We start from the raw sequence: 72,089 nt of genomic DNA, 5'->3' as shown, positions 1-72,089 counted from the left end.
CCTGTCCCTTTCCTGGAAGTGTGGAATAGTAATTTCCATTAGCTAGAACATACCTGCTGAGTCTAGCCTGTTACTGTCTTGCTGGGATTATAATTAGGAGTGAGTGAGTTGACAAGAAAAGTCTCATTACCTCTTACACAAATTCATCTGATTTCAGTATTTCACTTGCAAATTTCCAGTGCATTATTTTGTCTTAGTGACAACAGGCTGTTATAACAGACGTAGTATCTTACCCTGAATAATATGTTAAGATCACTGTGTGCTTACTCCTGTATCAATCACTTAAAACTAGATACAGAAGTCTCGAGTCTTCTAAAACCCTCTGGCTTTTAAAATAAGAAAGGTTAGAAGTCCCTTTTCCTGCTATAGGTAGGACAGCATATTTGTCTCATAGTAGTCCACCTTAGAGAATCCCCACTGCAGGTCTGCTTCTAGTCTAGTGTTATTATTATAAATAAGCCTTGCTGATGAGACATTTTTGCTGGCTATGGTTATTCTGAAAAACTGTTACAGCGATTACAAAATATTATTGTGCCCAAGTATATGTGTACTAATGAGCAAAGCCTCCATGGAAGGCTAATTTTATATGTGACATCTTGAACCATGAACCTAATTTCAAACACATTCTCCTTCACAGATGCATTTTTACATATTTACAGTAATCAAACAGGTACTTAGGCAGCAACCTTTAAGATTTGTTTGAGTGGATCTATTGGTACAATACATAGTACAGCCCTACAGAGATTATTTCCTTTGCTACAAGAAGGTCAATATTTACGTAAAATGAAAACAGTGAGACACTAAATATGCTTCCCACAGACTCTGTAGTCTGTGGGAGAAGACTTTGTACTTTGCTGTCATAAACCAAATTAGTGATCTGGAGGATCAGCACATAAGTCAAAAGCTAGTAAAAGGTCCTGTAACATCACGCAGTCCCTCTCAGTCTCAGCACACAATACACAGAACAGGGTTTCATAACTGCTTTGCCCATCTTAATTTGTAAAGACAAACTGCAAAACTTCAACAGTTTCCATCAGTAAAATATTTCGGTCATTTAAAAGCTGGCAGAAAAACATAGACCTTAAATGTAAAGACCAGGTGACATGCTCATTTTTGACTACATACTTGATAGATTAGGCAATTTTTTATGACATTCTTACTGCTGGTAAATGTTTTAAACTCTTACGCTGTCTGGTGTTTGTAACAAAATATGGACTTTGTTCACAGTTCAAGTGAAGCTTGGCATTATCTCCAGTTATAAACCAAAAACCTAAGCATTGTTAGTCATCTCTCCTCTAGTCTTTAGAGTTTTTTCCCCCCTTTTTTTTGTTAAACTCATTTTAAATTGTGCCTCCTGTCATCATCTAGCCGAGTTTTGAATAACATGATAAACAATATTCCCAGTCCCCAAGTGGAATAACAGAGCATAAGTGAACAAGGAACCAAGGCCTAGTAATCATCTGTGGTTTTAGAACCATCTTAAGTGTTAGCAATATATAGTGTCTAATCTTTACTATTAGAGACATCTGATTTTAACCTAAAAAAAAGATTTAGCTCATCACAATAGATTTATGAGTAACTAAAGATGGAGTATAAACTTCTATAACTTCTCCATGAGCAAAAAACAACAGGGTTCACATTTCAGATATATTTAGCAACTGTTCACTTTGCTTCCACCATTATGAATGTCTTCATTAAAATTATGATGTTATAAAATGTTCCATAGCTTTTAATGGCTTCAGTTAATACCTACCAATATGAGAGATACCACAAGAACAGACTAAAACACTGAACAGTGACATTACTTAGCATTTTCAGTGTTTAAAGCCTGGGGTGGTGGGGTTTTTTGTTTGTTTTTATTTTTTAAACACAGGATAAGCACTTTCTTGTTCCAGCCACTTAGCACTCTGTACTTGCATGCTTAACATGGGTCATATATACCAAGACAGATTTTCAGTCTGAAGTCCACAATACAGTGACTCAGTGTAACTCACTCATAAGACTTTACTCCAGAAAATAGCAAGTTACACAAAAGTTTTTACATGTTTAAGTATACTTAAGTGTGCATTCAGGCTTTATTATTTGAGATCTTTGGATTCTCATCTCTACTGCAAAGGTCAGAATTATTTTTTTATTAAAATCCAAATACTTGAACTTTAAAGGAAAAAAACTGGTATTGTAAGGTTCAGAATAAAACTGCAGAAATCCTGACCATACAGTTTTCACCACTTCAGGATACAAATCTGTCCACTGGGAGAGTTTAACCATGATTTACAGTATTAAGAGGGATGAATGGGAAATAGACTTGCTGCACAGGATTTATGAAAGCTTTCAAGTTAGGAACACAAATCCTGCTGATTGATATCTGAAATCACAGTGGGTTCTTTCTACATGCAAATATTGAATTCCTGATACAGCCGTAATTCAGGGAATTCAGAAATGAATTAGTCACAGCTTACATTTGCAACAAGTACATATTTACATGTTAGTGTTCCCGAAATAATGGGTAGTAATGGAGTGTTCTGTACATGTTCTTTCTGCTGATTATCAACCAGACTCACCAAGATTCTAGGCATCTCCATGAGTGACTCTGTTTCAGTGAGGAAACTCAGCAGGAGCTGGGAAACTCAAGAAGTAGTAGGATCAGTTCTGGGAATTCAGTCTTCCTGTGATGAGGGCACATTGGTAGAACCATTTCATAGGTGACTGATCAAAGGCAAGACATTTATCTGATTTCATCCATGTTTAGTCTCCTGATTTTATCACTAGATTACCTAGATTCTTGCTATAATAAGTCTAACTGTTTTGGAAGAGCCTATAGCAAGCTTGAACAACAGGTACTGTGGTGAGAAAATAGTGTTTTCACTGCAAACCTGAGAACGCTGCTTTAAAGTACTTGTTTTTTAGAGAAACTGAAATGTTTACATAAAGAAAGACAAGAAATAAAGCTTAAACTCACAGTTTGTCTTTATGCTGTGTACAAGTGCAAACCAGTAGAACTGGGTTTACTTTTAATAGCTATAAAAAATAGTGTTTACTAGTGCGGGAGGAAGTAAGGAAAGAGTAGAGCTAGGCAGAAGTTCTGTTAGAAAAAGGTGAAATGCTGCTCATAACAGCAAGTGTGAGAGTAGATAAAAGCAAACACTGGACCAACTACAAAGCATGGACTGCAACAACTTATTGCCTCTAGCTATTATATGAAATTCTTAAAAAAATCATGAAGGTAATAGACTTGGATCATACAGTGGGCAAAGAAAATTCTTAGAACAAACTTCACTGCAACAGATATTTCAGAGAGTGGTTTCATCTGGGGCCCACATATCAGCTAGAGTATATTGTCATCAATCTAAAGTGGTTTTCAGCATCCAGTAACTACAGCTTCAGTGCTCACTGATTCCTTATCGAACTTACTACTTAACAATATTTTAATTCTGTGATCAAGACCATCCACACAGCAGAACATAGGTAAGCCTGTAAAGCCATTCCTCCTCTTTCTCATAAATGGAGACAGCACGACTTAATCAGCACAGAAAGGGAAAAGGCTCCCAAAGGTAACCATCCTTCTGAACTAATGGGAGAATCAAGTTGTGACCAACTCTCAACAATCTGACTTGCAGTGCAACCCCATGTCTGTTACCAGAGTTACACACCTCAACTTACTGCTGAAGTTATAACCAACCAGCCCTGTCCAACCTCCAACACTGGCTCAAAAGTGTTCAAAAGCAGAGCTGCAACTTCTAGGCATCTTTAAGTCAGTGTCTGCCACCACTGATCTCCTCAGAACATAAGAATTCCTCACTTCACACACCCAGCTTTGAAATTTTGGGACCAAATCACTCTCCACACTTTCCATGGAGAGTAAGAATCCCATTTATCTCACAAGGGACGCATTAAGATGAGTACATGCAGACATTTCATAAGGAAGTCTGATCTCCAGAGGTGGCTAATGCAAAGCAGCAGCACTGCCCTTTCTTTCAAATATTCAGAAAAATGTGTTGTTTCCACTGGCATTGAGGTAGTGCCTAGAACTCAAACATGCCCTCATCATAGGGGGGATTGCATTCCAAAGTGGATAATAAACTAGTTTATTTGGCTGTACTTCCAAGAAGACTTAACCTTTACACAGAACAAGTGGAGGATGAACAACATTTTTATGCTTGTTGCAAAAGTGACCATGTGTTATGCTAACAAGAAAAATGTTCAGCTGCATGAAAATAACCTTCCCCCTGAGATTATTCTATTAAAGTTTAATGTTTGCTCTATACTTTCTTTTGAATACAGATCATTTGTTTGCAACACCACAGTCACATAGATTCATCTGTTTTTTCCCTTTAATGTCAGGGCCTTGCTAACACTGCACTCCATCCTCATTATCAGGCTTACTGCATTAAGCTTCTGTTTATGAGCTTTCAACAGCGGGAAATCTAATTCAATTTCTTACCATATTTTCCTTCTCAGAATTGTTCTTTTGTGAAGGGTAAAGTTAAATTTAGATGAATTATGTGTCACTTGCAACTCCTTTTAAACACAGCTCATCAGAAGCTACCTATAAACAGTTTCAAAATACTTCTGAAGTGGGCCTGTTTTACTGCATTCAGCCTGACAAAGGCTGTTTGTTCCAAGTCATCTGATCTGACATTGCATTTATGTCCACTCAGAGGAAACTCTCATTCACAGATTGTAACGGAGGGTAAAAACAGAAGAATAGGACTTGAATGGGGGAAGAGAATGGTTCTCCCTCAAGGCAAAGACAACCATGGCTATCCAAAGCTGGCTCTAAGTGATCTTTACACACTTCCTTTACTAGCTGTTCTGGGCATACTAATATCTTCACCAACTCCGAACAGCTACACTGTTACCTGTGCACTCAAGTCTACTACCAGATGATGCAGTGGTAAATGGATGCACAAACAAAACCTTGAGATCCATTCTTACTAAGGATAAGTGATAGCAAAAGAGCTTTCTGTCTAAATATGCATTGGATGCTACCACCTGGTTTAGTGACTAAACTTCAGTACCACAAAACTGCAAATCTGCAAAACTGTTCAGCTTTATGCTAAGTGGTGACTCATTCTGGAAGACAGTTGGTGCACTGGACTGGAACTCCAACTACACAGATTAAAGCTGCTGCTCTGCTATATGTTATATGTGTGACCTTGGTGATGGTCTATGATATACAGTTTCTCATGCCATGCTCATCCCTCTAACATCTAAGCACCTTCCAGCTCATCCTGCACATCTGCCTTAGCTAAAGGGAAAGGTTAAAGGAACAGATCTTGCACCCACACAGGGAGATGTTGTCTATGATGACAGTCAGTCATTCCTAGAAAATTAATATTGTTCTGGAGAAGTTTTAAATCCTTCATTTGTAAAGTGTAATTTAGCCTCTTTTCTCAGCTTACCCAGTCATCCATATTACAAGGTCTGTAAAAGGGTATAGCATTGTGGGTTCAGTCTCACTGCACTTTGCACTAGGCAGCTGTGAGGGATGCAAATTTAGGACACCCCAGCCAGCACAAGAACAGCAGTGGTTCATACATGTCTAAGCAGGCCAAAATACCTAATTATTAGGTAGTGGGCTTTGTGGATCTTAGAATTCTGAGAAGTTCCTATAACTTCTGAAGGATCTTTCCATAAGTTATCTGGGGTGAGAACTGCGCCATTAGAAAGTAGTTTCTACAAAAAGGCTAGTTTCTCAGTTGCAGCAAAGCAGTACTGTAAGAGAAAGCTGTAAAAGAGATATTTAAAGTATCATTGTGGTTTAGGTGGAAATAGACACATTTTTTTTCTTTCCTGGTACACTTTAGATGTGTGTCCTCTTTACATGCAGAGCTTGCAGGGGAAAATAAATGTAATAAAAAACGTCAGTTGTACCAACAGTTACATTCCCTGTGCAAGATTTCCCATCACCTGATCTCTGACTAGTAGCTTATTCAGCAAATTAGCTTTTTCTTGTTACAAGACTCAGAGAATGTGACAGTGCTTTTCAGAAAAAAAACATATTGGGAAATAATTAAATTACCAAGTGTTATATGATACATACCTTATTCCCAACAGTTTGCTTTGGAAGATGGTGATATGCCTGGCTGGGAGAGGAAAGCTAGAATCCTTCTGTCAAAGATCAGTGTTCAGACCTGATTTAAATTCATGAATAATTCTGGTATAATAAATGCTGGGAAATAGAAATACTGTGGCTCAAAACATGAATATAACTAACTTTGCCTCAGAAAGCGCTCTGCTTAAAACATGATTTGAATTCTTTCCCAGCCCTACCCACAGTTTTAGCTTGCTTACTAATTTTTCATAAATAAAAATATTTACCTTAAAACACATTGTAGCCATGGTAAAACTGCTCCCATAGGTTACATTACAGAATTAACAGCTGCCTATTTGGCTTCCTCTCCAGAAAAATAGCAAGTATCATGTTGTTGTAAGCAATGCAGTCAACCCAAAGCCTGTGCCCATTTAAAATACAACTAAATTATTCTGTACCTCTTCCAGCAAATGCAGCAGTAAAGTGAATACCTGTAATTCTATAATCATCTTTTTCCCCCCTTCCCACCCAGCCTTCTCTTTATACATTCCCCATCTTGGACTGATTCTTACCATTTAAGAAGTGTCAGGTGATTTTTATTCCTTTCATCAACTTTTTCAAATTATAAATATCCAAAGCCAAATGTGAAGTGGATCATTCCCAGGCTCCACCCCAGTGCTTTTTCTACCCTGCTCCTCCCAACAATTTCTTACTACAATCTTTTGCCCTCTGTATTTGGCAGAAGGAATTCAGGATGTAATCTTAACTGCTGGAACAAAAGTATTTTTAAAGTCTACACCGTACATTTATTAACAGTGAAGCAAGTATACTCCAGCTCTAGCCAAAGTGCATAGCAAGCCCCAGCCCGGGTCTTTCCATGTCATCCGCCTGGCTTTGGACCAGGCCCTCTGTCACCTGTCAGTGACCCATAAGCAAAAGACAGACCAGCATATAGCACACTTAAAGCAAAGATGAAGTCTTTCAAGAAAACTGAAAACGATCATGTCCAGCTGAAGATCTGAACTGATTTAAACCCTCAGTGATGGCAGTTAATGCTCTCATCTTTCTTACTGCTCATGATTCTGTAAGCATTTGCCTCAGAAGTGCTCTATTTTCCTGTCCCTGCAGCGAGTGACTCTGTACACTGTTCAATAATTTTATATTACCCCTAAGAAGATGAGGTATAAAGTTTACAGTGTTTTCTGAAGAAAGTATTTCTTGTCATTAAGGAACATTTCCTGCAAATTGCATTTTTCTGAACCTCATGCTGTTTTCTGCTTGCACATGGCTTCAGGCTGGAACAGCTCATCCCACAGTAAAGCCTATAGGGAGACAAGATGAGCCTGTCATGCCCCTTTCTGCACCAGTCAGGGGCTGGGGCTTGTCTCTCTTCTCATAGAAGAATCACTGAGTGTCTTCAAACCCAGTAAATATCAGCGGATCATTGGCCATATACCTCCATTACAGATCTGGCCCTGTTTACCACCTCCAGTTCTACCCCTCATAACCCAGTTTCACTTCCTTGCATGAGAACTACTCCTTGGAACTTTTTCCTCTGTAACCCTACAAACCCTGAGTGAGCAGACAGGGTGTCCTTGCTGCCCTCATCACCCATCCTCAGCACATACCCATTTTTCCCACCAACACTTCCCTCTTGCTTCTGACACTCACCCACCCACCACCTCCTCCTCCACAGAGACTTAAATGACATTAACTTCAGCTCTGACAACCAGCCCAGGGCAACAGAGCTTGATTTGGTTCACATCCACAGAAGCACACTATTACTTTTATTTATTTAAATGAACTGCACTTACCAAAAATTGTCTCAATAAGTGTTGAGCTTTAAAAAACTGTAGCCTGAAGCTACGAATACCTAGAGAGAACTGATTTTTATTAATATATAATTAATAAATGCTCTCTTGCAAAATAAATGTGATGATACATGCAGTTGTAGTAAGACAGAGGTTGTATTAATGTAGCTCTGACTGGTGTTCAGCACAAATGGAAACCTGAGCTTCCTCTGTACAAAGGGCTTCTCCTGTTACCCTGCCACACAGGGCAACACAGGCAGCCAAAGCACGTTCTGGAACTACACTGTCCATTAGATTCTCAACGCTATCCAAAAGCAGTCTGCAAGTGACACCTGTTTATTTGAATGAGTAGCATTAGCACTTACCTTAGCAAGTTGTTTAGGTGGGATATGTGCCATGGAAGATATCCCCTCTTTGCTCCTCTTTATAGATATTTATCTCTATGTAAATAGTAACAATAATACTTTAAAAATTGTAACTGAGGAAGGGATGAGTAAATTCAGGATTTGTATACAAGTCCATTTCCAAAAGCCTTAATGCAACATTAATCACTTCACAGAACTGATCAATAATAATTCTGTCTTGGTTGGATTAAGATTAAATAAAACCCATCAATTCACACAGTAACCTCTGAAAGGCTGCATCCATACTGCAGAACACATTAAAGCACAAAGATGACTCTGTTTCTGCAGCAGTAGGCAGAGATGAAAAGAGATAGATTCTGTATATTGCCTAGACAGAGAGGAAAAAACGGCTCCAAATCAAATTATATATACAGAGCCTCTGCTTTGGGGCAGGAGAATAAATTAGGTGTCTACCCCTGCACCTAAAATATTCTATTCACAAATTTTAAATTTGCTCTTTTTACTAGAGATATCAGTGTCTTATTTACAAGAATCATTTAGCTTGCTTCTGACCTATAAACACTAAAACTAGTAAGCAAGAACAAGCCTGCCTAGGTAAATGAGCACCTGGTTCTACCAGGTCACAGTAGGTATCTTGACCACATAGAGTCTCACTGGGACTGGTCTTAAGAACAGCAGCAGCAACCACAACAGCATGAAAAATTCACAGTTCCTTATGAAGTTCACTTGTTAAACAAGGGACTGCAAAAAAAATTCCATAGCAGATGTACACACATATAAACTTCCATAGTGAACCTTTAACAGGACTTTACACAGAGTCAAGCAGTCTAGATTGATTAGATTGGATAATACATAAGAAATGCAGTAAGAGTGGTCTTGCAGGTGTAACCATAGGCACATCTACAGCAGGGAAGAAGTACAGCCCTTCTCACGGCCACACCAGCCAGAGGAGTGAAAACTACCATCAGATAGCTGTTATACCACACAGCTGTGACACAGGGGATATTGAGTCCCACTCCCCATCAGGAATTAATCTCTGTCATCTTGTTCCTGTATGCTGTTTCTACATTGCACACAGTAAGGAACCACAGTCATAGAACTCCTTATTTACATTTCCTCTTATCTACAGGAGAACTAGTTCAGCTTCCCAACACCGTTAAATCACTGCAAGTGCTGGGAGAGAGAGAAAGCATCAGTCGCACACACACTTCCAAACAACATCAGGGAACATATCCCCAGGTTCATTCTCCAGCAACTACCAACACTAGGAAGTAATTACTTCTCAAGACCATCCTAAAGCATCATGGCAACTTTAATAAGAACACGGGCTATAATTAAAGCAATTCAGACTGTCAAGCCTCTGACTGATATAATGAAGAATAGACAGCAGAAACTTTTTCTTGAAAGGAAAAATTTTACTAGAAAACAAATATTACCTTAGCTGAGGAGACCTCTCCCTACCCACTGCAATCTTCAGTGACAAATACCCTAGCAGAGTCTTGAGCTGATCTTAAATACAGCCCCAGACCATGGGCAGGGGGTGGGTGGAGGCCCCAAGTGAAGCTGGCCAGGGTCATTGGGGCCTATTAGTGCCCTCATACACAGGAACATGCCATATGGACAAATACTCTTGAGTGATCCAAGAACAGAATTTCTCTGAGAATTAGGTGAAAAGTAGAGCTAAGCCTTTCATATTGACATACAAGAGAGACTTCTGCTGGCAGAGCAGGTGCTTGCAGTCTCTTGATATACACTCATTACTTCTGCATCCAGACATGCTATATCATAAGCAAGATTAATTTGTGAGTAACATGATGGCTTGGAAAACTATTACCTTATAAATACTGTTTGAGATCAGCAGCTCCCTGTATAGAAGACTGCAAGCATCTTTTCAAATATGGGGCTTACTTGCCTTCCCTTTAACTTCTATGTTAGGCAGACACTCCAAATGCAGTGGAATGGGGTGACAGTAAAAGACAGTTAAGTCTGTATGGTATAACCAGAGAGAAGGTCCCTGGATGAAGAGCTGCTACTGTTGAATGAAAACCAGCTTCTCATGTCTGAACTCCTGCAAGGCAGAGCACACAGGCCTGAAATAACACCTGAATGTGAGACTTTTGTAGTCATCACAGTCCCATGTAGTGAGCAGAAGTGCCCAGTAGGATAGTATATGGATACTAAGAAAGGAAATCTGTTCACAAAATCTAAGAACAGTGAAAAATGGTGCCTTTATATCGCAAAAAAACCCCACATAAAAGACAAGTAAGTATAATAAAGAGCAGTTCTATTTCTTCACAGACTTGGTATGGTATGTCCAGTTCACACAAACATCCAGGACCTTAATGCAGAATCTTCTTTATTGGACCTGAATAACTTAAAAGTAAAAGTGATATGGGATGAGAAATAAGTGGGAGTTTTGCAGAACAGTTAAAAATAGACAGTTGTAGGGAACTTTCAATACTTATTGTGCTAAGCAGCAGACAGTTCAGACACTTCAGTGTCTGCCTTCAGCTTTCTTTCAGTGTCACAGCTTGTTATTTATAAGTCACTTATAATAAAACTACCTGAAATTAATGTCTAAATTCTGCAATGTATTAAACTATACAGAGGATAACAGTCAAATAGTAAGATGCACATAATAGAATGCTCAACTTTCTCTGGAAAATAGGATTTTAATTCCTTAAGTTTAAATCCTAAGCAAGAAGTAGTGTATGCCCCATCAACCAGAAGATGGTGACATGAGATTAACCACACAGTAAAAATGAAAAGGGTTCCCATTTTTTTTCTGGATGACCCACTTTGCCTATGTTATAATTTAATGTACAGTCTGAACTGCCATTGCTGCCAAAAGAAACAGCCCAGACTTTCCTGCAGACTCAGTGACAAAAATTTTCCTTGCTATGCTGTACTTCCTACACTGTGCAGGCATAACCACTTGCATAGCCCTACAGCAAAGCCATAGTGGGAAAGAGCCACAGTCTGAAATCAACCATTTTGTCATTATTTTTTGTTAGATTGACTAATACAGTCAAATTCCTGATCCTGTTCCCTCCTGTGGTCACAACAATGCTTATGCTTACACAAGCAGGAGCAGCACAAATACAGAACCCCGAGGCTGAGAAAGGACCATGTCAGAGTTGCAGCACCAGCTAATGCTGCTGTTAATTGTGTGTGAAAGTTCAGCAGTCAAAGGGTCTTCCTTCTGAGGTTTTACACCACTGTAGCCGACGGAGGAAGCCCAAATTGCGTCCCTGCACCGCTCTGGCAATGGACACCCCTGTGCCTAGTGACAGAATATATCCTATCACTCATCAACAGGCAGCAGGGTGAGACCCTTCTCTGACACTGCTGTGACTTTACATCTTGGATGAGAGACCTGACAGATTAGGACTGTCCCAACTGGATAATTACTTTCGATCTGTGCTGACTCGCCTTCATAATGAGCCAGAGGATTAAAAAGAATGGTTTCTAAGTCCACTCATGGTTGTATACACACGTACAGATCAAAATATATGCATAATTCTTGTTTATGAGGAAAAAAAAAATCTATTATGAACATAATTTATTTTGAACAAAAGGTGCACTGAAAATTTAAAAAGCATGGGTGTTCAAGAATTCAACTCCTTGGAAACTCTGAGCCAGTCATAGAGAAGAATATAAATATTGAAAACAAAACTAACACTAAAATCAAAACTATACCCAAGACTATGTTCATTAGCAGCAGTAGCAGCTCTTTTTTTCCTCTAGACATCTGTGCCTCCAGACCATGCTGGTCTAGATGTATCTAAACTACTGGTTCAGAAGCCCTCAGGAAATCTGTAGAGGAAGAAATCTTCTGGCATTTATGGGATGGTGTCTTCTCCGCATGCCAGAAAAAAATCTGTGCTGCAAAGATGAGAATGTTAAGCATTTCTTCTGAGTTCCAGCTTCTTGCTTTGTCTGCTAGGAATACTGCAGGAAAAAAAGGGAAGTGCCAATAGCACCACTGGGTTGCAAGTGTAACTTAAGATGCTGTAATATCATTATTTTCATCAAAATGGTCTCACTCTCAAAAACTTTCAGGATTCACAAAAATGTTTCCCATGGAGGTCTGAAAAGAACACATCAATGTATAAACGAAGCTTTTTTCTTTTTTCTCAGCATTGCAAAATCACTAGTGGCTTTTGTTGTTGTTCAGTAAGGTGTTTAAATATTTAGAGATTTTGAAATACACTAGGATCAGAATCCAGTTCTGCGTTTGTATATGGACAAGATGCTCTGCAAGTGCAACATTCACTCCAGATTTTGACTTTGAATTTAACAGCAATTGTTTTCTCCTTTATCGAGTTGTCAAGCCTTCCTTGTGATGGGAGCAATGACCAAAATTCAATGTTACCCAGTATAGATGTGACATGAAAACAGTGTGAACTCTGCAAGTTCTTAAGGTTAGCTTTGTTTAGGTTAAGAAAACCACTGCTTGTCTAAATAAAAAGCTATCTTTTTATTTACAATCTGAATGTCAGGGCCAATAAGCAGTTTACTGGTGTCAATAGTTCATTTGATAAAAATAATAAAATGGGCTGAGTTAAATTAACCATCATATATTTAGCCGTCAGAATAGTTGGATAAAATTGAAATTCTTCTGTTTAAAAACCTCTGATGGAACAAAAATCACATTTTTTGTTACTGTTCAGTCACCTTTGCTGAAATAGAACAGTTTGTTTGTTTATTTATTTATTTATAATAAACGTGTATAGAAAAAAGGCAAAGCCAATTGAAAGCCTGCTACGGAAGCACTGAATAGGATACCTCGGGCTTCGGCGCCATCTAGGGATAACAGCTCCCTTGGACGCTGGTTCCCAGGACCAAAAGCGCACAGGGCAGACAACCCTGGTCATGGTTTGCACAAATGTCTTCTCTTGCATTTGCACTCCTGGCAGCTCCTTTCAAATCCATACTCTCAACCAAATAAAATCACACGATGTCTTACATGTATTTTACCCAACTGCAGTGAAAGCTTCTCTTTGCATCTTAAGATCACTTTTAACTTCGAAAGCACTATTTAGGGTATTGAGAGTCCTGCCGTGGTTTCCTAGGCCTGCATGGCAGTCCTGGGGCTGCGCCTCCTCATGGCATGAGGGGTTCAGCCTGAATGGAGGCCACTGCTCAGTCAGCACCCAGTGGTATGCAACTTCAGATACACTGCATAATTACAGGACCACATATAACTATTTGCAGGTGCTATTTCATAGTAAAGAAGTTAAATAACTGTAAATATTCCCTCCCCAGCAGCTACCTTCAGCACTGTGTAAGACGCAGTATTAGCTCACTCACAAACACTAACTCAAAAGGGTTTAAAACAACAGATTTCTTTCCAGGAAAGGAGAAACCATACCAAAAAAAAAAAAAAAAAAAAAAAAAAAAAAAAAAAAAAAAAAAAAAAAAAAAAGAAAAAAAGAAAAAAAAAAAGGAATATAGTAAATCCAATAGTAGGCAGAACTGTCATTCTTTAGGACATACTTTAGCAACAGTTCTGAACTCAGCCTTTCTTTCCATCCTTCTGAGTAGCTGCAGAGGGGGACAATTTTCACCACCACTGGCCTCTGCTTGGTACCACGACGTGCACACAGCTGATCATGGCACAGCACCTTCCGCCCTGTTTCAGCTCTTCAGAGGGAAATCAGGGCATATAGGACCGAAGACACAAAAAGGAAACATCCCTAGTTGGATTCAATTTTGCCCTTTTTTCTCCCTTTCTCAGCTTTTATCACTTTGTTCAGGGTCTTTTTTGTTCACCTCTTTTGTCTACAGCATTAATACAAACAATTTGATCCTGATCACCTTTCCTCATAGACCTTAATAGCAGCCTCCACAACAGCATTTGCCTTGTTTTAATTTTTGTTTTTAAGAAAACCCAAAATGCTCAAAGCAATTGCCACTGGGTGAGGTCTGGATGTATAGCTGGCAGGTTCCTATGGCACGGCATGGCACGGCACGGCACAGCACAGCATGGCATGGCACGGCTCAATTCTGTGACACCATCACTGCAAAAATGCAGTGGTGCAGAGGAGACAGGCATCAGGCGGAAGGTAGAGCAGGAGCTGTTAAAGCAGAAGGGAGCTGTGCTGGTGGTGGAGGGCCCTGAGGGGAGCTGGACCCCTGCAGAGCCAAGGCCTTGGCAACTGCCCCCTTGGCAGCAGTCTTGTGGGCTGGTGGGAGGAAACCTGTGATTTTCGATAGCACAGGTGGAAAGGGTCTGAGCCACCACCCCAGATTAAATGCTGGTTTTCTAACTTTCTTCATCTTCACCTTAAATAACTCCAATGTCTCTGTCAAACTTGCATATTTGATTACAGAACCTTCTTGTTTGCTGTAGAGCTCTGTACCTGGAAGACACAGTAATAAAATGCAAGATCATATCCAAAACTGCACATCCTTTCCAGTTATCCTTTTGGCCCACTTAGTTTCCTTCTTATTCACAGCACAGCTGGCATTGTTTGGCAGTTTATGAATTGAGCTGTAGAATTGCACTGAACCGACCAAATACCAGGCAGGAGAATTCTTCAATCTGCAATACCTGATTTCAAGTTTGCAGCTGCTTTTCTTGTCAGCAGAGCCTTTCACAGGACCTGAGAACAACTGATTTCTATCACCCAAAGTCACTAAGTTTGTCTCCTCTTTCCTTCCTTCACCCCCAACTTCTCTTTCACAACCTAAGCAAAACATTTTTCCTCAGTAGACATCTTTTCTAAGGTCTGCCTAGGTGTCCTCTGCATTTATTTGCAATGTCTCTGGGCAAACTAGACATGATATTCCACTTATGACTCTAACAGAATGGAACAAGATACATACCTGAAAAAACAGTACTATCATATCTCTAACTTCTAGGCCTTTTTTTTTTTTTTTTAACAGCACCTTAATAGGTATTTGATTCTCTCTGTTTCCTGAATAGAGTTCAGCTGCACTCTAGTGGCTGTATTCTAGGATTTCAGGCATTTCAGGATTGCCCAAACTCTCTATTCTACTACTTAAAGTAACACAATTCACTAGCAATGGAAAATATACTTCTTCAGGTATGCACATGTTTTTCCATTCAGGAAAATCATTGCTGAAGGTTGAATTCAGAAAGAGTACACATAATTATTTTGTGAAATTGGATTTTGAAGACAGTATCTCAGACACAGTTTTATTCAAACCATATATTTCAGATGCAGGTATGTTGGTTAGCATCTACCCTGACTGCTAGATCCATTGAAGTGTCATATATATAACCCAAGTATCAAATTTATAGTGTCAGCAACTCAGTGCCCACCCCTGTTCTTGCAGGTAGCAGTCCCCAGACCGTGTTTGGTGTGGCCTGTGACCTTGCCACTAGGTGGTGAGGAAGACACGTAGTTCAATTTCTACAACTGAGCTTTTTAAATTTGGCCACGCCTCAGGTTTGGATCTTGTATTAATTCACAAACATTGCAAAGCCAAAGTTAACGCTTGATTACAAGAATTAAGGAAATAATGCATAAGAACATTTGAGGAGTAGAAAGTGTAGCTCGGTGATTTATTAAAGACAGCATGGAATATATAACAATACCATGGTGATTTTTAAAGTGCATGAAAATTACAGCATTTTTTCTATGAGTTATAGACAGATATACAGCTTGGGAATAAGGCATGCAATGTTAGAAGAGGAAATATAGGCTGGTAATGGTAAATATTTCCAGCATAAAAGGAAGAAAGTATTTTAAAAACAAAATTGGTCAGGACAAAAGAAAAACATGTTATAAAGATCCGCTTTGTTTTGGGACTGAGATGAACACGAAGACTAAATTCTGATGAGATTTGAACTTTTTTTGCTTGGCTCTAGGAAATTTGACATGTAACCTGAGTTATTCTAGAAAAATAAGCCATTCTGAGAGCTGTTCAAAGTAAGCCCTTAACTCCACTTAAAACAGGGTGCTGCAGAGCAGAACACCACCAGAAAGAGGTGAGAGAAGATGGAAAATATTGATGCTCTTTGAAGGCAGAAGAATGTGGGCAGTGTGAATTTCCCTCCTGCATTGCCTAAAATGGTTAGGCTCTCACATTTTCAAATATCAGTCACCAGATCATCACTGCACCTGAAAGAACTGTACCATTGGCAGTTGTTATTTGAAGAGACACATTTTTTTTATGTGAAGGTTGTGTCACTGTAGTCATCAACTATAAAAGATCTAATTCTTTAAAAAGAGGGAAAAAAGGTCACAGTGAGAAAGGTATGCACCTGATAATAGTTGTACGTCCATGCTTCTCAGCATTTGAAAATCTAAGAGCTTAAAATCAATTTGACAGAAGATTTCCAACTGAAGTATATAACAAATTATGGAACAGATGTATCTTGTGCTGCCTACTTATTGTGGCTTCATTTCTTGCAATATAAGATTGAACTACTAAGATTCAAAGCATGTGATCATTCCCAGAAGACAGCTAGGATTGTCACCCCTGATATGTTTTTAGTTATCAACCAAATTTATGCATGTAGCCTGTCAAACTTGCCATTCTTCCCCAGAAACTCTCTGTGACCCCGTCTGTGGGCTGCAGTTCACTTAACTACCCTAATGCTACCCCTGCAGTCATTCTGACTTCCTCTGTAAAAATCAGATGTGGCTGTTTCCCACACATCCTCCCTTACACTCCTACCCGAATCTAGTTAGAAATTCTGGCATGTGGGCTTGCACAAGTGTGTACATTCACCTTTTTCTCTCTTGATTTCATTTTTTGGTGACCATCAGTGTTGAAATTGCCTCTCTGAGCAGAGGACAGTGGAAGCAACAGGAGCACCTGGGACAAAGTGCTAATTCTGGAGGTAACAAAAGTGACTCTGAAGAGAGAGAGAGAAATAAAAAACATGTGGGAAAATATGGGAGAAGTGAACAGAAGAACAGTTAAAAGCATGAGGAAATAATATGGTGTCTTTTTTACAGAAATATGGAATTCCATTTCCAGGAATATGGGATCTGCCACATTACATTTCTGGGCCACAAAGACATTTAAAAGCATCTTTCAAAACAGCTCTTTGCAGTCTAATTGGAATCGGGGGCCATAACTCCTGCAAGCTGACCAACATTTTCCGTTGACATGTTCAAATACATACATAGGTTGAAAATGCAGTTGAAAATTGTTGCACTAATCTAGCAGTGTATCTGAAAACTCAAATGTAGAAAATACAAAGTGATGTTTTCTCAGCAAGCTTCACTTGGCCACCACATCCTTGTGTTTATCACATCACAAAAGAAGTTCTAGACAAAGACAAAGCTCAAGCATGTGTGCAGCTGGGTTTTGCAAAAATGGGTGAAATATGCATGTAGCTATAATGTACTCTTAGTGACATAGTCAGGATCCAAGCAATAATAATGATTAGATAAATGTGTTAGAATTTCTGTGTTAGTTGCTCTCTAGACTAGGAGACTGACTTTAAAGTTGACTGCTTTTCTTCTGTCTCAGCATCAGAATAAATGATGCTAAGATTCTTCTATAAAATCATCAGAATAAATTTTGACTGGACTAATTAGTTTTACATTAGTACAAATAATAAGAACATAATTCAAATTAGAGCTGCTATGCTGGATTTGGGATAGAATTTATATTAGAAGGTAATGAAATACTGTAATAGAATGAACAATTAGAAATTATAGCACAGGCTTCTTCCTGTTGCTGTACTGTAAGAAATTTGTTTCTCTGTTGAAAGACATGGTGTGTGATGGGGTGTCTGAAATGTATGCTATGTAATCTCCCCTTTACCACTGCTGATAATGCGCCATCAAAACAGCTTCTCCTTTGGGATTCTTTGTCACAAGTTAATTTAGTCCTATTTCATCCCCAAACCTAGATTTACAATGAAGGGATGAGGATATTTCTGTGATACTGTCAGTACATGCCCCAGATGATTCCTACAAGTCATTTCAAATAAGAACCCATAAACCACAGCTATATAATGCATTTGATAACTACTATACTGTTTAGAACAGCTGTTACAGCAGTTTAGTTTTAGAGCATTTTAAATATCATGCTGCCGTAATTCACCAAATTTCTCCAGAAAAAGTAAGCTACTTTAAACCAGACTGTGATTTCCAAAAGGAAAACTCTTACATACAATATTATAGAGGCTTGTAGAGATGATCTCAAATACATGCACGTATATGCAATGGACTTAAAAAGTACCGACCCCAGGTTAGAAGGCAGAAGAAATAGCAAGAGTGATGCATTTCATTAGAAAGAAGAGAAACTTTCCTTTCCAGTGCTTCAGAACTATGCATCTGTTCTTACTAATATAGGGAGCTCACAAAATACCACCTTTTGTGCAGTCTAATGGAGCAGATGTGAACAGTGACCCCAAGCATTCATATGAGCACAACTCTGGGAGGAAGCTCCACATCAAGAAAAGGGAGATGGACGTATTGTCTTTCTTTCAAGAGACAGGCACATTTGGAATTAATAAATGTAGTCTCACCAAAGGGACATACTGGTAGGATGGGGCCTGAATTGGCTATACATGACAGATGCAGTCTATCACGTCCCTGTGATAATATTATGGTTCTGTGAATTCTTTTTCAGACAGAAAAATCCTCATTAGAGGCAGCTGAAAAATGGAGCACTGAAACAATGACAATGTAATAATTTTTCATGCAAGCTTGTCCATTTTTCAGTTTCACTGAGACATTCCTTATTTGAAGGAATGGGGACTGTAATTCCACCCTTAATTAATGCATACATCCTTACGTACAACTCCAGCAATAACCTTTTATTGTTGTACAAATCAAAGACAGATAATGTGACACTTCAGGTAATGAGGTAAGTTGAAGGAGTTTCTCTTAGGTGAATACTTTCTTCTTTGGAGGGGGCTTGCCTGGGCTAGACTTGCACAGAAGCAGTATCCAGTGTCTATGCAGATAATATGCCAATATTTTTATACTGTATTGAGTGTGTAAATGCATAAATATGTATGTATGCAGTTACAAGCAAATAGGGTCCATAGGAACTCACTTATATGTAGCAGGCAGAATATTTTCAACACTTTGCTGTGCTTCCTTGTTTACTTATTTATATTCAGACAAAGGAAGTGGTAAGGCTGACTAGCTGACAACTTTTCTGAGAAGAAACCATTTTGTATTAGAGGAAGCAGTATCTCTCTTGGATGTCCTAACAACGTAGTTCTATATTAAAAAAAATCCCCAAACAACAGGTCTTAAACAGAAGAAGCTGGGTATTAGGCAAGGAATTGCTGGACACACTGGAGGTGGTCATACACAAGGAATATATGGGCTGTTTCATCGATTGTACTGCTATGACCACTCTCTAACTGCCAGGAGGAGAAAATTTACGATGGATTTACGAAATATTCCCTACCGTTCAGATGTGGTTACATGGAACCCAGATGACCTAGCAGAATATTTTAGGACGGTAAGTTTAACCATGTTTGTATGATGGAGGAACAAGCTACTGTAATGTTTGAGCTAAATTTACATATCTTTATAACGGGTAAAGCTTGCTGCAAAACTAAAAGCAAAACCATGGACAGTTAAGAAACTGAGCTAAACTAGCCAGTGAAATCTATAAATGAATCTTGAAAGTGTGTTTTAAATCGGGTATGAGAAGCTCATAACTTTTCAGAGAAAATATACACTTTACTACAATGATATATTAAACAGCTGTACAAGGCATTAATGTGTAAAGCTTACAAGTTTTCTAGGTCTTCAATGATTTCCAGAAGAGATTTTTTTTTTTCAAATTGCTCAGTGCTCACAAATGAGCCTCTGAATGTCTTTGCTAATCACATCCATGAGACCCCAGCCAGGAAATTAACAGCTGTGGATACACAGAATCCTAACTGTTCTAGGCTCCGTTGGAAAAACCTTTTGCTTTTTGGTTTGACTTCCTTATTCTAAAACTTCTTGGGCAAAACTCCTGGCTCAAGATTACTACTTAGCCCTTTTTCCATGTCACTGTTACTTTTTCTGACATTACCTAGGGTGTTAGATGTTAGCTAGGACCTTCTGTTTCGTTTGACATTTTTTTCACTTGTGACGATCTATAAATTTCATTTTACAATGCAAAGGAGTTTCCACACTGAATAAATACTTTGAAAGAAAATAAAGGAATTCGCTGCCAATACATATCCTCTGCAGAGCAATGCTGACACCTTTGTATTTGCACAGGAATGTGTAACCGAGCCAATTTTAGTGAAATTTCATTTCTGTGTGTTCTCTGTAAATTGCTCATTTTTCAGTTCACATCACAAATACCGCCTGCTCCATCTCCCTTGCAACCAAATACCTTCCTCCCAAAGTGCAGAACTGTCTGCCTGGAATTTAACATTCAGATCGATCAGAAGATTTGGGTAGATTTTCAAGTAATGCCAGCATAGCTAGTCCATTTTCAAGTGAGCTGACAGACTAGACTTGTAAAACCTGAAAGCTTGGACTTTATTTTGAAATAATGCTAACTCTATTGTTTCAACAGATCCTAAAACTCAGTAAGAGTTTTATTTAGGGAGCTGAGGCAAGTTTAATACGACTATACAAAACTAGCTAGTAAAGACAAGCAGATCAAACACAAAGTCTATGTGTATCAAATCTCCGGAGAAGTGAAATTGCCAACTACTTGCAAACCTCTAATTTTAGGTTGCAGGGATTAGTGGCACCAAAAAGTGAAATGAAGAATTGGGGAGGGAACAAATGAGATCATTACCAACAGGCAACTTCAGACAAATATGAAAAACATTACAACACTGGTGCATGGTGGTTTGGATCACCATTTCCAAGAAACTGAGAAGGGAAATGGCTTCCTCAAAGAGCTGATAATGATATTCTTAACAGTGATTAAAGGATTATCTGTAAATTGTATCATAACTGAATGGGCCCAGTTACATTTATTTTTGACTACCTCGCTCTACTGATCCAGATACACCCCAGGATAGAGGTAATCTTGACATTCCATTTTTGATCAGGTGAATCAGGACAAAAGCTGCTTGAAGTCATCTAAGAAATCTGTGTAAAACAATAATGTCAGCCTAAGTCAGCCAGCTCTGGGCAACTACCATAAGCGATGAGATCTTCACCCCAGATAAACTCATACAATTTCCCTCACACATATCATTAAAGGGTCAAATGTTATACCCTAGGAATGCTTTATCTGCATCTGACTACTAATATACGTTGCTTGAAGCCATCTGTTCAAAGTCCAGGATTCAAGTCCAAGAGGGATAAACAATTTTTTCTCCTCCTAAACTGAGATAATTGTGGGATGATTTTCAAAGGACAATCATATTCAAATCTTCTCTCACCTGAAGTGCTTGGTCACGACACAGGGCAGCGTGGTAAGATTTTCACCAATTTATTGTTAGCCTGCACCTTCATAGTAGCAAAATTCAGCCAGCATACATATCAGTAATTTATGTAACAATACTCTGATATATTACTGGCATGAATAGAGGCCTCAGTTTCTGTCAAAGAAGAATTCTTCATACTTATCAGTAATAACATCTAATTTATGGTTCTGGGTATGTTAACTTAAAGCCTATGTTAATTTAAACCATGCATTAAAAATAGGGAAGGACCAATAAAGAACCAAACCTTCAGATAATTTCTAAAGACTTTAATTTTTTTTATTTTTTTTTTAGAAAAAGCAAAGATGTTTTTAACATCCCAAGGGTTATTGTTAATAACTAAACAGTATTTTCCATCAATTACTTTAGGAGTGAGATTAGGTCTCAGTCACACTGATGTGTTCTACCAAGTATTGCAGTTGCTCATTGCTGCATACAGGCTTGTGCTGGTAACGTCATGATAACACTCTGTATGAAAGAGACATTATTTACAGGTTTAAGTCCTCAGTCTGTACAAAAGTCTTAATCTGTATCCTAAAATATTTAGCAGAGTTAGGTCTGTTTCTGCATATGAGTAACTGAAGGTGGCTCCTAAAAATATTCTCTCAGCTGTTTAGATCCTCTCAGGATCTGTTCTCGTATAACACCAAGTTACAAGATTACTCCTTAAAATGAATAAATAGGATAGAACTAAGAATTGCTCCCTATAAGTTGTTCTCTGCTTTAGGGGAATTCTCCCAGCAGCACAGGATCATTTGTTTATATAACTTTCACTAAAGTTTCAGGGAGGACCAGAGCCATTCCTCTGTATTGAAAGCTCCAAAAAGTCACTTTGTCTGCCTGGACTTGATCAACTTGAAATATTAAAAATGCATTCTAGCCAGATCAAAATATAAGCTTGTTCTCACATTATGCTATTACTGTTCACATAAAACCCCCTTAAGATACCTACGGGAAATATTTGAGACTTGTGTCTTGCTAAATGTGGCTACGGTTTTTGGTTTGGTTTGGTTTGGTTTTCTTCCCTAAGTCAGTCCCCCAAATTACTGTTAAATTTTTGCCTGGTAGGACCAGGAGCTTTCTTGTCTTATGTACATGATCACCTTATAAAATACATGTCCTAGATGCTATGGTAAAATATAATATTGTAGAAAAGATTTCCAAATACTCTAGATAATTTCCAGGAATAACAAGTGCCGTTTCCATCCAGAAGAGGAAGGTTTTGGTTCACAGAAATTAATTCAGTGACTGGGATCAGGGCCAAGATGCTCAGGTTTTTGCTGTACTTCCTGTTTTCTGCAATTGTTTATCCCAGTCAGTACCACAACTATCAATTTTCCAAATATTTCTTTGGGCCAGGCAACTGTGAGATGGTTTTTAAATGTCATGAATTACATGTTCCTAAATGGATGAAAATCCTCAAGTCCACTGAAGAATCTTTGTCTTAAAAATCCATGTTTACAGAATAAAATGAGCCATTTAGACAGGCTCTAGCATAAAAAAGGGTAACTACTAAAAGCTAGTCATATGTCTAAGTGTCTGAATCCATTCTTATAATTAAGGGTGCAATAATCATCTCCTTTTCATTGACAGTTAAAATATAAGGACTGTGAGAAAGTTGTGAGAAAGCACAGCATAAATGGACAAAGGTTTTTGGTAAGTAGAGTTGTAAAATTCCTGCCTGTAAAATTCCAGTCAAGTGTTTGTTTTGACACCTCCTTACTTTGCATTGGCAGATGCAAAGTACTTAGCTCACAGATGGTTACTGAGGTATAAAAATGAGAAGTAAATGCCTTTGCTAAAATCAGACAGACATCTTGCTTTAAATATGGAATGCTGAGAACCCAAGCATGTTGTTTAATATGCATATATTTCAGTATTTTTTAAACTGACAGGCAAGTTATAAAACCACAGCCTTGTCTTGAATTCATCTCTTCCTTTATAGGAAGTGCTTGTTTTCAAATACTAACTACAGAAAACTCACATTTATTAATTGTCCTCTCCTGATAAAGAAGCAGACCTGGTCAGAATGACTGGCCTATTGTAATAATTATCTCATACCTCTATAGTTAAAATTAGATTTCTTCTGCAACAATATCTGAAATCAGTGAATTTTAAGAGCACCTAAACTAGTAAGCAAAGTCCCAGTGGGTTCAACACAACATTGCTCAAGGCTTTACCAAAAACTTGGCTTAACTTTAGAAAAGCTGACAACTTCCACTGACATAGCTCCTGCTTTCAGGTCTTCAATACACACCCTGTGTAATTGGTTTTAGCAGGGTAATCTACGCATACCTCTTCTAAAGCCTTCTTATTTATTACTGTCCTAATGTATCAAGCATTTTGACATTTCATTGAATGCAACATAAAAATTTTCAAACACCTTTTGTAGGAGTAGAATATTACACCTCCCTCCTACTAGGTGGAGTCAGAATTATTCAGATGTAATGTCATAGGATTTATCCTACTAAACCCCAAGAGGTTCTCCTTAGGTCAAGCATTAAGGATCTGCGGCTGGAGTGGGAGTTCTGGCTCTAAAAGCATTATGAAATACTGGAAGTTTGTGAGGTACAAATAACAAGAGCAGTAACTGTGGGATTCCTAAGTGATTTTTGTATTTTTTTTATTATTTCCAGAGTGTTTCTGTAAATACATAGCTCAGGGTGCAGCATTTCTTCAGAAGCATCCTAGTAGATTCAAGGATGCTTTTCTATTAAGTAAGCAAGTAGCAGCTCACATCTGCTGAGACTTTTTTTTAAGCTTTAGACCTACTAGTCAATTGCATAATGCAAAAGAGTGAACCTGTTAACCAGAACAACAAAAGGAGACTTTAAGTTGAATATTCCAGGGTACAATGCAAACTTGAAAGAAAAAGTACTTCTCCGTATGAATGTTTTTTCTAAGAAATATCTTTTTACATTTTATAAGTTATTGGAAACTTTCAAATTATGTTCACACAGAATAAACTGTTAGACTGAAGGTTTGCAGGTTTTGTATCTATTATCAGATATATATGGTAAATCTGACTATGAAAATATTGCTATCTTATTCATCAGAATAAGATCTTAGTTTCAAAGTCACATTTCTTCTTCAAAGTCTACCACAAGGAAAGTCCAGTTCAGTTGCAGTAGGAATAAAACCAGAGGGATTTCATGTAACTTTAATAAAATTCTCTAATATTTAAAATGGCAACTTAGTCCTTTTATGAGAGTTAAACCCATAATACTTGTCAGGTGTATCACCAAAATAGAATTCCAGAGAGAAACTTAAAAAGTCTTTAGAAAAAATTAAGATTCTCCAGTAAATCCTGCAGGACCTTTCTACAAAGGGAGTACATTTTTTTCTGTGTTTTACTACTGAGATTATTCCCAGAAGCAAAATAGTGCTGGAAAACACAGATAGGATTTGTTCTGTCCTGAAAATCATTGATAGCACTGTGAACCAATGTGTAACTGGAACCTTCTTTTTTCTGGCAGTAAGAAAGACAGAAAGAACCAGACTATCATCCATGTTCCAAAGAGAGTTGGTGAAGCTTGTGATTAACCACACAAAACACTTTCTGGAAAGTTTTCATAATGCACTAATCTGGCCTAAATTTAGAGTTGCACATGGTGGAAGAAGAGAGGGGCTGACTTTCTCTAAGGATCATCAGTAAAGCTCTCAAGGCTTAGTGCATCTCGGTAATCTGCAATCTGATTGTTATATTATGGTTGAAAGGGGGAGAAACACTCTCACCCCCCATTCCAGTTTCTACAAAGATTTTTGTTGGGCTGCCAAGGCTGCTCTTAAATCCAAGGTGTTTTTCAGCTACATATGCACTAGAACATGTGATTTTACATACACTGTGATGTTACAGATAAGGTTCTTAGCACAAAACTCCAGCTAACAGTGCTCTACTTTAAAATTTTGCAGTTTTACCCTGAAACTTTGCAATAATGCACAACTTTGCCTAATTTCACTATGCAGACATGAATTAATTCAATATATCTAGCTTCTGAAGTCACTTAAATACCGTATTTTTTAGCTGTACTAAAAAGATGTGAAGCAAAATAGTATAAAATCAGAGTCTGTGGTAGAAGTTTGCCTTCCCTACCTGAAACAACCCTTTACAAAGAACATTTCATTGCACATTGCCTTAAAAACAGAAGTCTTTTAAAAAGCATTTGAAATATTCTTTTATATTCACTGTGAGAAGCATAATTCCAAAATTGTCAGAAAGAGTGCCACTGATGACGATTTCAAGCAGACCATGCATGTTCCGTTGAACTCACACCTGTAATCAGTACCACAGGATGTTACCAGGATGTAGCTCTCTATTAGTTGTTTGACATTGTCCACCAAGAGGACTTACAGTATCCCGAGACTTCTTTAACAATAAATACACAAAGAATATGTTTTCCTGTGTGCTAGGTGATGGTAATGTACAAGGAAAAGCAATATCCAGAAAGCAAGAGAGTGAAAATAGAAAAAAACCCAGAGACTTAAAAATAATTCTGGAATTTTTTGGTTTACTGTGTTTTCACTTGCTTTAGCTTAAGAATCTCTGACAATCTCTGGGGAGAAAGCTGGTGCAGAAGAGGGTTTTATTTCAAGTTCTTTTCAGAAGCAGAGCAGGGAAGAATTTTAACATTGCCTGTAAGTCAATGTAAAAATATGACATCAATAAAGAACTGGATTAGAAACCAAATCAGAAAAATAAATTACTTGACTTAACTTTGCACAGAATCCCCATTTGAAATTAATTTGGAAGAATAGCTCATCTGCTGGTAAACAAAACAAATTTACCTAACTCTTATCTGGTAAGAGCTGGTTTAAGATTTTACTTTTCCTTACAGACATTTTTAACAAGCTATCATTAAAACATTCTAGCTACAGAAATACTTCTCTTTGAAGTCAGATGTGATTGTTTTGTTGAAGTCCTTTGTGTGTAAACAAATACACAAGGTGTTTATTAACCTCCTAGCCAGATTAATACAATTGGCAGCAACATAAAGTGAAAATCAACATCCAGCAAAACAGAAAAAGTATAGAGAGTATTTTTTATGAAAATGAGTTCACTTTGCTTATGAGCCATGGGATGTGAAGGCTCTTTTCTTGCATTGTTTTTCTATGTGCTTTATATTCCTATCAGTTGAAGCTTCATGCCACATTTTTAAATATGCAAACTTCTGTAAGCTGCAGGGTGTTCCATGAACGATTTTGTCATATATACCATGTGTTTCCTTTTCAGAACATGTCTGAAAATGATATTCAGAAATTTCCCAAACTCAGAGTGCCGTAAGTAAAGCCAAACCAGTTTAACGTTAAAAATTATTTTAGTTGGTCTGCAGGGAAAACTCATAGGAAATATCAGGCAAGTGATTAGTTAGAGACCTGTTAATTGCGGTGTCCTGTGAGAAAAAGAAGGATGTTCCAAACTAAATGGATTGTTGTCATCACTGCTCAAGCACAATGATACAATACAAAAAAAATTTCTGGGGGATGTTCAAAAGAACTCATCCATAAATTCTTTGACTGAGAGCAGCTACACAGTTAAACTTTTTTGCCAATATTACCTTCGAAATATGATTTAACTGTTCACTGCTTAACTTTTGACTAACTCAAAGGAATAAAAAAATCAGGTATGTACAGTTGGGGAGTTCAATCCATTTTCATCATGTGCTTCTCCTTTAGGCAGGTGTTAAATCAGTCAGGAACATTTGGTTCAGTGTTAAATAGCTTTCCTCATCTCTTCTGGATTAGGCCTTGAAAAATTTTGTATTTATCTGAATAGTTTTCATAATTTCACAACAGTTACTAAATGAAAATACAATAATCTTATTTAGTACAGAGTAATTAGCTTCTTCTCATATTTCATGGTGAAAAACAAAGGATTTTATTTTGCTATGAGTTCTCTGATACATATTTAAACTGTAAGTTAAGAGGTTCCTAACAATGAGACACATGGTTAGGTGACCATGAGACCTTTATGGTCTTCCAAACAAAGAAAGGATGAAAAAAAAAAGGAATTCAAGTCATTTAGTTGTTTCAACATGTCAGTTTCTTTGTTGCTCATTTCCCAGTTCCACACTCACTCCCTCTCTGCATACCTTGATTTTGCTATGGGACATAGTCTGCTTTGCCTTTTCTGATGTGTCAGAACCTGTGTATGATGTTTCGGTGAAGCTAACAATACTGAAGAATTTTGAAATACCTGTGTGGTCTGTATTTCATGCACTTATGGGTAAGCTGGTGGCTAGATCTGAGGGCAGGAGGATACCTCTGTTTGGATCAGATATGCAAGGACTTGAACTTGAAAGCCTTGGACACGACATGTTTCTTAAGATCATACCTGTGTTTTCACACAACAAATTTCCTGATAATAGGGATTGGTGGTGTATGATGAATTAATAAGGGAGCCAAGATGCTATAAAAAAGATGCCCCGATCTCAGCATTTTTAAACTTACTGACAATTAAAAGCAACATTTAACTACGGTTACTGAGACTGAGACACCAGAGTTACAGCATATTGTCTGTGAAAAACTCATCTTACCACACTGTAAAACACATTGCTTGTAAATCCCTGATAATTTTCACCTCCATAACTGTTCCAAACAGAACATTGCCTTATGTTCTCCTTGTTCAAACTTCTAATTTTGAGAACTTGTGGTGCTTTCCTTTCAAATTCATGAGTCAAAAGGTCAGTGGAAGGTCGCATACAAGACACATGCATACAAGAGTTATTAATATCAAAGGTGAATAGTTAAAATGAAATTTAACAATGTGGAGTTGTTCATATCTCCCTGTCTAATTTATTGATATCTTAAAAATATTTTGAAAATTCGGTTTTCACAGTCCACTTACCTTGTAACACCCTAGCAGAAAATGAACAGCCTTTTCTAGTCAGATCTTGTGGGTTTCTCAACAAGAAGAGAACTTGAAAAAAAAGAGCTTTAAAAGAAGAGTGAAGCTTGGTGCACAACTTGAAGAACTGAATAAATAAGTGAATTAATAAATCTGAATGGAAGTTCTGGAATTAATGCTTTTGTTCTCAACTTTCGCCTCACAAACAGGGAAACAATTCACTAAAATATTGTGAATATACATGGAAAAAGGCTGGTGTGATATGGGGTCCTCCATGTAATGCCACTGTTTAAAACAAGAATTTAGAGCTTTAATAGGAAAGAGAACTGGTTGCCATTTAAAAACAAAACCAAAACCCCCCTCAAAATCAAACCCAAGACAATAAAGTTCATGGGTAGAAGAACTTGTCATTTTTTAAACATTAATTTCATGACTTGAGAATCTCTGTGCTCTCACCAAAATGGAAAGTGCTTACTGTTGACCTTTACTTAGAACACATTCACACCTCACTTTTATATCATAATGTGAACCTCACCTTGTAAGAAGAGTTTGTCTACAAGCTGAAATACAGATTAGCATATTGTAGTTCTAGTACCTGATACTTCACAACAGTGCTAAGATCTGAACACGTTCTGTAAAAATGCTTAATATAAATATCAAGCATCACACTTACAGCATTGGCCAGTGGAATGAATAAAACCCACATATCCAAGAGAGGTTGCTCTCCAGTAAATTCAGCGTGGTTATGCTGACCTACATGTATTGAGAACAGAACCCAGTGCTTGCAAGTATACAAGGTTTGCAAACCACAGCCTGCACCCATATAGACCTCCTGAGCTGGGAGTGTGGTTTTACTAAATATGTATGTTTGAGCAAATCTGCTGATCAGGTTTTGAATATAACTATGACATTACTTGGGGATGATTCTGTGACGTTCTCAAGAATCTTGAAGTGCCTAAGTAGGTAACAGTTGTCATTACAAAGTATGTTGGGCCATTTCCTGAAACTAATAAAAAATCCCCACAATCTTCTGTTATTATTAACAGAATTATTATTTTGAAAGTTAATCTCCACTAGCCATGTTACAGGTGCACATCTTCATGAATCTTCTTTTGGCTTATTTTCAAGTATCAAAAAAGGATTTAAGCACTATTTTGAAAACTAAAATACTTCATAAAATCTTTAAAACTCTCCATTAAGAAGGCTGAACTCTTTATTGAAAACTTTGCTAAGAAGTTTACATATATAAGGGCACCGTATCAAAGTGGCTGACTCATCCAGACAGTCCTGCAAGTTTTATTCAGGCAATTCTTTTGCAGGCAAAAGTGTTAATGGATGATAAGGATTCACTGCACCTGCAGATGCACAGATAGATTTCTTGAAGGATCATAACAGACTCCACAGTCCATTCACCTCAACAGCAGTTCCCATTCTTGTCTGCAGTCACCACCTGACTTTCCTGTATGCCTGTAAGAGACACTGAGGTCTTGTACACAAGGTGACCTTTACTGGCATGGTTAAGGAAATCTGTCCTGCACGTCTATTGGGGCATTATTTCTGGTGAAGGATGGAAAATGAAGACTGAATGAAGACTGACTTTGTCATGGAGTAATTGGGAGGATCAAAACCAAAAGCTGTCCTCATTTTTGAATTATGCATAAAGCTATGCAAAACAGAGCATTAGACAACTGAAAACCCATGTGCCCTCTCCTCACAGCATCTAGGCCTTTAAGTAAACCCACAGATTTGAACCTATTTTTCCATTTGGGGCTTCTCATAAATATGAAGTTTTTACTCTCATTCAGAATATTTACACTGATGATGCTGTCGCTCTTTAGAACCCCGAGACCTCTTGCACTTATGTTGCTATTAAAGCAATCTTAGGAAGAAGCTTAGAAAATTAACTTTGCTTAATGCTATATTTTGATCTAACATGGAAATATTTCTTTCATTGCTACTTAGGTGCACAGTGGAATCAAAGGTCTATCTCAGGCATAAAGTCTCAAAGCAAAAGGCAGAGTACAGCTCACTCACCACTTCATTTTTACCCTTTCCTTTAAACAAGAGGGAGGTGGAAAAAGCCACTTGATCTTTGTTAGTTCTGTGTTGTAGCTGAACTGCTTTGGGTGAACATAGGGATGAGGGAGTGAGGAGAGATTCTTGGACTGGTTTAAGGCTCTGGTTCAAAAGGCAGTACTTGGACACATGCTGAGCTTCAGGCAGTGCTCCATCTAAACAAAAAATGCCACCACATAACATTTCGACCTGAACATAAAAATTTCTATTTGAAGATACAGAGTATTAGCTTTAAATCATTGGTAAAAATTTACTTTTAAGAATACTAACCATATCTTAAGAATTTAAGCATAATTTTCAATTCTGTGAAAAGATATATGCCTATCTGTTCCCATGACCTACACAGATTTGCCATGGCACTGATGATCCATCTCTGAAGACCTGATACTGCATGATTATATGTGGTGGAACCCAACCTCCAGGTTCCAGACCATGAAGGGTTTTTCCCTACTTCACCTGTTCTCAGATTTAGTGGAAATCTATGGCCCAGGAGATACTCAGCCATTATCCCGAAGTTATTACATTGCCACAGACCTTTAAGGAGCAGCAACATTTGTGCCAAATATTCTATTAGTAGGAATGCCTAACACATACATTTTCTCCTTTTCCCCACTGAAAAATTAAAATAAATGACACAACCATCAGCTTTAGAGATTGGGCTATCATGAATGTAGCTGTCATCCAAAGTAAGACTGCATTATGGTTGACCTAACAATTTGTCAGTTATTAATAGCTTAGCTCAGTTGCAACCCATTTTCTTCAAACATACACTATGCTTAACACTTGGCATTTTTCTAACAATATGAAAAACTCTTAAAAACGATTATATTTTTTGTTTAGCTCATTCATATTACTCTTTTACTTGCTATACCTTATGAAAGAACCATTTAAGTTAATATTAATAGCACTAGGTTAACATGCACACCCAAAGCTTCACCACCAACACACAGTATCCTGAAAGAGTAAGTGGTATATTGGTGGAAAAGGGAAGGGATATGGTATATTTTACACAGAGCAAACACTGAACATCTGTCTTAAGTGCTAAATGAAACTCAGACCTAATTATGAGGGTGCAATTATAATTTTGATAATAAATCTAATGAAACAAGAAACCAAGATACAGCTTAAGGGACACAGGGTTTTCTTGTTGCTCATTATCACTTGGCAGTCAAAGAAGGTCATAAAGGTTTATACTTGTGGATAACAAATGTGAGTCTTGCAAAATGTTTTAAAATGCATTCAACAGAATGTGCCTTACTTAATGTGGTCAGAATTAATAAACAAGAAAAAGAAAAGATCTCATTCTAAATAATGCTGGTGGTTGGTCGATACCTGAACCGTGATCTAAACCCTGATGTTAGTCTTTGCTGCTCTGATTGTTTATTATATTGAGAGAAAACATTTCCAATTTTTCAGTAAGTCAAGGTACTATGAGCTATTGATCTCTTTGGCTATCCTTAGTGGCAGGTTGCTGGCTTGGTCTGAAAGCTTATGGCATATCCCATAGCACTTGTGAAAATTTCCAGTAATAAAAAGAGCATCATTGCGCTAGAATACATAATTGCACCTGTCTGTTCTAACATGATAAATGTGTTGAGTTCTGAATGGGACACATTTGGAGCCTGCAAACATGGCACAGTCTGAAAGTCCTGTTTTCAGAAGAGTCAAAGTACAAACCTAAAAATTAAGAAATCTATGGTGCCTTTCTCTTTTAAAAAGATATGCCATGGGAGGAGGTGAATGTGTGCACACATGCTCTCTCAGATGAGACTCTAAAGGCTGTTGAAAGGTTTAGAACATAATTGATAATCAGTCAGTTTTGAAGCCAACAAAATAGCATTGCATCTGCCCAACAGGCTTTTCTCAAAGGCCAAAGCAAAGTCTTCATCACAAACTATGCTCTTGACAGTGTTCAATATGCAACTACGCAACTTCCCGGTCCTAGAGGACTTTGAGTTCCGTCTCTCTCACCCATCTTAAGTCCTTTATTTCTTTATATCTATCTACCTTTATATAGGTAGAATGGATTCTAATCACGACAATATCTGCAGTTAGGCAAACAAAAGACAGTTTTGGAGTACTGCTTTTGGGGGCTGGTTGTGTGTTTGTTTGTTTTTTTTTTTTTTTTTTTTTTTTTTTAGAAAGAGAAAGAGAAGTCTGAGTAACATTTTCTGCAAATGCTGTTGCCTTATCCTCTCCTATCATCCACTCCCACAACTCAGAAAGCAGTGTGGTTTGGCACTTCCTTCCTCACATGGCTACAGACTCAGCTGCTCAGTACACCCATCTTCTGTAATAACATTGCTTGTAAAGTGTTACCATTCTAAAATTTGCTTTCTTCTAATAACCTCTCTGAGCCATTGGTTTGAAACATTTCAAATAAAGATTACACACTGTATTTTAAGCAGCAAATGATTAATTTTTGGCAGCAAGATAAGATGAGCAACTTTTTCCTTTCAATGTTTCCTCAAAAGCCAGTTGGTGTAAATCCTCATAGCAGCTAGCCTAGGTTTAATCCAGAAAGGTTCCAAATGCTCAGGTCTCGTTCATACCCATGGAGGTCTCAACTAAAAGAATTATTAGCTCTAAACCCAGTGATCTTAGTTTTACTTCTCTAGCTGAAAATAAACACAATATGAAGAAAGATCCTTCCTCTACCTCTTCTACAACAGAGAATAAGCCACAAACAAGTTCCGTAACCCACTTTTTACCCAAAGCACTGGTATATGCAGTGCACTGTTCACCCCGGAACATTTCCTGATACTGTTTCATGTAGAATCTATTACTCACACAGCACCTTCCTTATCACCTGCAGCAGAAGGCAATTTCTTGCGCAGAGGAGTGTTCATTGCATGGGAAAGAAGAGCAAGAGGAGTTCTGTGCCTATAATTTGGCATTTTTCTTGCTTTATATGATTTGCTTGGGTAACAGTGTCAGATTTAGACAGCTGTAATCCTGAAATTACTAACATTTGTGCATGTGCTTGTTTCAAAAGGGACAAGTATGACAATATTTGCTTCAAAACAGAAAATTGCTAAGTATTCTCTTAAAAAAGAAAAACCAAAAAATATTCTTTTTGGTTTTCATACTTGGATCCTTATGTACACGTCCTTAATGTCAAATGACTCATCTTCATCTTTTTCAGACAGCACGATCATACTGATCTGAAATTGCTTGTTCTCTGATACTTGCTGGTAGTCTGATCTATCCCTATAGTCTGATTCCTATTCCTAGTCTGATATCTATCCCTATATCCCTATAGTCTGATCTATCCTTCTGATCTTGCTGGCAGTCTGATCAGTCTCTATAGCACTTTCCATAATCAAACAGAGCAATGCTATTCCCTGAATTTGTCTTTTAGTTTGAATTACAGTAAGGTAAGTATTAGGAAAGTAAAAAGGGCAAGAGAAAGGATAATCAAAATAAGGAAAAGATTTTTAGTATGGTTCAGGATCAAAAAAAACCCGGTATGTTTTTGTTGGCTTTTTTGAAAATATTAGATTGCTTGAAAATTTGTCTTCCTCAAGTCCCAGCCCAGAAAAGCAGTTAAACATGAAAGAGATGCACAAATTAGGTCATTTGGAAAAAACTAGGGGATTATTATTGCTGTGTAGCAGAAAAAGATATGAAAGAGAAAGAAAAACAAAATAGAGTGGTAACTGTGTGGCCATTAAAAAAACCCTTTACAATACTGATATAAAGTTTGATTGACCAAATCAAAGATGCATAGAAAAGAATTCTGCACTAACAAACAATAAAGATTTTACAGAGTTTAGAATCTGAAATAAACAAATACGTTAAGTTCCTTATTTTTTTCCATGCTTCTTTTATTTCCACAATTACTACCTCTGACAGATCTAGGTAATATAGGCTACGAGTAAAATGGAATCTTTTAAACCAATTTGCTTTTGTTGTCACAGGATTTTCTCGTTGGGACTTTCCCCAGAAATATTGAGAATTAAGAATCAGACCATGACTCATCATAAGCTTTCTTTGAAACAAAAACCTTATGTGAAACAAAATAATCATAAACGCAAACTTCATTACTAGCTGCAATGCTGGGGTTTCAACCCCCAGCCCCAAATTAAGGTTGATATCTGGGTGATTCCCACAGCCCTTCCCAAAGGGGGGGTGAGTTTCCCTTCAGGCTTCCCTCCAGGGTGGTGCCGGCCTGGCAGACAGAGCCATTGGGTAAAGGAGCCCCAGGTGTCTGCATTAAGTAACCCAAGGTCAGGTGTCCCACTGAGGGATAAAAGCTGGGACCCCTTGCAGGCAGGGGCAGTGTCTGTCTGTGAGGTAGATGTCCTGTGCAGAGTTCCCTGCTGGGGAAGGGCCTTCCTTCCTCCCTGGGACTGGGCTCCAGTCAGGTCTGGCTGTTGTAAATGTGGGCTGTGTAGAGATTCAGTATGAGGCTTTCTTGGTCTTATGTATTTGGGTTGTTGAATTGGTTGTCTCCTGTCCTTTCTACAGGAAATTGCATTTCACCATTTATTCCACCCATTGTTGGTCATGCAGTGTTGTTGTTTGGGTCAGTGGGATTGATGTCCATTATGTATAATCTGACTTGTTTGTACCCCCAGTGCTCACCCATGTACTGACCCTTTTGTACCAAATACAATTTGGTTATTGGTTCATCTTTATGCTGGCTGTGTCCTTTATGCTAGGCCTGATAACTGGAAAAACACTAGCAGATCAGAATTCTGTTGCTCTCAGTGGACTTGGTTCTGTTAAAATCTGGACTGACTGTCCTGTAACCTCAGAGTTGTTCTCGGGGAGTCAGTCACTGCAAAAACTGTCCATCCCAGATGTCTGTGCTGGCTGTGGATGACAGCAATATTAACAGTATAAATGCATGCCCTGGACAGAAGTTTTACTCAAGGTAGCATTTCATGGGTTATTATTCAGCCTACTGCTGTGTACAAACTACATGAGTATAACAACAACATCCAGTTGGAAAAATCTCTACGTGTAAAGCTACAGTCTTTGTATGTTCCATGAATATTTCTACCCTGTCCTACAAATGTGTTATAACACAGAACTAAATCAACCTTTTCGCCTTCTTTACTGGAGGGATTCTGGATTAGGTATTATCTTGGTTGCGGAGGGAGGGAGACAAAAGGAAGAGAGTAGACGCAGAGTACATTTAATCCCTGCTTTTGCAACTATAAGCTTGGTAGAAAGCTGATTCCTGAAGCATGATCTGCTCTTTCCATACAAAATAATACAAATGCATTCGCCATTATTTAGAGCAATGTTCTAGTGCGTGATTGTCAACCACACCCAAAGTTGCTAAGGCTTGCTGGGTTTAAAGTTTATTTTTAAATTTAATCTAACAATATGGGTTTTTATCCATGTAAAAAGTTTAGTCTTCAATTGGATATGCTATAGTGCAACTTTGCAATAAGATGATAAATTCAATATTAATAGTAAATAATTTTACTGAATTAACAGATTTAATTTAGTAAATATTGAGGGAAAGAAGCTAAGAAAATTACTGACAAATTTCAATGCATTTTTTAAAAACTATTTTTGTGTTTCTTTTAAATAGAATTGTAAGTAAATTAAGTCAAGAAATAAACAGAAATGAAGGGCGGCTATCCTTCTTTCCAAAATGGTAAGTAATGCAATTCAGCTTTCTTTTTCAAAGCTTTCAGATATGTCTTTTCTGGACTGTTTTCCATTTGATCAGTAATAGCTTGGTCAGAAGGACAGCCTGGAAACTATATAAAAGAAAACTGTTTTGTTAATGTCATCTGTTAAGAATAGCAAAATCTGAGCCCATGAACACCCTAGATACTTCTGCCATTTCTGGAACCAAGTAACATCCAAATTTCATACAATTTTCCACCTGAGTAAATGAATCTTTAGGAATGCTATAAAGCCTAGGCACATACTATTGCACTAATAAATAATCGTTAATGCATTTCACAGACCTATAAATCATTACAATTTTTAGTACTTTATGACTTATCATTGAATATTTTTGCAATAGAAAAGGAGCAAAAATTGCAAGAAAATTGCATGAAAAAAGAATAGTTTATATTCACACACAATGAAAATCTAAGTCTAGTCTACATAACATGGTTTTACATCATCTGATAACACGATTTTACACCTTTGCGTTAACTAGAGTTCAAAACTAGAATTGAAAACCATAAAAATATTTATCAACCCTAAAAATATTTGAACTTGACTTTCAGCAGCTTGAATGGAATTAGTAAAGAACGTTTCTATTTTCAGGACCAGGGCCTCTGATAAATTTATTTACTGAGTCCCGTTGTTTCTAAACACTCAACCACACTGACTTGAATTTTTTTCAAGACAGTTTAGCTTACATCGGGATCCTGTATGTGAAATATGTAGTGTGTTTTTTAGCATTTTGGGCACAGTTAAACTCATATATACAAACTTCATTCTGTTAAAGTTAACTCTTACCTTTATTCACAATATATTTTAGTATGCTTCAAATATTTAAGAACTGCAAATGGAAGGAATTTATTTCTTTTGTATCTTTGTTGTAGGGGCCAAACACAAAAAAGTCCTGAAAATCCAGGTAAGTATGTACTGGCAGATAGTCTCTAAAACCAGAAAGTGTTTTAAAATATTAAAATATTAGATTAATCCTTGCAGGGCAGAGTAAATGGGAGGGGGGCAGGGGAAGAGAACCCAAAACAATAATCAGGGAAAGATGAGAGCACAAAGAATTTGCAAAAGGAATAAAGAGTAGTTAAAGGAGAACAATAAGAAAAAATATTTTTAAAATAGAAAAAAGATTGTGAAGAAAGGCAAGAGCAGAGACATTTACATGAACATCCCCAATCTTCCTTCCTTTAAACCAATACATGGTATTAGTCCTTATATATTTCAACCCCTCTGCCCCTACTCCTAGCAGCACCCTGTATTAGAGAGGTAAGCTTCTAGATGTCTGCTGTGTTCTGAATTATTATTTCATTTGTTTTCTTAGTATGCCACAGGTACTTAAAAACTTCTGCAAGCTACCATGTTCCCCCAGTCCTACTGAAATTAAAAAAAGCCTTTTGAGATGAAAGATAAATAGTATTAAACAAAGAGATAAGAATTTTGTGCTCATTCTGAAAGCATCCTATTTCAAATTATGTTTAACACTGGAAGTATAGGACAAACTTGAAGTGGCAGCACATATTTCATACAAGGATAACTATACTCTTAGTTTTGAATCAGTGTTATTTGTAGTACCTTTCATGACAGCTTGCCTGCCTTTCAAAAACCTTCCTTGTTCCTGTGACATAGTATTCTGATTCAGAACTGATCTGGGATTTGTTGTGTCCTTTTTGTCAAGTTATGTCTTGATGGTTTGAAGTTGTACATGCTAAGAAGTCTGTGGTTATGCTTCTTTACACAGGATACAGTCAAGAAGATGGTGGCTGGTCTTCATTTGTGAGTATACAAAACCTAATGGTTGAATGGATTACCTCTTCCATAAAGTCTGTAATTTCTGGCATTATCTGCTTTGGGGAGCACGGATGGAGTGAGCAATGGCAGGAGGCATAAGAATGAGGAGAAAGAAGCAGGAGCATGAATGACTGGAGAGCTGCATGCAAATTTCATCTGTGAGAAAAGGGTCTCCCCCAGTAAGGCAGGGCAGAGAATGGCAGTCCTATACCACTGCCTCAAGTAGAAGCTCACAGCCTATGACCAGGTCTCCACAGAACCTTAGCTCAATTTTATATACCTATTCCATGCTCTTAGAAGAGGTGGCTAGTAAAGGAATGTTTGCTATGTTGTTCAGTGGCAAATTATTATTTTATTCTTCAGAGTTGATTTGATGAAGAATCTATTTTTTTAAAGCCAATTAGACTGCAGAAGTTTCTTTTGCCTTTCAGCATAGAAAATGCATCGGTAAATGTCATTGGTGCATACACAACTAAACTAACAAGTGAATAAGCTGACTGAGGCACAGTCCAGGGTTATGAAGATCTCTTAAACTGACCATTGCCAATGTTTTGGTTTTTTTTTTTTCCAAAAAGTTAGTGACTTTTAAAAACCACTTGCTACTAAGTTTGCAGGAGATATGCTGCTATTTTAGGAGCACAAAAGGTAAAACTAACCACCTATAGAGCACCTGAGCTTTCTGTCAATACAGAGCTAGTCTGGAACTTTCAGTCAAGATACCAATGACAAACTGAATATTCTTTTTCTTGTGAGCATTGGTGGATTGCACAGATGTGTGCAATGACTGCTACCCTATTTTCACTGTGATCTTACTAGGTCCTACAAATTGTATTAAGCTGGTTTGGTTTGGGTCAGTGGAGGGCACCAAATTTCATATCAAAGACCTCATTTTTTCTGAAGCATTTTTAAATAGTTGAGTTGCAGGCTGTAGAGTGCATGCTATTAAGAATGAATATCAACAGGCATCAACTCCTCCTCCAAAGTGTTTCTAGGAAGCACTGAATTGTTTGCTGATGCCTTGTCTGTTACCAAAGGCACTGTGCATTTCAATAAACTATCATCTGATCTTGAGACCTTCCACTGCAGTTGTTATAAAATGATGCTTGTTTCCTTTCTTAACTGTTGTGTGCTGTATGCATTAATAAGATGCTGCTTCCTTTCCCCATTTTATTTCAACATTTTTTCACTTAAACTGGTTTTAAAACCTTGATACACTCCGGAGTGAAAAATACCACAGTGAAAGGCCACAAGGAAATTGCACTGATGTGTTTAGTATCTTGTTACAGCACCCATCTTTTATGTACATTTGCCAGGATGAAGATGATGACTATGAAAGCCCTGATGATGACCAGGAAAAGGAAGATGAGGCTGACTATGAATCACCAACAGAAGAAGCTGAGGAAGCAGAACATGACAGTGATGGCTATGAACCACCTCCATCCAATAATGATGAAGCACACCACAATGTCATATTTCCTGCCAAGTCACTTGCAAACAACACAGATTATATAGGTAATTAATGAGAATTAAGTGTTGTTATTAATTTTTAAATGATGTTTTCACATATTACCAGTCACATTCTAGATGGCTGGTAATTGAATATAGAAGATTTTTCCTTGGAGTCAACAGTACAGTTCATGAACAAGATTAAGTGACCCAGACTTACAGCATGTCAGTACCTTTGTGCCTTTTAAAGCTAAATTTTCTACTTCAGACAAGCTCTGTTGGATTAAAGATTAATTTTGTGTGATATGTGTGTTATTTGGCCTTTGAGTTGAATCCGCATGAAGTTATGCGCATACTGTATTAGCTTTGGTGGTGCAATCTTGAACAGACCAAGTTGTTACAATGGTGGCAAAAACTCTAGTGAAAACTGGGAAAAGAAAAGATCAGATTTCTCTGCCTGTCATTTTTTAAATGAAGCGGGAGTACAAAAATGCCATCTAGACTGGCTGGTGTTTCATGGTCACTGCACTGAAGTGAATGAAAATAAATGGTGTGAGCCAACGGACTAGCAGATAGTCACCTCACCACCAAAGGAAGAGATGAGCCTGTAACTTCCAATACAACATTAATCATAAAGCAACTGTCCATTATATAGTAAACCAATATCTCTATGATATATTGTGTATGTAGGTTATTGCAAGGGCTCTTTTTCATAAAGATCTAATGGGAATAAAATAACCAAACTCTATATAATTGTTTAGTTTGGGATTTTTGTTTTCTTTAGACAGGCCTCCAACAACTAGATCATCACATCAGCCTCCAGTACCACCCCAGCGACCTGGCCCATCCCCAGTACCAGCCTCATTTGGGGGAAGAGGTGCTTCTGTATGTTGCTCTCTTGATATTTCACCTATTTCCTTTGCCAGTACCTTCTTAAGAATAATGCCATTTTTATTCAGATAGTGTAGGCAGAAGAATTTCAGTCATCAAAATAGATTTGAACTCTGTTACAGGGTGGCCATTTTTTTATGAAACAATTAACTTTGTGGGACAAATATATTAAATTATTTCCCATTACTTGGATGTTTCTTACACTGGAAATTTGTACCCACTTGTGAATGCTTCTCCCATGTAAATTACAGATTTGTAATAGAAGCCTGTGTTTCTGTGATATTTGTAAAAAGAAAAAAAAGTTAAATCTTTCCCAGCTATACTTCTAGCAATTGTCCAATTGAACTAAGAACACATAAAAGTATAAGAGACTGTATGATTAGAACCTTAATGACCTAGATTTTTTTCCTTTTCTTGGTACTGTGAATGCTTCAAAATTGCAAGTTGTTGTGTTATTTACAACTGGCACTAATGGTTCACTGTATGCCAGAAGAAATATACATTAGACCTATCCAAGTACACAAGTAAAGGTAATTTTAGGATGTGATAGAGGGATTTTTGGTCTGACCCACTGTCATAGTTCATATATATAAAACACACAGGATTCCAAGGTGTCATGAGTTCTCAAGACTGCTGTCCTAAATTGCTGCTCTATTTTTTTGGAATAAGAATTGGGAGGCATTTGTCTCGAAGTCTAGGTTTAGATGCAAACATCTTTTGCAACTACTGACAGTGCAATGCTGTTTCACCCCAGCTCTCCCAGGAACAAAGAACAGCCCCTTCTCCCCCTGCCTCAGTCAGCAACAGTCAGTAGCACAGACTTTATACATATTTCTCAACCTCAAATTTACACCCACTAATTTCAATACCAGTTTTGAAATCTAACACCTGCTGCATTGAAGGGGCAAAGATACAAAAGCATTGTTGAAACTCCTGTTTTTTTCTTTTGACAATACTCATGCCCTCCCCAAAGATAATATCCCACTAGAATATTTCTTGTGAGGTGAAACAGATGAAACCAGTTCTGCACCTGACAAAAAAAGCACATACGTAGGTCATTCTTCAGGAGCGTTAATGGCTCCTATCCTTCCTGCGTTGAGCAGAGACCTTGTGCTGTACCAAAGACTGACAGATCTAGTGTGGTTAAGATACTAAAATTAAAACAGAAAGGTGAAGACACACTTTAACCACATGCAAAATATTTGTTTTAGCTACCAGCTTTTCCTCCACCACCAAGCAACAATGACTTGAGTAGAGACAGGAATATCAAGCCTTTGAAACGTAAGTACAGCTGGTTTTCTCTTGGTAAAGCTTTTCCCATGGGCTATATAGCACTTCACTTTTGTCTAGATCTCCTCAGTTCCACTCTCCTCTACTATTTATACAGAGGCCTCACTTGTTATTCTGAGAAGTAACACCAATTCGTGGCTATGCCAAAAAAAAAATAGGTATATTGACCCATACTAGCACATTATCTTACACAGCTTTTGTGTTTAGCCCCAGCTCCTTCAATAGACAGAAGCACAAAACCACCACTGGATCGCCTTGCTCCACCTTTTGAAAGAGAAAGCCCCGTATCAGGTCAGTATGTGCTTATGCTAATAACAATAGGGCTTTTTTAACTATTCAAAAATATCAGTTTGAATATCTTTCATGCAAAAGAACAAGACTCAGCCAATTGTATCTAGAAAGTAGCAACCCTAGCTCAGGACTAGTTGAACAGAAAGACATTGAGATCACTGTGCAATAAAGATTTGATGTAATACTTAAGTGAATGAACAAGGAAATAGTAGGTTAAAAGAGGAAGTGGCTTTTGCATACAAAACTCACAAAATGCTGCAACGCTACTATATGTAATCTGGCACCCAGACTTAAAAGAATGCTGAGAACCGAAAAAATGGGAAAAAAAGGCATTTCTTTAAGTCCTGAAAACTGTATTTTACAAAGACTCTAAAGAGACTACTCTATGATGTTTACTTACTATCTAAACACTTTAGTCTGTATTATAATGGCATAAGTGTCCAGTAATTCAAAGTTGAACCATAGAAACTATGATTATAAAACATGACACTTTTTGAAAATTTAACATTTTTCTTTAATAAGAGATATTGATATGTTGCCATCTCTTGCAAATATTTTCCTGGCTTACATCTTGGAGTCTGAGTGCTTCAATCTGCAAAATTCACTTTCGATGATATTCAAAACTTGTTTGTTTCATAGAAAGTTAAATTATCTTAACTTTAATTTTTTTCTAAATGTAAGCTTTTACTATTTTCAGGGAGGAAGCCAGGCTTTCCTGAAAAGGTAAGGTCTTTCTTGTTTGGTGCATATTGATGTTTTTCACCTATTTTGATACACTTACACATTCTCTTAACTATTTCTTGTTTTGCAGCCTCTGACTTCACAGCTCAGGTAAGAGTTTTGCCTCTGGAAACGAGACTTTTGATGTCAGTATTAACCAGTTATTAGTAAGCAGCTTTTTGCCTTTATTTGATCATTTTGCTCCTGCTTTAGATCCCTTGGAGAACAACTAGCAATGATGCCAAAACCTCCTGTCCCACCAAGCGACAGGTATGAAAGAGGCAATCCAGCTCCTCTAAGGAAGCAACCCCCTGTAAAGTAAGTGTCCATTTAATTGAAATTTAATAAAGGATAAATTAAATTTAACAAAAATGTGAATAAGCAACACAGGATAGTATAATTTACTGCTACTGCACGACAGCAATATCTGCAGATATCAAAGTTTTGCTTTATGAATATGCATGGATGTGCTGTAAGCTACAGAAAACTGAATGCAGAAAAAGCTCTTGTGTCGTATCTGAAACAGGCATTATGTAGGGCATGACTCATTTCCAAGTTGCACAAAAATATATATGACCACCAGATCATATTCTTGCTCTAGGGAACATTCTTTCATAAGTTCTATTGCTATTTTATTTAGGTTGTTAGAAAAAGAAAGCTTTGCTTTCCTACCATTGATTTTACTAGTCTGCAAAACTCCTTAGTAGCAAACAGAATTCTCTAGCAGAACCAGATCATTCTCTAGATATATTGTGGGCTGAACAGTGTGACTGATAAAACGATAAAGTAATTGAGATCTGCTACTCAGCCAGGAAATTTCTAGAGAAGCAAAAACTGGAAAGCTTATCATGTGCTCCGGCAATGTTGCTAAGTACTCTGAGTTCAAGACTTGGAAGTCTAATGTTTCATCATTACAAAAACTTGTTTTAAGCTCTAATCTTATAATCAATTCATCTGACACTTTCCTTGTTGATAGAATCAAGATGGGCTAAGGACTAGCATAACATCTTAGATTATGGCTGAAAATTAGAATCTTAGATACTTTTTTTATGAGGAAAAAATGTTTCTGCATTCATTGGGTCTGTAAAACTTACTAGAAATTCACATCTTAGTTGAAAATATGACCTAATGCACACAAACTGAATGAGTAACATTTCACCTATGATTCATGTTTCATTTTCTCTGTTTCATTTCAGGCAGGGTTGGCCACCACACAAAAAAAATGGAGTAAGTATAGTCTCAAAGCAAAGATTTAAGGGTATAGGGACTACAATAAAATTAAGTACCCATATAAGTTAATAATTCTGGAAAAGGTAAACTAATTTCTTTTAGCAGTTATAATGAATACTCATGGATCTTTCACAGCACATGGTTTCTTTTTGAACAGTTCTATGTCTAGCTCAGTTTAATCACTGAGTACTTTAAGATAACAGGAAGAATTAGACCAGATTTTTTATGACATAGAAGTGATTTTGCTTACACTAGATTTTGGGTTTTTTTTCAGTTTAAGCTGACCTAAGGATTTCACTTTCAGATAACTCTAAGAGCCTACACTTAGTGAAGGAATGAGGAAAGTTTCAGAAACTCTGCTGGGGGTTTCTGACTACTTTGGGTCAAGATCCATTATTTGACATCTACCTCACAGTTTATTTTTAAATAATAGCTGCACATTAATGCAAGAACTTCGAAAATTATTTGGTGTTGCATGAAGATAGAAACCCCAGCATTTTAGATGAAAGTGACAGTATAGATATTAGAGTCCTTGTATACTCAAAATTCACTTTCAGGTTTTTGCTTTGTAAAATATTCCTAAAACCTGTGTTATATGTTACTAAAGTTTATTTTCTTTTGGCTCCCCAGGAAGAAGAAGAAAGTAAGTATTTCTACAGTGATTTGTAAAACTTAAAATCTTTCTTTCTCTTAGTTCTAAAAAAAGTAATTCTCAGAGCTGTTTCTTTAGAGCCATTTCAAAAACTCAGGTTGTATCTTGAAAGGTTTTAGAATGCTTATAAAGTACTTCATGTGCATTTATATATCAAAGCTGCAAAACACAGGGAATCTATAGCTAACAGCTTCCTTCAGTGAGCCAGTTACAAGACAGCAGAATTTCTTATTTTGAAACACCTTCTCGAGATTTGTGATCTGTACACAGCATCAAGCAGCTAGGCATGTAAACCTGGTACGCTCCCAGTTCTTAACAAAACATTCAAACCTGGCTGGTAGTAGTCTTCTGTGTGATGTTATTTACTCTAATGAACACAAGCAGAACTTGTTTCATGTAATAATAGTATTCAGAAATGACTTCAGAATCCTTGTTCTTAAAATTAAGTTGGTAAAGTGGTGCCATAACAGAAACAGAACATTTGGTCAAGTATTTACAAATTATCACTCCCTCTAAGTCTCCATAAAGAATAGGGCTATGTAAGCTGTGCAGAGTGAGGTTGATATGTTCCCCTCTTACCAGTAGTGGAGGTCTAAGGACACTGCAGAAAGAAAATGTTTTATTTTATGCTGTTGTTCATGATAATATGTGAGAAATCTCACAAAGGAATGAAGTTCAAAAAGGTAATTTCAAATCCACTATTTAGAAGCAACATAACATGTGGTTACATGCCACCTTCAGCTTTACAGCAGGTAAGGTATCTGAACTGTGGCTTATCCAAGACAGGAGTTAGAAAATGTAAATATTGCTCAAGCCTGTTCCAGTTTATTTTTAATTTTAATACTTAATTTTAAGTTCTCAGTCGACCATATTAATTTATAATCTATAACTAATATATCAAGGACTCTACAGAATACTTTACTCCATTACGTTTATCTAATTAAACAGCAGTAATGTGGCAGCATTTCTTAACTTTACCTCATTTAAGATTGTCTCACATAAGTTTCCTTCTCTTCCTCTCCACAGCTGCACCCCAAAGACCAGTGCCACAGCTATCTTTGCCCCCATACAGCTCCAATACATTCCCATCCAAATCTATCAAACCTCCACCTAAGCCCGGATCCAACAGCATGCCTGGTGCAGAAAGGTTTGTTTCACCCATTATTGTGTCATTCCTTTTGAATCTCAATCTCTTTGCAATTTAGCAAATAACAGTATGTACGTGGCTATAGGGTTCTCAGATGAACACAAGGTACCTACTTGTAGTAGTCAATTATTTCTCAGGCTATACCCTTGCCTCTACTACATGCTAATCTGTGTTCCTACTATCAAGGGGAATCCTTCATACAACTGAAGCTCTCCATCCAGTGAAGCTGATAATGTACATCAGTCAAGAAAAAAATGTAAATCTCCCAGTTTTATGCCAAGGAAGTATTTTAGGGCCTACATGGTAAAATTTTTCCATTTTTAAGACATGTCTCCCATTGCCTGCAGGATCCATAAGAATAAGCCCTTTTGGGAAGGGATCATCTCCTACAAAACTATGCAGGATGTAGGTCAAAGAGGTCCTTCTTTAAAAGGACTCTGCACACTCTAGGAGCCTAAGTTCTAGAGCTGTGACTATAAATTGGTTCAAAACTGAAAAAAACCTCAACCTTAGTTGTCTATAGAAGAATCTGAAAGAATTTCAGTACCCTTTTGCTAAATTTTACTCTAATGGTTAATAATTCCAATTTAAAATTGTGAACCTTGCTTGAATTATTTTTGTCTTCATTTGCTAGATAGAAGAGACCTTAATTAAATTTTGATTTCTGATGTAGTGTGCAACAGAATTAGCCTTTGAGTTAGTGGGTTCCTTATGTCTAAGTCTGAAGTACATTTTCTAATATCTGTATATTTTTAATGGCTCTTTGAATTCTCACATTTACCATCATCTCCTGGAACTGCTGACATCCCAGTGGAACAAATATTGCAGTAGCAATAGCAAGGTCATATGCAAATACAAACTATTCCTATGATGAACACTTCTGCCTATATTCAAAGAGCGTTGCCAAATTTTGATATAGTAGAGGCTCCCATTTGGCCGATTCTCTTCCAAAAATCAAGTCATGACAGGGTGTTTTTGTTCTGCAAACATAATTAACATATTCATTCCAGAGGTTTTTGTAGTTTGTTCAAGCAAATGAGAAATATGAACTGTACAGGAAAAGCATGCAGGCAGTTTGTTTTAAACAGGTGAAGAAATTAAAAAAAAAAAAAAAAATAGAAATTGAAGATTTGGACTCTTAATTTTGTGAAGCTTTGGATGTAGGTTCTGGGATCAGGCCATGAAAAGAAATTGTACATTTTCTAACAAAAATGCATTAAAATGAACACAGGAGGAAAAGCACAGGCAGATGAAGTGTTATGGTGCGGTGGGTATGAGCTCTGTGCCACTGTCATCTCTTAGCTTACAGAATTGGTTGAGGTTGGCAGGGACCTCTGGACATCCCCTGGTCCAAGCCCGCTGCTCAGGAGGGGCAGCTAGAGCAGGCTGCCCAGCACCATGTCCAGGCGGCTTTTGGGTATCTCCGAAAACAGAGACTCCACATTTCTTGGCAACCTGCTCCAGTGCTCAGTTGCCGGCATAGAAAAAAATGTTTCCTGATGTTTAGAGGGCACCTGCTGTGTTTCAGTTTGTGCCCACTGCCTCTGGTCCTGCCACTGGGCACCCTTGAAAAGAGCCTGGCTCTCCCTTCAGGTATTTATATGCATTAATAAGATCCCTCCTGAGCCTTCTCTTTTTGAGGCCAAACAGTCCCAGGTCCTTCAGTCTTTCCTCATATGTGAGATGTTCCATGCCCTTATCATGCTAGAGACCCTTCACTGGCCTCTTTCCAGTAGCTCCACATTCACAGTTGCAACATTGATGATGAAAAACAGCATTTTCATCAACAGTATTATAGAAGCCACAAGAAAAATTACTCTGTAAGTGGAACTCCATAGAACAAAACATTTAGCAAGCTGTTACCTGTGTTTCCTGCTTTAGGGAAATAAAACAATCATTCCCTGTGAGAACTCAACAAGCTGGAGTAGTTTTCTGCATTGACCCTGATACAGAAGTCTTGGTGGCCCATTACTGATTCTCTCCACATTATTCCCCGATACTGAGCTTCAAGTAAACGTAATGGTGGATTTACTTACACAAAAAGAAGGAAAGAAAAACTAAAAGAAAGAGAAGGTTATCCTCATCCTGCATAGGTCTCAAGAGGATTTCACATTCTTTAGAACAGGCACAAAGTCCAGATCAGTTCTTCAGAGCACAGAAAGGTTGTATAGCAATGCTGTATTTATACTAACTACCTTTTATTTTATTTTTTTTTTTAAACAGTGCTAGAAACCTATCTTCGAGTGGCTCACTACCACCACGCTTACATCTAGGTTTGTATCCTGCATTCCTGCATTTTTTGTACAAAAAATGACTGGAGGTTGAAAGGTGGTTTTGGCGCAGTTAATATAATCTTCTTGTTCTACAGATGTTTCTGGTTGGACTGTAAATGGAAAACTATCAAGTTCTTGAAAGCCATCTTGTGTAACTTAGTCTGAATCTAAGAGTTCTTTTCCCATTAAGTTTGGGCTTACTGCCTAGTTAAACCACTGTCAAAATTTCATATAAGCATCTTTTCAATATAGCTAACACTACTGAGAGCTGAGCAACACTACCTGAAAGATGCTGTGATATACTAATACTCTCAAAAAAGGGAGAAAACACTTTCCATGTGAAATATGGTTATTATTGTTATCTTGTAATAACAAGAAAAAATAAAATAACCTTAGAAATCAATTGCTTTAAAATAATTTTTCACATATGGCAACACCTGCCATTGACTTGGTTCAATTTTGTAGTTGCTATGTGCTAAGAAGGCAAGGAATGCAGAGACAACTTTACTTCTGTCTCTAAAGAAACTGGAGATGCTCGCAACTGCATAATTGTCATTCAGAAGCTAAAAATATGTAACCTCTATTTCAAGTTAATCTGATTTTAAGGAAATCTGAACTGCAAGAGTTCAGTTAAATTCATCCTTGGTGAACAGGGACTTTATGTAAAGAACCTGGTCCTCATACAGTAGCCTAAATCTGATTTCAAATCAATCAAAATGTCTCAGTATCAAAGTGAAATAAATTCTTCATGCCTCATAAAATCAAGATTGTACAACCTGTATGCACTCCACAGATGAAATTATTTTCCTGGTTTTAACAGTTTTTCTACTTTTATATCTTTGAAGGCAACAACAGCAGATCTCCTTCCAGAGGTGCAGCTGATATAAGACCTCCATTGCCAATTCCTAGCAGACAGACAGTTCACCAAACAAACATGGAGGAAGATCAGGTACAAAACATTACAAATATTAACCATAACTGCTAAACACAGCAAATTTTCTGATTTTGAGAGAGAGAGAATGTTTTTCAAAGTTGTTTTTCTAGTTAATAGTCACGTCAGGATGTTAGTAGGTGCTTTCAGTTTCCTCTTCTGTGTCAAACTAGTGCCTTATTCTGTTTTCACCAAGAAAAACAATAGCAAAACCCCAGTAGAATAAAATAAGAAAAATACTTATTTGCTGGATTACTTGTTTAGCACAATTGCCTTTGACTAGCATTACATATTCAGTTCTTCCACAAAACCTTGGCGAGCAAAGAATTCATATCTTGTAAGGGCATTTTTGTTTCACATTTCTTTAAATATGACAAGTTTAGAGCAATACACTCCTGGTGATAACACTGCTGGGCAACTATACATGGCATGTTCAGAGGAAGTCTGTGTTATTGTCTCAGATAATAGTTAAAAAGTAAAAAATAAAATAAAATCATTTTAAGAAACCCCAGAGAAATGAAGGCAAAGGATGCTAGTGTCCCGGGCAGACAAAAGAGAAAATGTCACTTAAAATCTTTTACTGAAAATATTTGGAAATCTTTTTTTATCTAGCTTACTTTCAGACATATTATAGCTAGGTCTTTAATATTTTCAAATTTATCAAAGTGAGTTTTAAAATCATTTAGTGCCACTTATCATCCAGTAATATATACTAGTATAATCCCTGAAGCTCATACCTTCAGAAATCCTGCATATAACCCCAAATATCCCTCACATTCAAATTTCTCTCTATTAGTATGTTGTTAACATCACAGTCTAGTTCACTGACAGCTGACTTTCTCCTTTATCCTCTCTTGCAAAAACCATAGGACTCACTAAATGGTGAATGGTATGTTGCTTATGTTACCCGGCCAGAAGCAGAAGCAGCTCTTCGAAAAATAAACAAGGTACTGTTCAAATTGTTGGTGATTCTCACCATCTGCTAGCTAGATGTCCTTGCAATCATATCTGAAGAGTGAAGGTAAATAACATGGTAAGGTTATAGCCCCAATGTAGATACTTAGAGTAAGGGACTCACCTTGAATATCTTTACTCACATAAAAGTTACACATCTAGTCTAAACCAGCCATGAAGACTTGTTTTCCATAGTCCAAGAGAACAAATTCTGTGTCTCCAGAAAGCAGTTTCACCTCACCTCTCTTATTGAGAAGTGACTTGTTCTCTGGAAATAGTTCTCTGTCGCCAGTGAGGAATTTGTTTCAGATTGCAAGTTTTAGACAGCTTGAATTAGATTAGATGAATCCCAGCCTTTTCTAGGCTATATTTATCAGAAAAATAAGGACAGATTCAAACAGATGAAACCCAGGTTTAACTATGTGTGTCTAGATAAACCAAAGTGTATCCCAACACTGTGGGAAATCTGTTTGTGGTGCTTCAGAGCACAGGCAATGAGCTGAAGACAACTGTACAGCATTTCGGTGACTTGTACTAAAGTCCAGCTTACGAAATCATATCCAATGCCTTTAAGAAAGGGTGTTTCAATGGAAGACTTATTAAAACGGATCTGAAATGAAGAAAAGCAGAGAGAGAGAGAGAGAGAGAGAGAAAGATATCACTGTTTTTACCAAAATTACAGAGATACTATCATTTATTTTGGCTGTCTGCAAATAGATCAGATTTACCAGAAACTAACTTCTTTTCTGGTTAAAGTGATGTGAGGATTGGCCTTTGATATCTTACTTCCTCCTTTAATGGAATCTTTCCCTCATAGAACACCTTTCCTCCCTTCCCTAAAAATCTGCATTTGTATCAGACAGTAAAGTTTTAAGTAGTAAGTTGAAAGATAAAACACTTCAGAAATGACCTAATCTCTGTAATACTGCAGTTTCTCTTACTAAAAGGAAAGAGATTTAAGAAAGAAAAAACACTTAAAAGCATGGGTGTTCTAGTTAAGGTTGTTATGCTGATCAAACCCAGAAGTGACGTTTATTTGTCATCTTTCATCTTTCAGGATGGAACGTTCTTGGTAAGAGACAGCTCAAGAAAAACAGCTACTCATCCATATGTACTGATGGTGTTGTACAGAGATAAAGTATACAACATCCAGATTCGTTACGAGGAGCAAAATCACATATATTTGTTAGGAACTGGCTTAAAAGGAAAAGAGGTACTGTGTGTTCTTCACTCCCCTTCCTCTTACAGTATCCTCTGTCTCAGTCTTAAGTGTCGGGATAATTCACCTAGCAGCTGTTTTACTCCAGAGGAATTCTACTTATTGTCTTAGACTTATTCCTGATAGAGCATGTTACTGCTGGAAGTAACTTCAGATTCTCCTATTTGCACTCAGGGAATGAAGGGATAGTCTTAGAATACAGCTATTAGAAATCCATATATATACACACACACACACACACATGTGGTTAGGGAACTTTTATTTATGACTAAGATACCAGATAAGGGAAATATACAGTTGAGAGCAAATCCATATCTGCCAATTTGACTGCTTTGCTCCCAGACTGCTGGTTTACTTATATCCAGTGATACTGCATTGGATTTACTGGCACCAGACAGACTCAGTCAGCAGTTTTGATCAAGTCGGAACTCTGAATTTATTAGTCAACTTTCTGAAAATTCAAGTGCAATCATGTCAAACAGAATGTACTAAATAGACCACGACTGCATAAATTAATTATACAACATTGCAGTAAATCGTATAGACACTAGATTAACAGTTATTGATCTACAGATTGTGGCAGGATTGAAAACAGCTGATCTGATAGTATTTATTGCATCTTATAAGATGGCTAAATATTTAGAGCTTAAAAAAACCTCCAAACTATTACTAATAATTCTGACATTTTTTTATCATGCCTTCTCATTTTTTTCTATCCAACAGGATTTTTCTTCTGTAGCAGATATCATTGATTACTTCCAAAGAACACCTCTTCTTCTGATTGATGGAAAAGACAGAGGCTCAAGAAACCAGTGCATGTTAAAATATGCCGCAGGACATGTTTAACTGAGACCTTAAGGAAGAGCACATATAGTATTGAAGCCTACTGAAGTTTGTAAACTTCAGGGTATTTCCTTTTTCAGCAAACTAAAATCATGAAGTCATAAAATATCCTTTTAATTTTATGTAAAAAGGACAACATTATTTTTAAATTATGCCTTAAATGCAGTACTCTATAAATCTGGTTTTCCTACAATGTGTTTATTACTGTCTACTAATCATAGTGTACATGAGAATTTTTATCTTCCAACATATGTGTCTATTCTTGAAATTATTTCCATGTCAAATTAGAGGACCCAGAAATAAATACCAATACAAGCTTCTGCTTTCATAGGAGGAAAAAACATAAGCTATTTCTCAAATCAGAACTGCAGCAGCAATTATGTTATGCATATAGAGTAGACCCAAACCTTGTCAAATTTGAGTAGACAAAAGACAAGAAAAGCCCGTTTTTTTTCCCCTGATCCACTTCCCAGTAAATCTATCTATGGCCACTTCTATGAAAAGAGTGGGACTCTCACCTGGACCCTAAAGACATCTAGGTTTCAGTGACTCTAGAAAAAATCCTCAACCCTGGATCTGCATCTGTTTGTCAAGATCTACGTCTGTGCTATGAAAATGCCTTTGTTCACAGTATTCTAGAAAAATAAAATATCTGCAGATATCATGTTCTCTCTGCCATACTGCTGATGATTCATTGATGGCATGTCTTAGCCCACAAATTGGAATAACATATCTTTGAGAATCCTCTAACCTCACCCAGAAACAAGCTTTTCTCCCTTAACACAGACCTCTCTTTAGCTGTGTTTTTCTGACTTTAAATCATGCAAGTATTTTTATAGTAGACATATCAACAAGATTATCATCATGTGATTCCTAATTGGCAGAACACACCCAAATCTCTTAGAAGACAGACACTATCAGGCTAAACTTAGTTCCTCTTATATAACTGCTTTCTGTTTCTAGTGTAATTTTTTCAAGAAAAACAATGTTCCCAGTTCCAAAATATAAGTTGCAGCTGAGGACCATTGAAGCATACTATATTAAGAGTTTTTCACTCTCCTTTGGTAAGTGGGATTTATCCAACTCTTTGCCTTGGTTTTCTAGTAACCTTTGTTTTCTGACAAGACCTTGGTTTGATAATTATATTACACATTGTCATGCTTTTTCTCCTTTAAAGCCATTTGTGTGTATATCATTTGAAACACTTGAAACAAAATTCAAGACAAAAAAATCTTCCATGTAATCTGTATAGCTTCTCAGATAAAATAATCAGATTTCATAAACAGTTTTAAATATATATGTTTTGTAAAGGTTATCTTCCTTCTAATACATTTAGCTAGGAACTGGAATTCAAAGTTTGTGAATTTCATTTCCATGCAACTATGAGTCAAAACAAAAGATGAAAATTAAAAAAGTTCTTCAGCTGACAAAACCTGTTTCTAGCCCAATATTTAAGAGCTTACTACTAATCTTGCAAAAGAAAAGTCACTTATGTATGTTTTTCAAAAAAAGCTAAAATTAAGAACAACATCCCCCATATTACCACTGATTCTGAGAGCTGGAGTTTGTGATTCTATTCCATTGCACTGCCTTGAAAAGTCTGACAACCTAGAAATACCTCCTATGGAATTGTGTTTTATTAGTTTTAAATCATCTCATTAGCAAAAAAAGAAGAAATATAGATCAGCATAACAAAGTATAAAACTTTATTTTTTTCAGCAGAGTAAAGCTTGATTTGATTATTCAGATAAATATATTTTTATATGAATAGAAACACATCTCAACATTCAAACATCTACAAGTAACGTATGATTGAATGTCAATTGCAATGAACTACATGAAAATACTGGCTACTCAAATTTTGGGCCAAGAAGATTTTTTAGGCCACTAAATCTTTCTTTTTTAGCTAGCTGCATTAGAAAGTCACTACAGAAACTAGAATGAAAGTATTTTCAGTTTGCCAGAAGTAATCTGCTCTTTGTCCCCCTTCCTCGGCAGCATGTTTAGAATGAGGAAGGCAGATCAAATGACGAGTTGCAGTTCCTCCTTTACTGTTTTTTATCCCACTTTCCAGAGCACAACTGAGATAAGAGAGCGATGACTTGACTTAAAGTTAAAATATTTTGTTACTGTTCCAATATGTCTTTGTTTAAAAGGAGACAACCACATGTGAAAAACTTCATGCTCAGTTTCCTTACCTTTCTAGTTAATGGTATCAGTCTTTCCAGCCCTAGTGGGCTTAATTTGGGTTTAAAAAAAAAGGTCTCATAATCAATAACCTACTTACAGCATTTTTCCACTCCACGTTTTCAGTTTAAAATAAAAATAGCCTAACTGCAGGAAACCATACGATTGCTTTACAGTTCAAACTGAAGCAGTATTAATAGAAGACGATGCATGAAAATGGATATTATTACCTAATCTGTCAAACTCCATTTTTTTTCTTCAGCTTCTCTTAAATCTTTGGCCTTCAAAGGATGGCTGAAATTCAAAATAAGGTCACAAAGCAGTAGCTGGCTTTCCACTGAAAGACAAAGGGCAGTGTATCATCATTGTATTTATTGAATGGCAGATGCTAAGTGAATGGCAAATTATATACAGCAGTTTCTGAAGGGTTTATCAAGTCTCAAAAATGTGAAGAGTTGCCTTGTTTTGTTTACTTCAAGACGGTTAAATAAAGCATACAGGTAATATTTCTGTGAGGATACTATTATTGTTCCTGCAATGGACTGACTTTGAGCACCTAACAGATTTTTTCCATGGCTAGCTAACATGATTCCATTTTTATGTAACTACAGTTTCATTCATTTTTCAAAACAAAAGAGCAACTGTATTGTTTCATTAGATTCAAAACCAGTTGTATAACACAGAAAAGCAAGCCATTCACAACTGCACATTTTTTAAAACAATGCCTTAAATGCTGCTTATTTAGCTGGATGATGAACTCAGAATTACCATTTAATTTCTTTAGCTCATTGGACATTTTGTCAACGTTTTTAATTGCAGCTTCAAGGTTAAACTGCTGATCAGCATCATTGTTTTTGAACACCTGTGTGAAATAGAAACAAAACATAACTGGCCATGTACATGTGACTCAAACTCAGTAATCCAACTAATCATAATGACATTTTTTCTTTGATTTTCTAAAATAATATTTTAAATAAAACTGCTCCCCTTTATAGTTATGCACTTAGATATGGCAAATTGCATCCACTGAAGACAAGTTCCTCCTTTCTTTCCTTCCCCCCCCCCCAAAAAAAAAAACACCAGCATTTTAAAAATTTTTCTTTTCAACCATACTTTTCCTATGGAATATAAAATGAAAATTAATCACAGCGTAATATTCAGTCAACCACAAGATGGAGGTATTGTGACATTAACATGCACAAAAGAAATAAATGTCACTATTAGCAATGAATATTAATAAATATGCTAATACCTGCCCAGGAACACTTATATCTGTATAGGTAATTATTTTATAACCAACATATTTTTGCTTATTTTGGAGATCATATTCCCCTCCTTTAACAATTAAAATAACAATCAAAATCTGGAGACCATTAGGACTAGAAACCCTTTGAAATTAAGTATAATATAAATTTTTAATTTTATACTACACTCTTTCTTAGGATATTTTTTTCCTTAGGAAAAATATTAAAATTACACATATCATGTTTTCTGGCCTAGTTAAAAGCTATTTGTCATTCAGGAAGTCTAAAAATAAAATCTGGAAAAACTCTGGGTGATTCATAAATAATGCTCCCTGTGTAGAACACCTCAGCACACTGAGAAACATGACCAAATAATCAAACTTACATTTAATATGGATTCTTCATCCAAGTGCCTCTTCCCTTGAGACAGTGGTTTTGCACTGAGGTCATCAGCCAGGGCCAAAGATCCTAAAAGGACAAACCCCAAATAGTTATGGAATAGTATCTATGTATATTATATATATAAAAATATATGATCAATAATATATACGAATGTATATCTCAAATGTAAATTAACATTTGATAAATATAATGACCAGACCTTATTTTCATTAGTGCTATTTGCAAGTAGAGTGTAAGTGGTCGAACAGTTTTAATTCTTGAGGAAAAATAAAATCTTGGATTTTATGCTGTCTTTTAGAGACAGTGTTTCTGAAATTTTTTAGGGGTTAAACATGGAATTACTAACAGTGAGTCTAAAGCACACACATAAATGAAGTGTTGGATGTCTGCTGGTCAATAACAGAGCTGAGATTAAATACCAGATCCCTGGGCTGGCTCTTCCGCCATTTGCTCTGCTCTGCTCTCCTCACGTATTAGGCCGTGGTCAGGCAAATTTAAGTGTATGATGTCACTGGAAAGCTGTTTCAACACGGGGAAAAAAAAGAGTCGATTTCACACTGGTACTGTCTGTGTTCAGAAAGTGCAATGAAATTAGCTGACAGGGCAGACAAAGGAGCTGCCCCTCCTCTACCGCCCCGAGATGGCCTGTGGTGAGAGCCAAGCCCCCTGTGGGGCTCAGGAGGACGCACCCGCCCACCCCCCGCGCAGGGCACCGCCGCTGCTGGCTGTGGGCCGCTGTGAACGTGGCTGCCATGAAGCGTGGCCGCTGTATGGGAGCCCCAGGGGCTGGAGCGTTCCCTGTCGGCAGAGGCTCCCTGGCCAAGCAGTGGTGCCGCAGCGTGCCTCGCGGGAGGGCCCACGGGCTGAGGGGGAGCGCGGGCAGCTGCCTCACGGGTGGGTCAGGCCGTGGTGACCGCCCTCTGCTGTTCTCAGGGTGCTGCGGGGGTACGCGGCGAGGCAGAGGCTCAGCACGGAGCCCGCCGTGGCGTGCAGGCACACGGAGCCTCGCACCGCCCGCCGCGCCGGCGCCCACCGCCCAGCTCCCGGGGGTGGCGTGCGGGGATGGCGCAGCTGCTCCCGAGGGCCGCGCCGGTGGCACAGCCAGGCCTCCCAGTTACCCCGTTCCCCGGCACGCTCGCTCGCAGAACACCAGATACCACAGGGGGGTGCTCCAGCTCCCCTGCTGCCTGAAGGCGAGGGGGGCTGTGCCCGAGGAACTGCAGCCTGGCTGCACCCTGGCACCTCGCAGGTGGCGGCAGCAACGCGGCCCTTGCACCAGAGGCACGGAGTCTGCCGTTGCCACAGGCTGGCCGTGTCATGGCTTCCTTCCAGCGCCATGAGCTGGTCCCTCCAGTTGGGCCCGGGGAGGCACCGACCCCCGGGGCATTGCCAAGGGCTCCCCAGGCCTGGGGCAGGAGCATCCCGTGCCGGCAGGAGGAAGCGTGTGCCCCCGTGTGCGGGCAGCCCTAGGGCTTCATCGCCTTCTGCTTGCTCAGTAAGGAAAGACCCATGATGGGTCCCTCTTCCAGCACATGAAATGTTGGTAGGTTGCTACAGCCCTCTAAGAGTTGTGATTTTTAGGAGTGGGAGGTAAAAAGTAACCACAAATGTTGCAAGAACTGAAGTAGAAATGGAGAAGAGAGGACTGAGATGTCAAGGAGGGAGTGGTGACAGGTGATTTCCTCTCGCTTTTTGAGGCCCTACCTGTGGAGCACTTATTGCATGTTGCAGCAACTGATTTATAATCAGTTCCTTTTTGTCATCGCTTTAAATTCACATTTAAATTCACAGCAAGAGTAATTTATGATGAGTAAAGATCAAATAATGAACCTAAATTAAAGCGAGACAAGAAAGGCACTTTGCTATATAGATTCATAATTTTAGACTACAACAATGAACACTGCCCTAGGATGCACATATCTAACTTGAGTTGAAATCAACAAAAACTGCTAAATAATGACCTGAAGTTGAGAACTGTTCATCTCTTTCCCAGTGTGTGCCCCGTAGTACTTAAAGCCAGGGACACCAAGCAAGGGAATGGCTGTCAGCACTTTTATTTAATTTACTGCAACCACCTTTCCTGCTGCTCAGTGTTCATCTGTATTTTGAACCTGCTGTGTGGCATCAGTGGAGGGGGGTTACCAGTATCTCAGGGGAGAGTAGAATTACTTGTATGTGCAGTAGAGGACAGATGGACAGAAAAGTCAGCTGCCTGCCATTTACTTTTCCATTCTCCATCTTTTTTCAGGGGTATGCTTTCACAGTACTTTACTATATAGCGTTATAAATGTAGTGTTTTGTGACTGTGGGTGAAGCTAAATTGCAACTCAGAACAGCATTTTCTATTAAGGCACAATTAAACTGTGACTCAAAGAGAAAGCATGATATGCTGCCTAGGTTGTGGGGCTTTCTGAAGATGAGAAATGCAGGGCAGGAAACACTTTACACATGCACTAATTCCTGTACTGTATTCTTTCAGTTTATAAGGTCTTGCAAGGACCCCGGTGCAACCAAGTTAGCTGCGCCTTTTCTGTACACCTCTAACGAAAAAGTCCTCTGTGGTTTGCAGAAACTGGTGATTTTGCTGGCAGAATACCAGAGTATAGATGTGTACAAAGAAAATATACACAAGGGTTTTTTATGTATCTCATATATATATATATATCTCATATATATATATATATATATATATATAAAGGAACATATAAAAGGGTATATAAAATGTATGTACAAAACCTAAAATGGTAGCCTAGCAAGTTCCTGAAAACATTTGTGTTAACATAAGCAGAATTTCTTTTCTTCAATAACCTGTAAAGGAGAATGCTTAAATAGCTGCCAGGAATGGGGTCAGCAGAAGAAACTCTAATCAAGATAAACAGGCACCTGCTTTACTGTAGAGACTGCTAGGAAAAAAAACATGTAGTATTCTAGTAGGGTGCTAGGGAAGGGAAAGATATAGCTGACCTCAAGAGAAGAGAATTATTGTATTTAAGTTCTTCTGTGAAGGAAAATATAATATTGTAACCACTAGAAAAATCAGATTCAAAATCTGTACAATAAACTGAATTGCCAGAACTAATTGGACAAACCAAGTAGAGTGGTTCTTAAAGGCAAGGCCATTCTGAAAATAATCCTCAATACTTTGAAATATTAACAAGCAAGATGGCCAACAGTGTAGGAGGTTGATTGTACAAGGCATTTTCTTTTAAGAAGAAAATAAGAGAGAAAGAGATATTTAATTTCTACAAACAAATTTGCTTGGAACTGAAATACTCTCTGGATTTCTTTATAAGGTAATATTTCAAAGTGATAAATTGAAATTAATAAGTTAAATTATTAAGTTACACTTCTATGTGAGGAGTGTTCTCATAAGCATTGCTAACAATTTCATATCAGCTTGTCAGTTTATGAGCTGCAGTTTCATCTTTGCCTGAAATAAACCTACAGGTTTATGTGATGCATGCAGTTGACTGTAACTCTTTTTAACCATGGGCTGATCTGACTGTGTATGCTACTTTAACTCATGGAACAGCTGTCTCCCTGGAGTCTTCCTGAGAACACGTTCGGTTATGAAAGGTGAAGCCGCTCAGCCACCTTTATGAATCTCAGATAAAGACAGAATTACTACCAAACCAGTTCTCTAAGGAGGAAAAAAGATCAGGAAGACTAGAAATATGTTTCAGGTCATGAATTTAGGACTGTGATGTGAATTAGCAACCACTGCAGGCAACCAAAGCAGTGCAGATCACTTAGAGAACTGCCTTCCTCACCTCTGCAGTAAAATTACTTTGAATATAATTTCAGGCAAAAATAAAACGATTAAATACACAACCATTGAATGGGAGGATTTCAAAATAAAGGATATCCAGAATTATCTTCCTGTGTAATCAGAGGTGAAGTAAAAAGAGAGAGACTGTGATCTCATGTTGTATTTCGTGATTACAAAAATATTTTAAAGAAGTTGTTCTAAAGGGAAGTAGACAAAATCTACTCACTTCACAATGTTTTAGTGAGTGGCTTAATAAACATTAATAGAGCCTGTCTTCTAAGGAAATCATATTTACATACAGAGGAGATGAGATACAAGGAAATAAACTTTTTCTGAAAATATAACCATTTGCTGCTGCTTTGAAAGCTTTAGCTTTCATAAAAATTTCCTAGTGGATCAATAGGAGAGTTTGAAGTTTCAATGCATGTTATTAAACTTTCAAGTGAAAAGCTCTTTTGTTAGAGGAACAGCTTTTTAAGCATTGCCTGAGGATAAGAAATGTTAATCCAGATTGCAAGGAAAGTCAAATAGAAACCAAACCAACACGCACAAAAAAATCACACAACCTCAACATATGACAGTTATTTCTGATGAAATAATGTGTTTCATAAGCTTTAGAGCACATACAGGATTTTTACCAATGAAAACTGGTGAATGTTGAAGGCCAGAAAAAGCCTGACCAGATCATGATACAATAAAGAGAAAGCCAGACTTTGTCTTGAAAATTTCACAACCCAGTTAGTGGAGGCAGAGAGACAGGTAGAAAAGATTGCTAAGTGAACTGACTGGACTTAATACAAGCTCATGAACCAGGAGGAGTAAACCCTGAGTTAAAATATGTCTTTGTGACATAGTATATTGAGTTGTGAAATGACTTTTCTCGAGGATTTTTCAGCCGGAAAACTTGAAGAATTTATGTAATACATAATACACTTTTCCTAGAATATTTTAATAATACTTGATTAAGAAAGCATTAAAAGCACTAGTGTTACACCTGCAGAATGAAAAGCATTACAGTATTTCACAGCAACAATGTAATTAAGCCTGTGTTGCTCTAACAAACTGATACATTAATGCATACATTTAAAAAAACCTAAACAACTGTTCAGACCATGTAAAATCCTGCATTTAACTTAGTAAGTGCTTGTATGCATACTTAAGTTTGCATGGACAGTTTAAATTCTAACATTAAATCTATAAGATGATTCCTGTTGCTCTGAAATATTTTTCTGAAAAATATTGTTAAACAATAAACAGCATAGGCTTGTGCTTCATAGATACTCTGGAAGGTCTCCACTTGGTGATCTGGAAAGTTCCTTTGTGATAACAGGTTTTAGACTATAGCTTTTAAGTAGTTCTTAAATGTAGTATTTAAGATAATTACATGGGATGCTAAAGATGTGAATATTCAATGAGGGAAGACAAGCGCATGTATAATGATAATACAGATGGAATTTTCCATTGAAACTTCTTAGTTGGTATGAATAACCTTTATGTAAAAATAAAGGCATATTTCCTGAGCTCTTTCTTATATAACATTTGCGCTATTCAATTTTTTAGTGAAGTCATGTGATTAGGTGGTGAATTTGTTAAGAGATAAATCGTAAATACCTATTAGGTTCTGGTGAGGCAGTTTGGGCAATTACTCATAAATGTTATGCTTACTGGAACCGGGAAATTCACAAATATTTTTGCTTTCTTCATGGTCCATATATCATGGAAAGGGACAACTACTCATGAAAGCAGAATTCCTGTTCGGCATGCAAAGTCCAAGACAATGGAATTTGGAAACACAACTAGTCTTGCAGGCCTTTTTAAGTGAAATTCAGATGCATCTGGGAATTGGGTGGAAGATTTTCAAGAAGCATTCAGGAATTCCTCATGCTTTTTAGATTTCACAGTAAGAGTGATTTCTAATGCTTTCATATATTTTTCCAATTAATAATAAACCCATTGAAATTACATGACTTCGTAACTGTGAACCTTTACTCATCAGCATGCAGCTATTTAGAGCTATAGAACTATATGTGCTTCTAGTTCTTAGATACATTTACATATACTTCCCTACATCCTTTCACATACCAAATGCCATTCAGTAAGATTTTTCTCATTCGTTTGGGGAAAATAAGTTTATAAAGCAAGGAATTGTGAAATTGTCTCCAGATCCTAAGAAACCAGGGATTCCACATTGCCTTTTGGAAAATGCTGAGCCCTTTTGATTGAGATCACATTGCTTAATAGCTGTTTTTACAGGTATCTTACCATACTGCTGTTTTATCCTCCTAGATTTTCATAGGAGTTACAGCATACTGCCTGAAATGCTGCAGAGAGAAGTAAGGGAAGATGCTAATATCAGTAAGTCAGGCTTACCATTTGTTACACTGCAAAATAACCCTTCTTCACTTAAATTCACTTAATATTGTAACCTCTAATGGTCAGAGACACAGTATAGAGATTACAGCTCCTATTAGCTGTTTCTATTGTAAATATCTATATTATTTTTCAATTGCCAACTTGCATACATTACTACATAAAATACTCTATAAGCATCAGAGGTATATAAATGAGAATTAAAAAGAACAAAAGAATAACAATCTGCTTAGGGAAATTCTATTATTATTTTTAATTACAGGCTTGATTACTTTTATTGCTCTATCAGAAGACTTCTTTTTTATTAACTCATTAAATGGCTGGTAGGAACAGAACAAAAGATCCTGAAACAATTCCAGACTCAGCTATTCAACTGGGACATTTCCCTGTAACTAAGACTTTTCATGAATTGGCTGTCAGGAATGAAAAAACACAAGAGAATTAATTTTTGCAATGATATTTGTGTTGTATAAACACAACTGTGTCACTGTCCTGGTTTTGGCTGGGATAGAGTTAATTTTCTTCCTAGTAGCTGGTACAGTGCTGTTTTGGATGTAGTATGAGAATAATGTTGATAACACACTGATGTTTTAGTTGCTGCTGAGTAGTGCTTATTCTAAGTTAAGGATTTTCCAGTTTCCCGTGCACTGCCAGTGAGGAGGTACACAAGAAGCCGGGAGGGAGCATGGCCAGGAGAGCTGACCCAAACTAGACAATGGGCTATTCCATACCATAGAATGTCATGCTCAGTATAGAAACTGGGGGCAGTTGGGGGTGGGTGGATTGCTGCTTGGGCATCAGTCAGTGGGTGATGAGCAATTCCATTGGACATCACTTGTCTTTTCCTGGATTTTATTTTCTCTCTGTTTTTTATTACATTCCTTTTCATTACTGTTGTTATTAATATATTTTAAATTTTATTTAGTTATTAAACTGTTCTTATTTCTACCATGAATTTTGTTCTTTTTTTTTCAATTCTCCTCCCCATCCTACTGGGAGAGAGGAGGAGTGAGTGAGCGGCTGTGTGGTGCTTAGTTGCTGGCTGGGGTTAAAACATGACAGTCACAAATTCTACATAATGCACTCTCAGTAAGTACTGCAATCTCTGAAAATTGTATCGGTAGAACTACAGAGCAACAAAAGAGAAGCCACTAGAAGCCCTCCTTCCCACAATTAAAATGCATTAGGCAAAAATAAATTGAAAGCAGCAATATGCTTGGCTGAGAATGTTGGTGATTTAGTCCAAATGTGAAAATGACAAGTAGGTAATAGATGTCAGGTAATTAATGCCACTACCTTAACAGCATATTGTATTAGCTTCCCACGCAGCGATATTGTAATCCTAGGGGGCAGGGATGTAGCAAGAGGAAGACACTCACAAAAGCTCCTCACACTAGGCTCCCTCTATACTGTCAGAGTGATTATTCCTCACAGTGCCATCCACAGTAGGTAATTCAGGCTTGTTCAAACAACCTCGAAGGAAGCCTTTTCCTTTCTGTTCACTACAGTGGCAGTTGAGAGAACTGCACCTCCCATTACTCAAGTTAACTTTTGATGAATCTCTTCCAAGTCTCATGTCACACAAATGTGCTTCGCTCTGTTTTAGCTGTGTTTACAGTGTAAAAAAAAATATCTGTCATCCCGGTTATTTTCTTTAGTGAACTCAGGAAAGAGCATCAAGTTTAGAGGACTGCTGACTCTTACAAACTGTAAGTCGCTAGTCTTTGTTTCCAGATTTTGTCTTTATCTTGTGGAAAAATCTTGTATTTACGGCTCAATGTCCAAGTGCAGAGCAGTGACAAGTGGGGTTCCTCAGGGGTTGGTGCTGGGACCAGTGCTGTTTAACATCTCTGTTGGAGACATGGACAGTGGGATCGAGGCACCCTCAGCAAGTTCATCAATGACACTGAGCTGTGTGGTGCAGTCGACATGCTGGAGGGCAGGGATGTGCCATCCAGAGGGACCTGGACAGGCTGGAGAGGTGGGATGTGCAAAGTTGTTCATGCAGTTCAACAAAGTCAAGCACGAGGTCCTGCCTCTGGGTCGGGGCAATCCCAAGCACAAATCCAGGATGGGTGAGGACTGGCCTGAGAGCAGCCCCAAGGAGAAGGACTTGGGGGTAGTAGTGGATGGAAAACTGACTTTGAGCCAGCAACGTGCACTCACAGCCCAGAAAGCCAACGGTGTGCTGGGCTGCACCCAGAGCAGTGTGGGCAGCAGGGCGAGGGAGGGGATTCTCCCCCTCTGCTCTGCTCTCGTGAGACCCCCCCTGCAGGGCTGTGTCCAGCTCTGGGGCACCAACAGCAGAAGGACACGGACCTGCTCGAGTGGGGCCAGAGGAGGCCACGAGGATGCTCAGGGGCTGGAGCACCCCCCTATGAGGACAGGCTGAGAGAGTTGGGGGGTTCAGCTGGAGAAGAGAAGGCTCCGGGGAGACCTTAGAGCGGCCTCCCAGGGCTGAAAGGGGCTACAGGAAAGCTGGGGAGGGACTCTTGATCAGGGGGTATAGGGATAGGATGAGGAATAATGTTTTTAAACTGAAAGAGGGCAGATTTAGATTAGAGAGAATGAAGAAATTCTTCCCTGTGAGGGTGGTGAGGCCCTGGTACAGGTTTCCCAGAGAAGCTGTGGCTGCCCCCTCCCTGGCAGGGCTCAAGGCCAGGTTGGACGGGGCTGTGAGCAACCTGGGCTGGTGGAAGGTGTCCCTGCCCGTGTCAGGGGGGTGTGGAACTAGGTGATATTTAAGATGCCTTCCAAGCAAACTATTCTGAGATTCTATATCCTGGCTTTGTCTGCATAAAAAACATCATGTGTCTACCTGGATGAGCTGCCATATTGTACATACAGACATGGATGAAGTTGTATTCTGAAACAAATAAGCAAGCTGGAATACTAACATTTGTTACAGTTTCTTTTATCAGAAGAGACAATGTATGAAATCAGTTATTTCAACTGGGGTTTTAACATTGTTCCAAATATGAACAAGACTGACTGAAATAACTATGACGTAAGTTAACAAGTTATTGGTTGTGATCATTTTGTGGCAACTACTTGGCTTCAAAGACTAAAACATCCTGTCCCCACATTTGTACATCCTGGCTTGGATTTCTAACACTATGACAATGGCTACACCACGTTAAATGAGTTAGGACAGGTATGAATGCGAATGTTAGCTTGAAAACAAATATACAAAACAGGGCATAAAAATAGAACTTATTACAGAAATAAAAAGTCAGTATGTATGTTAAAAATTCTTACAGTGAGAGAGGGACTGAATATATGTCAAGTGGAGAAGGAAATGTAACATACTTGTACAAATATGGTAGATACAACTCTCAATGTTTTTCTGACCCGATATCTGAAACTGTAAGCTAAACACCATGCTATGGGGGTTGTACCTGCATGTACATCACTTAGCAGAGGAGGGAGTGTGGAAAAGTAATAACACCAACGACCTCTGTCTCTCTTGCATTTGGCACCTGGGGTCACTGAGCAAGAGCAAGACTGCTGCATGATTAATGTTACTGAGCTGCAGGTGCCAACTGGATGAACTTCACACATAATGTACAAGGTCTGTTGGGTCTAGATGGAACAAAGATGAAAAACTTAGTTTTGTCTGCTGGATGTATCATGAACAATGAAGTATGCCATATTATTGTTTAGTTTTACAGGGATGTCAACAAGAAAATCAGTTGAAATAGACATAAAAGAGATCTTTAAAAGTTGAATCAAGCTTCAACTCCCTGCAAAGGAAGAAATAGACTTATTAACATCTCAGAAGTCTGTTTAGCTCACAGGCCTATTAAGTTATAATAATATCATCCTCCCAGTATTTCATACTTCACTGATAAGCATTAACAGGCAGACAGTGTTTAACAAAGGCTTCTGTATGTCAAAGTTAAGGTTTCTCTTGAGGTTCCCACAGAAACTAAAAGGTAAAGTGAACAATTAAGTATTTCTTTGTAATATTATTGATCATGTTTCCAGAAATGGGAAGTGAGGTCCTTCTCCCCACTACTTCACCACACTTGGTTTATAGCTAAGAAATTCAATAAAAATTAATGCTAAAATTATGCTTATTTTCAAATTAATTTTACAGAAATATAATTACTTTCATTTTTTCTCTAAAAAAAGTAATTAAAAATATACCATCAAACTATGTAAGGAAACAAAAAAATAACCCCAAATCCCTCCAAAAGACAAAAATGACAGTTTGGAAGACTGTTCCAGGAAGCAGTCTGAGAGTTGAGAATTTCTCCTGTAAGCTCTAAATGGGTGAAATCGCTTATGACATTACTAGATTTCTTTGGAAACACAAAGAAATTACTTTATGACAAATCAGGCACATTTAAATGCAGCAAAATGTCTGTAGTTACACATACTACCCATTTCTGTGCATTCTCATATATTAGCACTGACATTTAACCACAGATATGTTTCACAATCCTTTTTTATTATGCTCATTTCTCAAGAAGTTTGGAAGCTAGATAAATCATAAAATGGATCTGTGTAATTTGGTTCCCAGATTGATGCATGCTGCAGACACACTCTTGAATAGCATCACAGCACAAAGAAATGGTAGGTGCTTCCAGATACCACAAATAATGCATGAGCTGGCTTTAGCTGTAAATAAAGACAGTCCTAACATTTGCAAATTGTATGAACAAGAGATAACATCATATATAAATTTAACAAAGTGGAATGTGGAATAAGGCTGTCAAGAGTTATTAACAGCTGACAATACATTTGTCCTATGAATCCAGGCATCCTTTCAGAGCCCTCACCTCTTTCCTGCACGATGGACCTGTGTATCATTCCAGGAGGGTAAGAATCCCGTCATCACCAGGTACAAGTTATGGCATGTTAACCATACCGACTGCCTCTGTGCTTTCTGTAACTATATCAGCTGTGTGGCAACTCCAATCAACTCACAAAAAATATTTTCTGCTGGAGTCTACTGGAGTCACAACAGAGCTGACACCAATAAAATGATCAATAAAAGCTTTTTTCTTGGGTTTCAATCCAGAACTACTATATACCCACACACTGTACTTTCTACCCTCATCACAGATACTCTAAAATCCAGATCATCTAGATCTTTTGCAGAATTGCATCTTATCTGAATGCTTGCAATTAAAATATCCTATTCCAGACCAGGCAGACACTTTAGTTATTCCCCAGCAGAAGATAAGTCAATTTCCTGAACCTTCATAAAGTTACATTGTGAGGCTTTCTCCCCTGACATCACAGGTATACCTTCTGGAAGTATGATATAATATTTAAATTAAAAGGTGCTCTGCTTGCTATATGTAGATTACAACCAGACAAGACTTGCTTCCTGAAATTAGCTTACTCGGTTACAACCCTCAACAGCAGCAGCAATGTTCCCCAACCACATGCTTGGATAAGGTCAGTCATTGAGCCTTGCAGAGAGCATATCACAAAATAATGGGTGTGCCGCTACTTGCGTACCTCCAGACATTTGCAGATCCATGCACTCTGCGTGGCAGCAAAGACTGAAATTACATGTCCAAAGCTACTCCCTTTTCTGCTTGGCTCTCACTGAAGATGCAGAAAGATCCCTTCAGCAAAGAATTGTGGGTTCAGCCAGAAACAACATGTTCACAAAGCATTGGGTTAGGCTCTTTTAGGTATGCACCAAGAAAATAAAAATGGCCAGCTGAAAGTGGTTCTTTACAAGTCAATTTGACAGCAGGTTATTTTTGTTCCTTTATTCCTCACTCAAAGAAGTTAATATAAAATAGTTACTTTAAATTTGAGAGTTCATAGACGTTCACACATAACATTACTTGACAGGTATTACACCTGTTTCCTAATCCATTCACATTATTCTTCTGCACAGTCTGCAGAAGGAATGAAAATAAAATAGGATTATTTCTTTATGCCTAATATTGCTTGATATCTCTTTTGACACCTCTGGGACATGTAAATCACTATTAATTTCCCTCTAAAGTTAAATAAGATAAACTGAAATTAAGTAAAACAGAAATGGTAAGAATATTCTGACATTAATTGCCAATTAATGCATAATTTACAGATTTTTTGTTGCTGACAGTTATAAATTAACTCTAAATAAATAACCTATTAAATTTAAAACTTCTTTACCTGTGTAAATATTTACTTTTTCTGAGCAAATTTATCACAGTATTCTATTCACATAATCCCTCCCATAATTTTCATATGAATTAGTATTGCACAAAGATATTTTCTTGTGAATTTACACTCTTGCAATGGAGATATTATAAAAAAATAGCAGCTACAAACTAAATTGTTTACTGCTGGTCAGGCTTCTTGTTTGTGGTTGTAATGAATCTGCAGGTTTTTGTTACAGAACTGCAGAGGTTACTGTGCCTCAGATGAGATTTTCCAGCTCCCTGACGCTGCCATCATGCCTCTTTATACGTTTTATCTGTTTTGTGTCTAGTCTCATTTTAGGTTTCCCAAGCATTTCTTTCCCGAGTGTATTCTGCAATGTATTCCATTCTGCATATTCCACATCCTGCATCTGCAAACTTTCTTGAAATATATTTCTGAGGAACTCTGTGCTACCTTTCCCCACACTTGGTTACTGGTAGGCAGGCTATGTATATTTAGTAGTACATAAAAGCAAGTTTACTGATAGCAGGTTTGTTTTTAAAACTTCACAAGTAGATTGAAAATAATTATAGTAAGTTACAAATGCTATAAAATAATCAGCTACCTCTCTTCTCAGGTAATCAGGACAGTTGATCAGGAACTTGTTATAAACCTCCCTCCTACTTATTCTGTTAAAAAGTGCAGGCTCAGATATAAACTGTTCATGAAACTAAATCAACACCTGTGAACCTGAATTTCAAAAGTGAATGCCAGCTTGCAATCTTTAAAGTACCACAAGTAAATGGTTTCATTATTCTGACATAAACACTTTTTCACTTTTTTTTTAGCCATGATTTGTCAGGTCTTTTTTTTCTTTTCTTTTTTTTTTTTTTTTTTTTTTTTTTTGAATTTTGTCCCAATTACACTGCATTTTTTTTCACAAACTTGAGAAATCAAGATTGTGACATTCATTTCCTTTATTCGTTGTGACAGTCCTTCATGGTGACATTGTGATGTTCATTTCCTGCCCAGCAACTTTCCTCACTTCAGAAAGCAAGACCGCAGATTCCAGGGTGTGTGTTTTTATTTTTGTTTTCTAAATGGAATCACACAAAGACTACAGATAGTTACTGAATATGACTTAAGAGATCTTGCTCTGCTAACTTTTGTCCGTTTTTTTGTCTCAGGGAGAAAGGAGAGATCACAGAGCAGAATCACACAAACACCCTTTTCACAAGGAGCAGGTGATGTAACAGCCAAGCAAACATCACACAGCAGTGAGGTAATTAACATTATCTTTTGCCACAGAATAAATAAGGCTTTTAAGAATGACCCAAGATGTACTTTTAACAAACCTATCTTGTTCTTGCACAGGTGAGAGAGAAGCCAAAAAAGCCGGTGGTTGAATTAGGAAATGGTCCAGGAAGCCACAAAATCTCTTGGCTTGAAAAGTTATGGAAATGAATTGCTATCTCAAAGTGGAGGCCTGGGACCAGAGCAGGACGCAGAATCCAGCCTGGGCTTTGCCTACGAAAAGAGATGCCTAGAGGGACCCTAAGGAGCTGTCTCAGAATCCAGGCTCTGCTAAAGAATGGAAGAACTGGAACTAAATCTGTGAGAGCACAAAAATGGTATTCAAATAGAAGTACAAGAATTTTCTTTTCAGCTTTGTGTTAGTGAACACAACAAACAGTTTGACTACAACAAAAAGTTTGGCCTTTAAGGGCTAAAGTACTGTGTCATTTCAGCAGCCTAACAGTTAAAATCTGTGTGTCTGTAAAATCAAAAAAGAAAGAAGGAAAAAAAAATACCACTACATAAAAGGGCTCTGATTTGATATTACATTAGTCTGGTACATATCCCTCAGTAATTTACATAGTAATGTTCATGCCTTGTCATATAATAATAAATAGTGGTCTTAGCTATCTGGCATGGCTGATACCAACAACTGGTCACTAAACTTCAGGATCATTTCAGGGTCACTGCTCTGTGCTCATCACATTTTTGTCTCCTTTCACTAGTCACATGCTCTACTGGGTCCACCTTATTACTTAAAGGAAGCAATGGGCCTCCACTGAATGACACGAGAGCATTTATTTTCTGGAGAGAAATGATGACATTTTACTGCCCAAGGTTTTTATAACACCTAGGTCATATTGCTTCAGTGAATGTTTTTATAGCTTTTTCCTCTAACAAGAACTTTCAATATAAATGTTTAAGTATAAAAACCAGTAAGGAGAGGAATTTAGAAGTGTAAAATCCCATGCTGATTTATTTCAATCATCAGATCTCATCAGAGCAATGTGCATTATGTACATATAACAAATCCTAGCCATTCTTGCAAATCATCCTTTGGTGAGGCAAAAATTAATCTATTCTCTGGCACTCAATGTTTTATTACCTTGTTGGGTATTGGTTTTTATTAAATTGTTGGGTTTGTCCTCAGAAGTCTGTCTTCTAAGCTTTATAAATTTGTTTTTGATAACTGTACCAGTGGAAAGAAAGACTAAAAGTGCCATAAAAATATTCACAAATACAAGTATGTACTCATTCCAAAATAAGGACGTCAGTTTACTTCACGAAGAAGATTCATGGAAGGTTGTTTCATTATTTCCTTCTTAAAAGTTTCTCTGACAGTGAAGTCTATCAGCAGGTGAATATTACTGCATAAGTAGCATGGTAGCTGGCATTGGTCACTTTTTGAAAAAGCTGCAAGGAGCAACTTTCATGTCATTGTTCATTAACACTTTAATCACATTAGCAAGGATTTGTTGGCAACTGCTGATGCAGTATTTTAAATGCTTTGGATGTAGAATATATTGTGCTCAAGCACTCTTGTCTGATTAAATCCCTCTTTCCTTGCTGCTGGGAAGTAGAACTGGCAGCAATGAAGCATCTTTAACATTCTTTGTAATGCACCTCTAGAGCTCTTGTAATACGTAAATTCAAATTTTGGTTTAAAAAGCTCCCTGAATTTGGTTTTACTTGGCTGTAAATACATAACCTGAAAATGAACAAATAGAATATTACAGCTGATGCAGAAGAAATTTAAACTTCCACCTACCGATGTACTTCAGGCTGAGATGAATGCTGGTTGTGAGTATGAGCATGAGTCACTGATGCATTCACACCTTGTTTCTGCAGGCCTTGTGTGGCTAGCAAGTCTGCTCCTCGTAACCTAGTGACTACAGGATACAGTAGCTGGACAAGTGACATACAGGCACTGTAACTAAAGCTCTGTACACCTCTCAGATGGCTAAAAATTGTGGACAATGCAAACAGCTCATGATGTGAACAGTAACCTGGTTAATATGCCTAGTAACAACTCATTTAATAGTTTTAATGAAGAATCAAACTGAATAACTGTGGTAGCATTGTCACTTGCTGGTAGAATGTGACTGTATTTGAGGTCAAAGAAAGGCTGAGCTATATTAGAAATAACTGAATAGTAATATGTATTTGAGTAAAAAAATCCATATTTAACTATGATATGGATATAATATGGACAGGAGAACAAGTGAGTCTTAAGGTCATATTTCAGGTGATCTTGCTGGGTTTGAAAAATACACTTTTCATTGTGCATGTGGGTGTACATAAAATATGATGCATAGGTGCCAGGACATATGAATTATTGACAATTATTAATTCTATTTCTCCTATTCATTTGTCTAAGCCTTAATGTTGTGACCAGTAAATGGAAGCACTTTATATGGAATTGTTCAGATGTTAATTTGACTGTGTCTGAAACTATTCACTCTAATATTGTGATGTGGATAGGTATACAAGCAGTGAGATCATGGACAAGAAGTATGGCAGTCTGCCTCATTGTGATTCTCACACAGGAAAGAAAAGGGGTTAATTAGATTTATGGATTTAAACTTTTTTTGGGAAAAATTTAGAAGTTTTCAGGTATTATGTTTCTGTGAAAGAAAGGCCGTCCATTCATTCCAGTATTCTGCATTTTTCTAAGCATGCTCATAATAGCGACTATTCCCTCTGTGTCCTCAGTAAAGAAAGAATGAATGAGAGATAGGTATTGTCTTTTCTGACAGCAGAAGTTAATTAATTATACTTTTTAAACCTCTTTACATCAGTGCATGCAAACTACCCAAGATAAAATGAAACCTCCTTTAATGCAAGGCTACCATCTGAAATGAACTATATAAAGAGCATACTTTCTCACCTAACAAATTGCTCCTTGCTTATATTTAGAATCATGTCAGCTCTTTGTTCATCA

At 37.6% G+C, this 72,089-nt stretch overlaps 1 protein-coding gene across 1 annotated transcript; it reads left to right on the top strand.

The window, feature by feature from the left end:
- The first annotated feature begins 19,343 nt into the window (after nt 1-19,343).
- LCP2 (lymphocyte cytosolic protein 2) lies at nt 19,344-52,978 on the top strand. The gene is made up of 21 exons (XM_026858167.1): nt 19,344-19,622; nt 23,140-23,202; nt 26,777-26,823; nt 36,015-36,080; nt 36,988-37,019; nt 37,848-37,882; nt 39,211-39,409; nt 40,128-40,228; nt 41,446-41,515; nt 41,732-41,815; nt 42,513-42,538; nt 42,627-42,646; nt 42,749-42,853; nt 43,732-43,762; nt 44,396-44,408; nt 45,444-45,564; nt 47,788-47,837; nt 48,683-48,786; nt 49,638-49,715; nt 50,780-50,935; nt 51,665-52,978. The coding sequence occupies exons 1-21, from the start codon at nt 19,545-19,547 to the stop codon at nt 51,785-51,787; spliced, it is 1,602 nt and encodes a 533-aa protein (XP_026713968.1). The 5' UTR covers nt 19,344-19,544; the 3' UTR covers nt 51,788-52,978.
- The last annotated feature ends 19,111 nt before the right edge of the window (nt 52,979-72,089 follow it).

Source organism: Athene cunicularia (assembly GCF_003259725.1).
Source record: "Athene cunicularia isolate RWA chromosome 13 unlocalized genomic scaffold, athCun1 chr13_part1, whole genome shotgun sequence".
NCBI classification, from domain to species: domain Eukaryota; kingdom Metazoa; phylum Chordata; class Aves; order Strigiformes; family Strigidae; genus Athene; species Athene cunicularia.
The sequence above is the reverse complement of the archived record's forward strand: the minus strand, read 5'-3'. Positions and strand labels throughout refer to the sequence as shown.

Excerpts from the sequence above, each read along its gene's own strand:
- LCP2 (XM_026858167.1), top strand. The coding sequence starts at position 19,545 with ATGGATTTACGAAATATTCCCTACCGTTCAGATGTGGTTACATGGAAC. Across the intron at positions 26,824-36,014 it reads TTTCCCAAACTCAGAGTGCC|AATTGTAAGTAAATTAAGTC; the intron begins GTAAGTAAAGCC and ends TCTTTTAAATAG. Across the intron at positions 50,936-51,664 it reads CTGGCTTAAAAGGAAAAGAG|GATTTTTCTTCTGTAGCAGA; the intron begins GTACTGTGTGTT and ends TCTATCCAACAG.